Here is a 72,089-nt window from a genome sequence, read left to right on the forward strand (position 1 = left end):
GATATGCCTGAGGAATTTCGAGGCCACTGAGGTTAGCGGCTCAGCATTAGAGAGAATGTAGACCCCTTGGAAACTTCATTCCTTAGCTTAGGTCTATGTCTATTCTGGCCCTAAGAAGATGGCAAGAAGGTGGCACAATAGAAGATGACTTGTTCTTCATCGTCCTTGTCAGCCAATGGGCTGCAGTGTTTGAGGACATCAAAACTGTAGTCAAATGACCAGAATCACACACTCCAGTAGCCAGATAAGACCAAGTTAGTGAGGACTCATTCTGCCACGGAGATCTGAGGGAGGGTCCAGAGGACAATGAGTCCGTCTGAGGACCCCTTTGCCTTTCAGTCACCATGAAGTCTTGTAAGGTGCATTCTTACTGCTGACTGCTATTCACTTGATACACGTGGTCTGGCCATACTGGTAATTTATGACAAAAGTCTCTTCCAATTAATACCAGTTGTTAAATATTAGCATTGTGAATATTGTTCCTCCATGTATCCTATATTCCCTGAAACTCTCTTAGGGGGAAAGCCTGAACTCTCAAACACAGAGAATTTTATTCAAAGAGACTGGTCATTTACCTAAAGAGACTGCTAAATATTTGGATCAGATTAACACCTCAGGTTGGACCAAAATTAAATTGTCCTTCTTTTTGCCACTAAGTTAGGTGTGGAGACTCATAATGGGGATCAGATCAAATGATTAGATATAAACAAACTGTATTATTTTTGTATGAAATTCAGTATATTTGCAACTTTGTGACAAATTCTAGTGTATAGGAAATGGAGACGATCTAGGGATTCCCATTGCCACTTAAATCTGTTAGTGAGCTAAGTTACACATGGGCAGGGATTTTTGTGTTTGTTCACTGCTGTATCTGCAGTGCCCAGAATAAGTGTCTGGCAAATGGTAGGTACTCGGTGAGTATATGTGGAAAGAATCATAACAATAGCATAAAACAGACTTGCAAAGTGCTCTCTAAGAATGCCAATACAATTTCAACAAAAGCAGTGTGTCACAGAGAGTTGGGAGCCAATCCCTTGGTTGAGGAAGTATTTCCATATATGGCTCTTTTTGTTATTGCTATTTTTCAAAAATTATGTAATTTAAAATTTTCAAAAATTGTAAAATGTTTAACATTAAAAAATAGAAAAAAAAATTGGCAGGGCACAGTGGCTCATGCCTGTAATCCTAGCACTTTGGATGGCCGAGGCAGGAGGTTCGCTTAAACTTAGGAGTTGGAGATCAGCCTGGGCAACATGGCAAAATCCTGTCTCTTCAAAAAAACATACAAAATTTAGCCAGGTGTATCGGTTGCATGCCTGTAGTCCTAACTACTCCAGAGGCTGAGGTGGGAGGATGGCTTGAGCCTAAGAGGCAAAGGTTGCAGTGAGCCCAGATTGCACCACTCCATTCCAGTCTGGGCGACAGAGTGAGACCCTGTCTCAAAATAAAATAACAAACAAAACTAATCTACAGTATTTGAAGTTAAGACTTATTGTTATCTCTGTGAGGCAGGTGTTTTGATTAGAAGAGGACATAAAAGGGGCTTCAGGTAAACTTGAACTAGTCTATGATTTAACCTCATTGTTGATTACAGGTAAACTTGAACTAGTCTATGATTTAACCTCATTGTTGATTACATGAGTGTGTTCACTCAAAATTTGACAAGCTGTATACCTATAACTTGTCAATTTCTTGAATTACACATCAATAAAACAAGTTAAAAAAACATCATTTACATACTTAAGTAAATTCTAAGAATCAAATAGTATCATTGTAAATTTTTTTAAAAGTCATGTTCTTATTCTGCAGAAAGTTTGCACTAGTTTTGACTTCCACAAACAACATAAAATGCAATTTATTTGCATTCTCTTTAGTACTTGCCATTATAATTTTCCTAATTTTTAATGATTTTATGTAAGAAAAATTAAGTATATACTTTTCTCTCCAACTTTTTATTTGAAAAATTTCAAACTTACAGAAAAGCTGAAAGAATAGTGTAATGGACACCAATATATCCCTTATTAGATTCACCAACTCTTTAAGTTTTTGCCACACTTGCTATTCTCTGTTTCTATTTATACATACTTGTATATATATGTATATGTATATATACACGTGTGTATATATATTACACATGCGTGCGTATATGTATACGTATATATGTATATTTAGTACATATATTTAGTACATATATATTTAGTACATATACATATATACGTATACATATACATATATACATACACACGCATGTGTAAATAGAATATAGATATACACACACATCTATCTATCTGCATTTCCGAGCTACTTTTAAAGAAGTTTTAGACATCATGACAATTTATCCCTTAGTGTATCACTTAAGGGTAAGAATATTTTTTGACATAACCACAACACATTTATCATTACACTTCTATATTGTCAAGTAATATCTAGTCCACGTTTATAGTTCCACAATTGTCCCAATACTGTCTTTTCTAGCTGATTAAAAAACAGGATTCAATAAAGTTCATTCACATGTTGCATTTAGCTGTTTTATCTCTTCAGTTTCTTTTTTACCTAAAATAGTCTCTGCCCCCGACCATCCTTCTGCACCCAGCTTTTCATGATATTAAAATTTTTCAAGTCTAGGTCGCTCGAAAACCTCCTGTTTGTCTTCAAATATGTATGACCGTGGTTGATTTTACAAGCTCATACTGTAAAATTGTTACAGGTTTTTAGAAGCACATGTATCACCAACTGTAACAGATTTTCACTGGTTAGTCAGAGCAAGACACTGGATCTCCAGCCAGGCACCAGATGTTTTTATTGAGGGGAAAAAAAAGAGCATTAAGAGCTTTTAAATCTTATGTTATTACTTTGATCATATAAGAAATAATTGTGACATTTCGTGCTTGGAAATGTATCATGGGGGCTTTCCTTCATATTGACACTATATATTACTGAATGGATCAGTTAATATATAACCAGTTTAAAGGACCTGAAAATGTAGTGACAGCCAAGAAGGATATTTTGAAGTTTGAAATGATCCCTATATAAATAGAACGGATCAGCATAACTTTGGGATAAAATTAGCCGACAGTTTGTGGACTCTCCAGCCTGCGCCTGTTTGCTTGGTGCTGTTCTCTTGATAAATCACAACAAAGCTTCCAGAAGGAGAGGAAGGATGGACGGCACCACTGCCCCTGTTACTAAATCTGGAGCTGCCAAGTTAGTTAAGAGAAATTTCCTTGAGGCTCTAAAGTCCAATGACTTCGGAAAATTGAAGGCTATTTTAATCCAAAGGCAAATAGATGTGGACACTGTTTTTGAAGTCGAAGATGAGAATATGGTTTTGGCATCTTATAAACAAGGTAAAAACATATAGGTGTTATTGTAAAACTGGTAGAAAATGTTTTTTTTTTTTTTAAATGCAGTGTCAGTTATCCACTCTAAACAGTAGCTTGTATTGTTTCTTTAAGTATTCATTTTAAAAATATTTCTAAATTGGTATTTTCTTTCTTTTTAAACTAAAACACATGGTGGACTGATATATATGTATAAGTTGTGTCTCTCCTTTTGTTTTCCCACCCTTGGGCCTAGGATTTGGAATCCCAGACAATCATTTTTAGCAACGCACTCCCTGTTTTTAACTTTTCTTCTGACTATGATGATATAGAAGGAAGAAAACATTTCTAGATTATGGCTAAGCAGATTGTTGAAACCCTATCTTAGACAATGTACCTGGTTTAAGAACAGGCTGCTAATTCTCCATTAACAGCCACTTAAAGATATATCCTCTCTATGTCCATGTGGATAAAAAAGAGGACTCTCCCCAGCATTTGGAGGGTTAATAAATGGATAAAGCAGTGTCATAGGCACCTTGATGGTCTTCATCATTTTAATGAGTTTTCAGTTCAGGCACAAAAGCTGAATTCAGCAAAACCAAATAGTTAACTTTTTTCCTGGACTACAATAATTGTTCAAAATTGTAGATATGCTTAATACAGAGTACCTGCCTTATAAAGACCTAAGGAAAACAAAAATTAGAACTTTTTTTTTACCAAGAAATTTTCTGGAACCCATGCTTAATAAATCAGAAATAAATTAGAGTTCCACTGATTCTGATTTCCCAAATCAACTGGCTAATGGAGGGGAACGTGAGCAGTTAGATCATCTGGTGAGCATACTGCAAACACGCTGCTCAACATCACTAATGTTTAATACAATATAGATGCTAAGGTCTTGTGTATAGCATTTAGAGACAGTCATTATTTTCATGTTTAAAGATGATTTCGGGTCATATATAAATGATCATTATAATCCATTTCCAAATACAAATGCTAATGGTACATTATATATTTCTTCATTAATTACGGTCCTCTGTCAGTTCTGAGGGAAGTATAGAAGAGTTGAAGCTACTTACTGTGTTTAAGACTTTTACTCGAAGGCTTTATAATATTTTCACATTAGTGGCATTAATATATTGATGGGAAGACAAAGAAGGGATATATTTTTTCAAAAGTTTATGGGGTCTCTGTTAGAAAGAAAATTTGTATATACTATGTAATTAGATTGCTTTCATCTTATAACTTTGTTCAGTGATAGAGTGTCTGAATGCTAAACTAATTTTAAAGATGTTTTTAAAAGCTTATAATTCTGCCTAGGGCGAAATAACTCAGGTTCAAGTCAGTGGGTAAGTTATTTGACCGTGAATTGCAAAGACTGTCTACTCTCATCTCCTGAGCAAGTCAAGTTGCACAGATTGTACAAAGTTTCTGAGGATATAAGAAACGAAGTTTTAGGTGCAGGCTCTAGGGAAGTGGAGGGGAGTGGGGGGGTTGGTTCTCCTGCTTCCACCGGTGTCATCACCCTTGAAGGAAAAGAAAATACATTTTAAATTATTCTTGTCAATGTGAGCTGACTCCTACAGTCCTCATAGAGCTAAATTTTCATTCACACGAATTGAGGTGTTTTCGTAGTGTTAGGACTGTGGGATGTGGCTTTCAATTAAGGAGATAGCAAATTACACCCTCTGGAAAAGGAAAAGAACAGTTCCATTCTTATGTATGCCAGGTGGATGTTTGCACAGAACTAGTAAAATTTGTGGTCTTACTTTTAGGGTTTATGCAGGAAATTTGTGTCTGTGCATTCATGTGTAGAAAGAAACACACTACTCTGTTTAATATGAGTATGGGCATAAGGACCTGTCTCTTTAGTCTTAAATCCAGGTTAAGACCTCATCTTTCTTAAAAGTTTCTTCAAATTTTTTTCACATGCTTCCAGCCTTATCATCGATCCTTTTAAACTTAGGAATGGAAAGTTAGAAATGGAAAAGATAAATAGAATCCTAGCTGCTAGAGATCTAAGTGGTTATATCAATTTCTTAAGTCATAAAGTCATTGTCAGGCAACAGCATGGAGCTGAGCAGTCTACAGTGGTTAGTTAGTTGTTTTCTAAATAGTTCAAAGGAATAGGACCTATTTCTATGTGGTCTTAAAGGGTGTGTAGCTGGATTAAAGTTTGTGAGACTTTATTAAATCAAAGGAGAAGTTTTGGACATTGGACGCTTGTTGAACTGCTACATACTGCTCTTTGATTGTTTTTTAAGCACTTTTGAAAAGCTCTACACAGAAGTGCATGAATAAGTGTGCGACTTGATTACTTTTCACAAAATAACAAACCTACGTAGCCAACATCCAGATGAGGAAACAGAACATTCCTGTTTACTTTTAAAGTGTGGGAATCTTCAGGTTTCAGTTATATTTGGCTTAATAAGAAAGACAATGTGCAAAACCTATAACAAATCTCATGCTACTCTTAAATTTCCTTGCGTAATCAATACTAAAATTCTATATTCAACATTTGATAGTCCTATAGAAAATGAAAAGTAGTACAATCAATTCTAAACCATTCTTATTTATTTAGAACATACAGCATTTTTATACGATTTAAAAATTAACTAAATTTTATCCCGAAATATAGTCCATCTAAGCCTATATGAAAGTCAGTGTATAATTTTTGAAAAGGGAACTCAGAACTCTGCTGGCAAATAAATCACCTAAAATCTAAATAGTACTCCCCAAATTTACAATCTAGTTGGCACACCAGCAATCAAAAGTTGAGCTCATAAGCAAATATGAAATGTGGATTTTGTGAGGAAGACCGAATAAAGCTATTGGAGTACAAATAAGTCTGGAAGCTCATTTCTGCTTTCCTCTGTAGCACTGGGCCCATCTCATTGAGTATCTTCTCTTTCCAGTTTGACAGAAAACAAGTTCATGTTCAAACTGTGGATCCTATCTTTCTCCAGCACCTAATCATGATACTTAAAGTTAGAGAGTTCTCACTTTACTTTTCTAAGTTATTTTAAGCTTCATAATAAAATCTTCAGATGAAATCATGTTTTATTAATTTAAAGAAAATTTCCTCACATTTTGTAAAGCAAACATTTAAAATGTACTGGTTGGCATTTGAGAGACCTCCCTGGGAATGGTGGAGAGAATGGGTCTTAAAAGCAAAAACAAGTAAGCAAAAATTGCATTTACCAGGTGATCACTTTAAAATAAAAATGATACAAAGAAAACGTAAAGAACAACTTTCTAACTACCAAATGCGATAAGTCATTGAAAGTCAAGGGATGTCAGTGATATAAAATTTATTATGAGCCAAGCATAAAATAAATCTTTAAAGAAAACACAAAGGTCCCTTCTATTGGTTTTCACTGGTGAACTCCATACTGGAAACATGAAGGACTGTCCATAAAACCGTTGTCAAAGGCTTTACCAACTACACAGCTTGATCTTCCTTCAGATGTATGAGCTTTGGCTCATAAATGATACGGGCAGAATTTCATACTTATCTCTTTGGTAGGAAACTCCCTAGTCAGCAAGGTTCATCGGAGTCCTTTTATTAATCAGGGTAATGCACTTTAAGTACTTCGTTTATGGCCCATAGCCACTGATTCCTTGGTTGGTGGTCATATTTGTAATTAAAATAACCAATGAATGATTTCACTTGAAAACTTTCTGGCAGGTACTCTATCTACTTTGCTAAGTAGTAACTTATATCCAAATATTGTGAAAGCTCTTATTTCCACTCTCCGAATGAATAATTTCTTTATCACCTAATTTTCCTCTTTGCCAGAAATTCACTCTCCTGCTTTCCCATTTCCATCCTAGGGTTCTTTTCCTTTCTTCGATGTTCAAACTTTTTTCTTTTACATTTTACACTTCAAACTTGCTTTTTCCCCCTGCTTCCCAGGGGAACTTTGAGTTATCTGGAAAATATTAGCTATTAAAAAATAGCCAAGAATTGTGCTTCAGTCTGTAATCCTTCAGGACTGTGTAAATACGTGGACACAGGCAGAGCAAATGTCTGCTAATCCAGCCACGAGCAGTGTGTGTAACCTTTGGCTGTAATAACAGAGGCTTCTCGTGTGTGGGGTTCTTTTGACTCAGATAACATTATAGCTGATAACTGTTGCAGAGCCCAGGCTTAGCTGAAGGTTTACCAGAAATGTGTACATCCTCTCCAAACGCTGGAGCAGAACGAAGCCCCTCTTCCAAAAGAAGGCCCAAACACTTTGCTCCTTGCTATATTTCTAGGCAGCTTTCTACCCAGCTATTGGGGCATATCTCTTTGGTTTCAGATTTAAATTAAGCGCACACACACACACACACACACACACACACACACACACACACACAGGATTAGTCTGCATATTTTTTTTTCCAGGGATAAAACTTCTAAACTTCCTTTAGAACTTTTAGCTACAAGTGATATCAGTTTGGAGGTAAACTGCATGAAGCCTTTGGATCATAGATGGCTATTTAAAGATTTGGGGGCAATGGAGTTTGAGAGTTCGAGTTGATTCTGTCAGTACTTGTTATATGAACATGGACACTTTATACTACTTAACCTCTTCCAGACTAATTATCTTCATTTGTAAAATGGAAACTTTGACAAGACCCTCTCTAAGTTCAGATTCCTGCATACAGATAATTAATCATATTATGCAGGTGAAGCTGTGTAAACAGATTATGTATCATGGTCAAAGCCACATGAGCATGGCCTGTATTTGGGAGTTCCTGTGGGGTTTGTACATAGGGGAAATAATCTGTATTTTTCTTTTCTTTTTAGTGAGCTTCTTACTCAAACAGAACTCTTCTGCAAGGAGCTGTCACTCACACAGACTGTAGACATGGGGTAGTGTGTGAGTGGTTTACATTAGAGGGAGGCAGCCGCTGCTTCACCTCCCATCCCCAGCTCCCATGGGCTTGGTTTCCTGGTTCTGCCTCACCTCTGTCCTTTGTGCGTCTAAACACATAGTAAAAGGGCAACCTGAAATCTGCAGAGGTGAACAGAGAGGGGCTTTGAAAGACAAATACTAGGAATAAATCACATTCTAGGTTTCGAAGTCCTGGGAAAATTTTGCTGTGGGAAGAAGGGAGTGTGTAAAAAATGAATCTGCCTGATCAGTTAATAGTGTTTCTAGCATGCTGTGATCATTGGTGGTTATATTTTGGGGGACGAGTTCTGATCTCTTGACATATCAGCATCAGCACAAGATTGTGAACAGGCACAGCCTCATCTGTGGTTTTTGAAGATAGTTTTACCTGTGGTTTGGCCCTCCATGACAGTAAGTGTGTTTTACTTCCACACTTACTACACAACGACCTGTAGGCCCCACCTCATTTTAAAGTTATGATTGTACGTTCATGTCCCTTTTGCCAGGGGCTGCTCTTTTCTCTGCTCAAAGTAGCAGGCTTTCCTGACATGCTCGGGGCTGAATTATTCAACAATCCCTCCCCCCACATTACTACCAAAGTTTTGCAACACAGCCTCCAGATACACTTCAGTACACCCTAAACCATAGCCTGCAATCTGTCCTCTTCCCATTTCTCCACTTCAGCTCCCCAGGGGCAGCAGCCAAGGTGTCTTGTTGCCACCTACCTACACACACTCCTATCTTAGGAGAGGTGAGTTGTAGCCATTCTGGGAGCTGGCTGATTTCCAGGACTTGGTAGTCTGTGAGCCTGATTGACCAGTTAATGTTTACGATTACAGGAGATGCAGAAAAAACTGACTGAGAGGCCAAGGATGACTGATTCACGTAATACATGGGCAGGAGAGATTCTTTAGGTGCTACTGGCAAGTTAGGAGGAGGAAAAAAATTCAACTAGCAAATGCATTTCCACATCAGAGATGTGAAATATTACAGATGAATTGTGGATCTTCTTCCTTTCCTTGTGATTTGTGAAGCAGGCTTGGAGGTAATTCTATTCTGCTTCCACAAAGACAAAGACAAAGACAAAGACAGATAGAAATTCTGCATTGCGGGTATTCTGAGTCTATGAGTTTGGATTGAGGCAGGAAACTCATGGCTCTAGCAGGATGAAAAAGTGGCAGTTTTCTCATCTGGAAAATAAAAAGGCTTGGACTGGATAATCTTCCCTCCAGTGCTGACATTCTGTGTTTCTTTGATTTTACATCAAAATGGTGTTTTCTTAATCAGCTCTCTGCTGCTTCCTTTCTGGGATCATTTTTCTTCCCATTGCAGAAGCAGGCGCAAGTTTCCAATCAGTTGTCACAGAGAGCTGCCTAATTTTTGCTGTTAATCAGCAGGCAAAACACACCCTGGTTTTCAGACCTGGAACCAACTTCTTAGGCAGTTAGAAAAGATTGTTTTTGTCAATTGCTTTTTGAGGAAATTTGAGTATTAAAATGACTGATTAAGTATTGATGTTAATATGATTCATTCATCATCAAAAGCAAGCTGCATAACATACAGCTTAAGAACTCTGCTTGGAACAGAGGTTCAACGTACATAACTCAGTAGAAATGTATAAATGAATCTATATACACATACATAGTGTGTGCATATCAGTTTGCATACACATACACACGAGGCGTGGAGTTGATACTCCCCAGCTCAGACCATCTATGACATTACTTAGTTCTGCCACGGAAAGTCTGTATAATCCAACACCATCTCTTCCCAGTGTCTGGAATCTCAAATTAATATCTTAGAATTTAATTCTATTAGCTGAATATAGATTTTTCCATAAATTCAGATAATCCTGAGAGTGATCACACTTTAAACAATCCTCAGTCCATTAGACCTTAATGTGAAATAACTGGATTTCTTTTTAAAGAGTAGATTTGGATAAAGGGAAAGGTGGGAGGGAGAGAAAGCAAGATGGCTCTTGGATTCTGAATGGAGTAAAAAAGGGATTAAAGTTGTGTGTGTGTGTGTGTGTGTGTGTGTGTGTGTGTGTGTGTGTGTGTGAAGCTATGTTGGAGGATACATTGCAGAAAGACAAACTTCCGGTTGAGTTCATTCATTCCTGTGGGATTAATCACTGTGCACAACCTTGTAAAGAGCTTATTCAAATTAAATAATTCTTTCCCCTCCGGACAGAGAGACAATTGCTTACTTTAATTTTATTTTTTTTTGTTAAAAAGCAATACATGCACAGGATACTACATTTAAAAGTTACTAAGGGGGTATTCAAGAACAAGTGCATGTCTGTCCTGATCCACTAACCCTCCAGTTCTTCTTGGAGGCCACCACTATAACCAGTTTCTTGTTCTCGGTGTTTACAAATATAATTGCATATGATAGCATAGTCTGTATACTGTTTGGCTCCCTGCTTGTCTCACTCAGTAATATATCTTGAGATCTTTCCATTTCAGTCTATACAGAACTGCCCCATTTTTTTTAATGGTTGTATAATATTTGATTGGATGGATGTATCATAATTTATTTAAGAAGTCTCCTATCAATGGACATGGAGGTTGTTTAACCATTCAAAGAATTCTGTAGTGTAGTGCATGTTCTTATATGTAGACCAGGTTGTCAAGATTCCTAAGTCCGGGAGCATGTTTCACAGAGTACAATACAAATGGTGTTCTTTGTGAAGTTGTGCAATACAGTGGTCCTTTAGGATGTTTCACATGGGTGTTTATGCTTATAGCAAATACACAGGAGTGGCATGTCTCTAGTGTTTTTCACTTAAATGAGAGAAATTTAATACCTGATCACCAGGCCCACTTTTAATGTGGTCATCATCTTCAGAGCACCCTCTAGTAGTTCATCATTTCTTGTAAGGGGCAATGCCCAGAAGTAATCGTAATATTCTAGATTTCTTCTGGTCTTATCTAATCAGTGAACAATACAATGTTTGTTTCTCTTGTTCTGGGCACTACACTTTTATTGATGTAGTTTCAGATTGTATTAGTTTTTTGGCAGCACCATCCCACTGTTGGCTTATTTTGAGATTACAGCTCAAATCCCTAGGTTGTTTCTCAAATAAATGACCATTAAATCATATTCTGCTTACCTTGTACTTATAAGTGGAATTTTTATAACCTATAAGCAAACTTTTGATTTACTCATGTTAAAATCTATTTTGTTGTTTCAGACCTAAAGTAACTTCTATGCTGTGGCTGTTGAATAACTATCTCTTCATCTTCTTGCCCTCAGTATTTCTTTCTGGACCTATTTTCCATTCTCCACTCATAAAAGCTTAAATGCTATGGCTATTGACATTGACATAGAAAGGAAGTTTATAAAGTCATCATAGTTATAGCTTGTCAAACGTGGCAATAGTTGGAGACTTATAGAAAAAAGACCAGCTCAGCATATAGAAGTCAGAGATCAGAGGGAGAAGAGAGAGAGAGAGGCTGAGAGAGAGAATGCACATTTCCAAAAACCAATGGGAAAAATTATCAAAGATCTCAGTTCTAGGCGCATCTACACTTCTCCTGCCCAATTCATTTATGTAGGGCTGTAGACATCATTAATTATGCAACATATCTTATTTTCCTGTTTATTTTGGCTGCTAGGAAATTCAAAGGCAAATTTGCAATGCCATTCTAGTGTACAGGATAGAGTTTATGTTTTGTGTATGTATTTATCTTACTTTTGACATTCTAATTTTCCTACTTTTTTATTTTGCCCTTATTTTCTAAATCGTTTTAAAAATCTTAAGGTGTGTGAAAGTTGAGAGTTGCCTTAAATTCGTCTTTGGAAAGAGATATTGCATAAATCAACAGGCAGGCAAATAAAATTTTGGAGTGATAATTTTTAAAAAAGATTAAACACATTCATATGTTTGACTGACAACAACTATAGGAAAACAGATTTTGGATAGAATAAAAATTATAAGCTTGCAACTAATAGCCTTGGAATCATTCAAGACAAACTCTCAATGATTGACAGCTTTAAAAAAATATCCTTGAAGCATCTCAAGTAACTCACCATGCAAAATAAAATACAATTACCTAAATGAAAATCCCAAAATTAAATGCTTGTAAGACCTAGAAAGGTAAAGTAAATAAAGGAACAAGACACAGTAATAAGAAATAGTAGAGACAGTGAGAGCTTGAGAAAGCCTGTTCCCCTGATGAACATCAGAATACCCTATTAAACAAAATGCCTGCAGACCCACTAGCTGTTAATTTAAAACCTCTGTCATCCCCTCTCCACTCCACTTTTGTAAATGTGACCAAAATAAAATACCTTGTAAAAATCCGCATAAAACAGGGAGAAAGCCTAGGTCAAGAAGTTAAACTTTCTTTCCTTTTTTCTTTTTTTTTTTTTTTCTTCAGGTTATTGGTTGCCTAGCTATAAATTGAAGTCTTCCTGGGCCACAGGCCTGCATCTCTCTGTCTTGTTTGGTCATGTGGAATGCCTTCTGGTGCTACTGGACCACAATGCTACAATCAACTGTAGACCCAATGGGAAAACCCCTCTTCACGTGGCTTGTGAAATGGCCAATGCGGATTGTGTTAAGATCCTCTGTGATCGTGGGGCAAAGCTCAATTGCTACTCCTTAAGTGGACATACAGCTTTGCACTTTTGTACAACTCCAAGTTCCATTCTCTGTGCCAAGCAATTGGTTTGGAAAGGTAAGCCTTTCTGGGTGGCCAACATTGTTGTCTGCTTGTATACTCATGGTTTCAAGACTTTGTGACCATGTGATGTAGTAAGCATAAAGATGCAATTACACCTAGTACAGAGGGCCCTAAAAATACATAGTTCTCTTGATCCAGGTAATTTAGTGATGATCACATTGGAATCTTATTATTATTATTTAATAGCAGGAAGTTCATTCATTTACTTAACAAATATTTATTTAGCTCCCATTATGCATCAGGTAATGCACTAAGTAAATGAAAAAGAGAAAATACACCTGCCCTCAAAGAAAGTATATTCTAACAGGGGAGGTAAATATTAACAAAATAAATTCATAAATATATAATTATAAATTGGGAAAGTGTTGTGAAGGAGAAAACAGAGTTATGAATGAGAATGTCAGAAGTGAATTACTATAAAATGTGTAAAGGCTTCTCTAAGGATATTATGCTAGGTAGGCTGAAACTTTAAGGATGAAAAGGAGGGCCAGGTGCAGTGGCTCATGCTTGTGGTACCAGAATCTTTGGAGGCTAAGGTGGGAGGATCACTTGAGCCCAGGAGTTCGAGACCAGTCTGGGCAACATAGGGAGACCCCATCTCTACAAAAAGTAAAAAAAATTAGCCAGGCATGGTGGCATCACCTATGGTCCCAGCTACTCAGGAGACTGAGGCAGGAGGGTCACTCCATCCCAAGAGGTCAAGGCTGCAGTGACTTGTGATTATGCCACTGCACTCCAGCCTGACTGACAGAGTGAAACCCTGTCTCAAAACAAAAAAACAAAAAGCAAAAACAAACAAACAAAAATCAAATGGGAAGGAGACAGCCATTAAAAAAGAAAGCCGAGAGGAAGAGGGGTCTAGCTATAGGAAACAACTTGAGCAAAGTTGCTAAGAGAGCAATAAAACTTGGAATATTAAATGGATAGAAGAGGGCTACTACGATCAGAGTATCATGGGTGTGGGGTAGGGTGGGAAGGACAAGAGGGTAGAGGAGAGAGTCACAAGATGACATTGGATGTGTTAGATCCTGCAGGGCCTTCGAAGGTGAAAGTGTAGGGCTCTGAAATAGAGCCACAGGAAAGTTTTCAGTAAGACAGTGACATGATTTCATTTTCCTTTAAAGTCATTATTCTGGAGTTCGGCAGAAAACAGATTGGAGGTGGACAAGAATGGAAGCAGGGAGACCAGTAGGGAAGCTATTTTAATAGTCTAGGTGAGAGAAGATGGTGGCTTGCACTAGGGGCAAGTTTAGATAGGGAGTTTAGGAGATGGGTTTGCAATACATTTTGGAAGTAGAATTGTTGGGATTTGGAGATGGATTGGATGTGGGTGGGGTGTGAGGGAAAAAGGAAGTCCCAAGTATCATTGCTAGGTTTCAGGTTTTAGAAAATAAGCAGATAGTGATGCCATTTTTTGAGATAAAGAAACTTGAGGAAGAAGCACCTATGTAGGGATAATAATTAAATCCATTTTTAAAAAAGTCAGTTTATGGATGTATAATTACCATGCAGCAAAATTAACAGTACAATTTAACATTTTGAGAAATACTATTTTTGTGAAACCATCATGCCAATCATCTTAAAAAGTTTCCTGACACCCTTTGTAGTTAGTCCTCTCCCCTTCTACATCTACTGACAACCCACTGATGTTTTCCGTCCCTATAATTTTGCCTGTTTTCAGAATGTCATATACATTAAATTATAAAATATGTAGGCTTTTGAATCTGGTTTCTCCCACTTAGCATAATGCATTTGAGATCCATCCATGTGGTTGCATGGACCAATAAATTCGACCTTTTTATTGCTGAGTAGTATTCCATTGTATACACACAACAAAATTGATCTACCCCCAGTAGAGGGACATTTGGAATGTCCTTAGTTTTTGTCAATTTTGAAAGAAAAGCTGACATAAACATTTGCATGCAGGTTTTTATGTGGATGTTTTTATTTCTCTTATGTAAATACCTAGGAGTGGGATGATGGCTATGTGGTTAATTTACAAGACTGCAACACTGTTTTCCAAAGTAGTTCTATCATTTTGTATTTCTGTCAGCACTGTATGAGAATTCCAATTGCTTGGCAGAACTTGATAATGTGAGATAAAAAACAAATTAGGTTGGGCATGGTGGCTCACACCTATAGTGTCAGTGTTTTGGGAGGCCAAGATGGGAGATCTGCTTGAGTCTATGAGTTTGAGGTCAGCGTGGGCAACATCAGTTTGCAATAATTACAAACGTATTAGAATGACTAACATATTAGCTAACATTCTAAATGTCCCTCTACTGGGGGTAGATCATTAGAATGTTAGCTCTTCTAATATGTTTGTAATGGTATCTCATTGTTTTAATTTGAATTTCCCTGATGCCTAAGGATGTTGAACATGTTTTCATGTATTGATTTGCCATCTGTATATTATTTACTTTGGTAAATGTCTGTAAATTTTACTCCTTTAAAAAAATGGGTTGCCTGTATTCTTATTGATTTGAGAGAGTTCTTTATATATATTCTGAATACTAGTGCTATCAGATACACGGTTTGCACATAATTTTCTTCATTCTGTGGCTTTTCATTTTCCTAACAGTATCTTTCAAAGAGAAGTATTTAATTCTGATAAATTCAATTTATAAATTTTTTTCCTTCTAGCAACAAAATTTGTTTCCTATGTTTATTTCTAGAGGTTTTGTCATTTCAGATTTTACTTTTAGGTCTAGGATTCATTTTGAGTTAATTTTTTAAATATGGTATAAGTTATGGGTTAGGTTTGTCTTTTTTGATATGGATGCCCAATTGTTTCAGCACTGTTTGTTGAAAAGAATATTCCTTCGCCATTGAATTGCCTTAGTGTTTCTGTCAAAAATCAATTGGCAATATATGTTTGGGTTTCTTTCTGGACTCCAGCCTATTCCATTGACCTATATATCTTTTCATTTTCCTAATGCTCCACTGACTTGGTTGCCATAGGTTTGTATCAAGTCTTGAAATCAGATAGAGTAAGTCCTCCTAGATCTGTTTTAAGTATGAGAGTTTTCATCTCTCTTTGAGACTTCAGTGAAAATGTCAAGGATGCACTTTATATAAAAGTATAGATTTCACAACAGAGCCCTGGACTAAAGCTATAATTTCAGAATTGTCAGCCTATTGATTGTATTTGAAGCCAAGGAAATCAATGGAATCACCTGGATAAAGAGTATATACAGAGAAAAGTGAATCTATGAATAAGCCCCAATGAATTCTAACATTTCAATGTTAGAAGGATAGTGAGAAGCCAATAAAGGAGAGTACGATATACTGATAAGTAAAGTTGGAGGAAACCAAGAGTATTTTGGCAACACAAGGACTAAGAAAGAGGTAGTAGGTTCCAGAAGCAGAGAGTGGCCAGCTCTAGTGATAGCTACACAGGGTTAATTAGATGTTCATTAGCTTAGGTGACAGAGTTATCACTGACAAAAATAGTTTCGGTGAAACAGTGTTAAAAGTCAGATTTGAATGGTATAAAGTGCAAATGGGTGGTTAGAAACCAGAGATGTCACAGGTAAACAGTTGTTGAAAAGAAGTGAGGCTGCAGAAGTGAACATAAAAAGAGCATGATTGCTGGAGGGGCTGGAGGGAGGTCACAGGAAAGTATTACCTACAGTTGGAGATCAAAGAAAAAGCTTGTGTGCCAAAGGAAATGATCCATAGAAAGAAAACAGTTGAAGATGCACAAGACAAGATAACTGAAAGTCTTTCAGAAGTTCAGGTGAGATTAAATCCAGAGACTATGGGATACATCCTCTTTTCTTTTCTTTTTCTTTCTTTCTTTTTTTTTTTTTTTTTTTTTGAGACATGGTCTCACGTTGTCGCCCAGGCTGGAGTGCAGTGGCGCGATCTCGGCTCACTGCAAGCTCTGCCTCCCTGGTTCACGCCATTCTCCTGCCTCAGCCTCCCGAGTATCTGTGAACATCCTCATTTTTAAGAAGTGGGACAAAGTAAAAGATTGTTTTAAATGCCAGAATGTTTGTAGATTTGATGACGCTAAGATGAGGGAGTTCTGATGGCTTTTCCCCTCAACAATGTGTCGGGCAGTCATCAGCCAAAAAATGAGAGGAGAGCAGGAAGTGTGGACATTTTCACAAGAATGGAGAAGGAATGGGAAGTTCCGGAGGGAAAAAAAAAAAACGGGAGAAAAAGCTTACTAAAGAAATGTGGTAGGATTACTGGACTTATAAAAGATGCCGTGCGGCTAGGAGCCGTGGCTTATGCTTGTAATCCCAGAACTTTGGGGAGGCTGAGGCAGGAGGACCATTTGAGGCCAGGAGTTTGAGATCAGACTGGGCAACATAATGAGACCACATCTTTACTAAAGGAAAAATAAATTAACCAGGCATGGTGGTGCATCTGTAGTTCTAGCTACTCAGGAGACTGAGGCAGGAGAATTGCTTGAGATCAGGAGTTTGAGGCTGGCTGCTGTGAGTTATCATTGGACCACTGCACACCAGCCTGTGTGACACAGCAAGATCTGTCTCAAAAAAAAAAAACAAAGAAACAAAAAAAAAGAAACAAAACCATGATCTTTTCAACCTGTGGAAATGAAGGGGAAGAAAAAATTCAGCCCAGCTTATTCTCCTTCTTCTTTGGTTCACCTGTTAAAAATGAGCGTGTATCCCATAGTCTCTGGATTTCATCTCATCTCAACCTCTGAAAGACTGGAAGCTTTCAGTTATCCTGTCTCATGCATCTTCAACTGTTTTCTTCCTATGAATCATTTCCTTTGGCACACAAGGTTTTTCTCTGATCTCCAACTGTAGATAATACTGGTCTGTGACCTCCCTCCAGCAATCATGCTCTTCTTATGTTTGCTTTTGCAACCTCCCCCTTAGGAAGGAAGCTACAGGGACAAGGTTAGGCATCATTTGGAGCTTACCCACATTTTCTATGTGTGGCCATCACCACTCTTCACATTTACTCATTCATTTATGTTTCGATTTAGTTTTTATCTTTATTGATTTTAAAATTTAATTAGTTTAAACATGGAAGCTTTTATTTTTAAGAGTTTTAGGAATTTTGGAAATTATGTATTAATTTATTAACTTTTTAATTAAAACATTTTTTGTCTTACTTTGCAATAATCACATTTAATATCTACTTTCAATAGATTTCCAGTAAATGATGCAGTGTTACTAACTATAGTCATCCTGCTGTACATTAGATCTTTAGAACTTATTCATTCCACATAACTGAAACTTTGTTAACTTTTTATATTGTCACCTTTTCATGTGACTTCATCAACCACAAACTGACAGAGTGGCCAAACCTTTCACTCCCTAGAGGCGTCACCTTTCCCAGCTGGTACAGTTATTCCCCATCTCTTTTGTTCCTGTCAACAGAGGGAGACTACCTAGAGATGAGAAGGAAGAAAGAGGTAGGGGGAAGCTTGGGCAATGCTTGTAGGCTGACACTAATGAATTAGGCTTACAACAGTCAAGGAGAGAGAATGGAAGTCCATTAAAGATCCACTTACTCTTTCAAGCCATGTCATCAAAGGCTGAATTCACAAAGAAAATAAAGATAAATTAGAGAAAGCAAAAATGTTCAACTTCAGTAGGGCAAACATCATAAAATTAAAAGGCAATCATAAAAGTGGGAAAAATATTTGAGACTATATGACAAAGGGCTTACTATATACAGAAGTTTTTCAATTAAAGTAACGAGGCTAACAACTAAAAAATAAAAGAAGAGAGAAAGAGGTAAAAAAAAAAAAAAGAAAAAGAACAAAAGGACCAAGAACAGGAATATTTAAGGGAAAAAAAGGAATAATCATATAAATAGCAAATAAATGTATGACATAATGATAGCATTTATTGGTAATCAGTAACATGTCAATTAAAATAACAATGAGATATTTTGTTGTTGTTTATTACATTAATAAGCATATGAAAGATAATACATATGTGACAAACACATAGGGAAGTGCTCTCACACACTCTTAATAGAAAGGAAATAGGTACAAGCCTGGGTGGCAAATTGATAACACATATAAAAAGCTGAAAACTTTCTTTTAACTTAGAAATTTCACCTCTAGGATTAGGGACCAATTCTAGGCAGGGGACCTTTTTACCCAGGGCTATCATTTACTTAGGACCTCAAATTCAGACTTTAGATGTTATTTCTGAACTAGGTTATACCTAAAGTCAAAGAGATAACTGAGGAGAAAGAAAAAGAGACACTGATCATGTAACTTAGAATTGTGCATGGTCACGTGACCTGCAGTACACTAGAAATTAGAGACTTTCTCCTACTTCTGTAAGTTTTCAGAATAATGCAGTTAGAGTACATTTTACTTATTTTACCTTACATTTTTGTCTTAGAAGTTTTGATTGGTTAAGAAAATCATTTAAAATGTACCGCAATTGAAAATATATAGATAGGCACTTTTAATTTTTAAATGTATTTAGAGTCTCAAAAAATTGCTTGAGTCCTATTTGCCCTCAGAGAGTCATTTATATTACTGAAAAACTGAAAAACACTTACACATCTAATAGAAAATTTCATGTTGTTACCACCACGCTGTGCAGATATTTAAAACGATGTTTAAAAGAATGTCCGTTCACATGGGAAGGTTGTAAAAAGCAGCTTATAGGACAGTATGGACTGTATAGATGTATTTTTTAAAACATTGTATGTGACTATGCATATCAAAATAATAATTAAAATGTCAGAGTCAAACTTGATATCATAGCTAATGCTTAACTGTAGCTAAGCAATTTCAAAAAGGCTAATGTATTATTTCAGATCCTTGCTGTTAGAATAATTTTTTAAAGTGTGGCAGCTGGCAGGCATATAAATAAGAAAACAAACCTGTGTATCAGATCATTGGGGACAATTTCAACCCATCTTATGGATGAGGAAATAGAAGGAGAAAGTAAGTGTTTTGCAGGTGGGTCTTCTAACCTGGAAACTAAAAGACTGTGAGCATCTTGTCTTCTTTCCTTTGCATTTTTATGCCTCAGCTTCTTGGACAGTGCTTGGCACATAGAAAGTGCTCAATAAATAGTTACTGAAGTTACTGACAGATCTGGGAATGGCTCCAGAAGCCCTGAGTGCATGGATGGGGACCCACTGCCACCTAATAAATGAAAACTGCGTGGTTCATGGTTAATGAAATGCTGCTCTTCATCAGTTTTACCCTCTCAGTCTCTAGAGATATAGCCAAAGGCTAAATTTTCTCTCTCTTAGATTATATCATAGGTACTCTGGGGGAGAACTCAAATACATCATTTTGTAGCAGGACAGAGGAAATTGAGACAACATACAGACAAGGAAAATAAGTCAGGCTAACATTAAGCTCAGGACCAGAGAAGTCCATTAGAGGAAGAACCAATGCCATGGCAACTGAAAACCGATGTAATTTCATTTGCTATTTAATGGGCTCTTTGTGGAAAAGTGCTCTTTGTGGAAAAGGCTAATTGAGGCCAAAAAATTGCAAGCAATTTTCTCTTAAAGGATTTTTCCCTGTTTTTTCAGTGTTGCAGAGCCTGCTTTGTCCCCATGCTGGATTTTGTCTGCTATTTTTCTGTTTGCCTTTCTACTTAATGCCCCCATCTCCTGGCCTTTGTTTCCTTTGGTGTTAGTATAATAGTGTTCATCAGTTGAGAAGGCTTATTTACCTTGGTGAAAAACGTCCTCTCCTTGAATCCTGCATTTCCCTATGAATAAAGAGAGTCAGGGCAGGTTTAGGTGGCTGCCAAGCAGCATATTATTTCTACCTATTCCATTCGTAAGAGGAAAATGAAAGCTGCCTGCTTTACTCTGCATGAAGCAAATCCTGACAGTAGGAGAAAAATTTGTTACTGCAGGAAAGCCATAAAAATTCAAATGTTCCTTAGCAGAATGTAGCATGGGGGCAATGTAAAGGGGACCATGCCTTTTAAAAGACTGTTCCCTGCTACTTTATGTGACAGTGACACAACTCACCCACATGTTAGGAAATTCCCTGGTCAATGAAGTGTAACTTGGTAATGCAAGATGTCACTGGCCTTCATTTTAATCCGAAATAGATATGCCTGCTGGACAGACACTGCTTTTACCACCTCATCGCCTTCCATCTTTTCATCTTCTAAGTTATACATTGTAATAGCATAAATCTGACCAGTCATTTGCAAACCACCCTCAGGATTTTTGCCACATCTGCTGTATTGTGAGTACCACCTGTACAATATGAATTTAATGTTCTCATCAAATTGATATTACTTATTAAATTCAATTTTAAAGGAAATCTGATATTACTATAAAAAATCGAAACCCAAAATCCCTTGACATACATTGAGGGTAACAGTAACAGTAAATAAAAGGCAATTAAATTCTTGACCTCTGTCTGCTCAGAGACCCTCTGTTCTCGGATGGCAGAAAATGACTCTAAAAAGCTGTGTCTTCTTGTCACTGCTTTTTCCAGAAGATTTGCCTCCAATCATTCTGCTCTGAGTGAGTTAACTTGAAATGAGTTTGCAGTCCCTATCTCACACCTGGTCAGTCAGCAGTTACTCCAGTCCCGTAAAGAATGTTCCACGAAAAATCATACCACACTTCGGGGAACACAACCTTAAGCAGTGCTTTCAAGTTGATAGTCTATTTAGTGCTGAGATTGTAGAAGCATCTCTTTAGAATCAGGAATGAAACAACTTTTCTGCTCTCATCACAGTCTCTTCAGCCCTGTCCTGGAGGTCCTAACTGGCACAAAGAGAAGAGAAAACTAAATAATGTATGACGATTGAAAAGAGGAAGCAAAATGGGCATTATTTAAAACAGGATGTTTGTCTACATAGAAAATCCAAGAAAATCTACAATTAAATGGTTACAACTAGTAATTGAGTTGCAGAGGTAGTGCATTTAAGATCAATATATAAAAATCAATTACATTTCTGTATACCAGAAATAAGCAGCTAGAAATTCTAATGTAAGAAAGGATATATTTATAATATCACAAGAAATTTAAGGGGCCTAGAAAATATATTTAGCAAAAGAGGTGGAAGAAATATGAACATTGTTTAAAAGACATTAAGAAGATACCATATTCAAGGTTTATTATGAAATATGTAGTACTAGATTATTCCTTCTTCAGAGGCAACCACTTTTACTTCCTTGAGCTGATTAGTTTGATATTTCACTCTAAACTACTAAATAAATACCACTTATTTATCCATAAAAGTGGAAAAGAATAAGTAGCAATAGAAGCAGCTTTATGAGAATCTATTGATTGATTCTAATGGAAAATGAGGATCTGGCTCCTTTTCCGCTCTCCGTGTCCCTCTCCCCAAGTACTTCTTCATTCCCTGTCCCTTATGATGGAGTTACATTATAACTATGAGGCTTGTGGTCAACTATGATAGCTTCTTTTTTTGTGCAATGTTTGTTATCTCTGTAGAAAATTGTCTTATTTCATTCTTTGGCTTAATTTTCTACATACTCATTGCTATTTAACCTCAAAGCTTTTGCCAATAGTTTTATTTTATTTTATTTTATTTATTTTTAGAGACAGGGTTTCACTCTGTCACCCAAGCTAGAATGCAGTAGCATGACCATGGCTCACTGCAGGTTTGACTTCCCAGGCTCAAGCAATCCCCCCACCTCAGCCTCCCAAGTAGCTGAGACTACAGGCGCATGGGCCGTGCCTGGCTAATTTTTAAAAGATTATTTTTAGTAGAGACAGGGTCTTGCTATTTTGATGAGGCTAGTCTCCAACTCCTGGCCTCAAGTGATCCTCCTGCTTATGTCTACAAAGTGCTGGAATTATAGGTGTGAGGCATTGTGCCTGGTCAGACAATAGTTTTAATCTTTTCTGAAATATTTAAACTTAGTGGGTATTTTATCAATTTTATTTTCTTGAAAAAGTTCCTTCTGGAGTCTTCAGACCTGCTCCACCTAGGTTCAGGTTGATGTGCATCTGGTGAACCGCTGTCATCCTGGGATCCCCATTCCCTACCATCCCAGGAACACCCTTTTCCTCTCCCCTGTTTCCTGGACCACAAGTCTTCCTAAATCTTGGTGTCTTGCCTGTTTGGGTTAGATAAATCCTCTGGTAGCTTTCTGAGAAAGGGTGCATGAGACTATACATGCACCCCAGTGCATGAATTCTACCCCACGACTTAGCGTAGAGTTCTAGATTCATAAACATTTTCTTTTAGCATGGTGAAGGCATTGCCCCATTGCCTTCTAGTTTCCAGTACTGCAGCTGGAAAATTGAAAGCCATTTACTTCTTTGTTTTTTTATGGGACTTATTATCTTCCTCTCTGGGGAATTTAGATTTTTTTTTTTTTTTTTTTTTTTTTTTTTTTTTTTTTTTGGTCTTTGATGTTCTAAAATTTCACAATGAACTGCCTTGGTAGGTTTATCTTCATCCTTTGTACTGAGTCCATTCAATTCCACAATGCTTGTCTATCAGTTCTGAGAAATGTTCCTGAGTTGTTTCCTGCATGAGTTCTTTTCTTCTGCTTTCTATATGCTATCTTTCTTGAATTACTATTATTTGGATATTGACCCTCCTGGACTGTTTCTCTAAATTGTCTTGTATCATCTCTCCCATTTTACGTTTCTTTACTCTCTGCTTTCTGGGAGATCTTTTCTAGGTTGTTTTTCTCTGTTTTTATTGCCTCCGTCAAGTATATTAGAGGTTTTCCTTAGATGTCTTATTATCCTTGGCTGTCTGCCTATATTTAAGATCGAGTCACTAAAAGCTGATTCAGAATCTAATTATCTAGGGAGAGTGGTTTTTTTGTGTGTTTTTTTTTTTTTTTTTTTTTTTTTTTTGCTGTACAGTATCTGGCTGGACGTTTCATCTGAGGAATCTCTGACATAGTCTCTTATGAATTAGTCAGATTCTCTGAAGAAAAATCTGTTTTTTTTTTTTTTCCTAGAGAATCAAGACCTAATTGCCATTATTCCAGGTGCTAAGTTAGGGGAAAAGGCTGGGGATGCAAATATAGCATATCTGCTATCTAGAATGCCCTGTCCCTCTTCTTTGCTGAGCAAACTTCAACTCCTATGCAAGGTGTTAGTTCAGACTTCACTTCTGAGGATCAGTCTTCCTTCATTCCTTTAAACTCAATTAGGACACTATGCTATGTTCTGTATTCTCATATCTCATTGTAGCTTTCCTTTGTGGTACTTATATTTTATTTGTTGAATTCTTTGATTAGTATCTGCCTCCTTCACTAAACCATAAGTTTCATGAAAGCAGAGACCATTTTGCTTGGCAGAGCCCAGTGCATAGTACATATTGGGTGTTGATTGTTAAAAATTTATTGAATGCTTAATTGACAACAAGTTCTAGCACTAGCGAAAAGAGTGCGATTGAACCAGAGCAATTTCATGATCATTACCGGTAAAATCATGCTCAGTTGTACACATTGCTTCTTTCCCATATGAAGAGAGTATGTCAGGAAGGAGGGAGAAGTCAGAAGTGTTAAATACTATGGAGAGATCCAGTAAGTTGAGAGTTAAACAGCTGCTATTGGATTTAGTGACATGGATGGAACTGAAGATTATACCAATCAGTTGAGCGATGGATGCAGAAATCAGAGCAGGGGCGATTGAGAACTAAAAAGGAGGGTGTCTGAAAGTGTGAACAAGCCTTTTAAGGAGTATTTGTGAAGAGAAGACGAGAAGTAGATGAAGAGGAAAATGGGTTTGAACTTTTTTTTTTTTTTTAGATGGTAGAAACCTGAGCATTTAAAAAACTGATGGAAAAATCCACCAGTAGGGCATAGATTGAAGACAAAGAAGAGAGGAGGGATAATTTTTGGTGTGAGGATTCTGAGAAGTTTGCGAAATGAGATCCAGAGCAGGTAAAGGGATTGACTTTGGAGAGGAAAAACTTTGTTCTATCATAGCCAGAAGCAGAAAAGGAGAGAATGAGAGTTGATATGTGTGGTGGGAAGGCTTTAAGGAAGCTTCCCTTCGAAGGGCATTTTTTATGTAAAGTAAGAAGTGAAGAGAGTTGAGAGTGAAAAGAGAAGAAGTATAAAAGATTCAAGGCAAAAAGAGGTTTGAAATAATTGTTACAGAGAATATATTATATTTTCTGTAATTATAGAGAATAATTATTATAGGGAATTACAGAGAATGGGAAACTAAGTAAAACAGAGAAACACTGGGTTTCTGAGCAGTCTGGAGGGTCCAGCTGAGTTCTGATGTTTGACTTTATGATGGTACTGGTCTTGCACAGGTGGCACAGGTGTTTTTTGCCACACAGCACTCAGCTGCTTGGGTGCAGACGCTGAGACAGCAGATAATTGGGCTCACGCAGGGTTAGGGTCACTCATAATGGCCCCAGGTAGATGCTATGAAGAGATGAAAGGAATTTAAAGTTTCAGCAAAAGAGTTATTAAAATGATAAAATATGGAACTAAGCTGGATAGAGAAGGAGAGAAGAAAGGAACATTTAATGGACAAAGAGAACACAGAGAGGGATCTGATGGAGTCCAAGAATGGTTATAGTGGACACTGAACAAGCAAGATGCATAGATAGAAGATTGTGGGCAGAGGATTGCATATGTGAATCAGTGATTTCTGGAGACAGATAAATTTCAGGTAATGACTCAGTCCAGGTTTGACTGTGGGTTGGAGTCATCAAGTCAGAGTAGAAGAAAGTCACTGAAGGGAATGAAATTCAGAAACGGGGAGACCAGGAGATTGGGTGGGTCATTCAGGCAGTATTAAAGACCCCCAGAATAACGTCAGGAATTTTTGAGGAGAGGAGTAATGTGAGGTAGGTGCCAAAATCTTAAGAAACAGATGGGAAGATAATTATATTAGGGAAGGAGATTAGGTGGTATAGCTGAAAAAGCAAAGCCCTAAAGAAGTAGGGGTGTTCTTTTTATTTATCTTTCCACGAGAATTAGGGAGTAATTGGAAGAAGCAATGGGGAGTCAGACATATGAAAAAGAACACCCAGCTATATACCGCAGGCCAGAGTTAAGCATCCCACATCCGTTGTTTGAGCTTGGAACACAGCAAAGCTAGTTTGGTTGCCATGGTGACCAACGCCATGTCTCCGGGCTCATTAATCCTATGTTCCAAACTAAGCACTTAGCAATAGCTTCTGAATAAATGCAACAAAGCTCTGCATACTGAAAAGGGCACATTCATGTTAAGCAGAGGAAAAGGGTTTTCAATTTCATTCATTAAACTTGAGTAAATAATTTAATATCTTTGTGCGTCAGTCCTCCTAGCTAATGAATAAGGATAAATGCTTAATGGAAAATCTAGCTTAATAAAGTTAACAGCATCGGGGCTACATATAAAGGAAATTAATGTTGCCGGTATATATGCATATGAAGGGGAAAATTGAAAGGAAAATAACGTGTATTAAGCATCTATGATGTGGCTATGTCAGGTACTTGAAAATAAAATGTTTCATTTAATCCTTGCAACAACCATGTGAAGTTGCACATTGTTCTCCTTATTTGAAAAATGAGGAATCACAGACTCAGATAAGTTGAATCAGGCCTCAGTTCACAAAGCTTGTCAGATTCGAGCCGATCAAATTTTATTTGTTTTGGGTCTGTGATGCTCCCACTGTGTCGTGCTGGAAATTGTATAATGCTTATCCTTCTGGGACATTTGGCTAATTAAAAAATTAGGAGAAAAGACTGTGCTAAGCTGACACTATCTAAAAGAGAAACTTAAATGCTATATCAGAATTCTATTAGCTTAAAAAAATTAACTATCCTAAGATTTTTAAAAGGCTTTTCTTAAAAAAATAAAAAAGGCAGCTGGGTATATTCGAAGTGTGTTTAATTAAAAGACATGAAAAACTGTCGATGTTTCTTCTGAAATGAGTCCCACCAAGGCAATTGTTTATCCCCATTCTATCGTTTTCTCACATGAAGAATTGGAGTTGCAAAGCACATTCTCAACACAGAAACTGATCCTTTCCTTTTAAGTATCATGCCTTTATTTTGGTTTCTGGACTTGCTCCAACAAAGGTGTAGATAAGTGGTTGAAAAAGATATATTGAAAATCCATTAATTCATTTTCCTTAAAATTAAACTCTTTAATTAAAAGCAACACTTTGATCAATTTCTAATTTCTACCTCCAACAATGTAATATAGCAAGGTTTAAAATAATAGAAATAACTAGGTGTATGTTAAATATCCCTGTCACTAACCTTAGATGTTAGCATTTTTCTTTTTTTCTCCAAACACTAATTGTTTTGGTCTCACCTATACAACAATTTTAGGTCAATTTTTTTCAAGTTTGGGTTGCTTACTGCAGCCAGGTGATTCCCAAGTGCATTTTCAGAGGAGAAGTAGTAATCACAGCCTTCTTTCCCACCTGTTAGCATTATAGGTTTCCTTCTCTGACCGACTCTCTTTAAATTCTACAATCAAAAACCATATGTGTCTTCTGTTCTGAGTTTTCAGTCTGGGTGTATTATCTTTGTTTTATAACTGGAAGCATCTGAAACCGGAAATTAAAGGATGAAATTTCCTTGGGCCTGTACTTCTTTATTTATTTTCTATCAGCACTTTTTCTTTAATTTGTTTCTTACTTAGGGGAGCCTGGATCTTATTATCTTCTGAACATTTAAAATACCCATTTAGCAAAAGATATCAGACTTAAAAACAGAAATGCAAGTGTTTTCTTTGTCATCTCTGTAAGTAATAACTTATGGAAGATAATCTAAAGAATTTTAGAAGGTTTTTCCATTAAGCTAACCAAGAAAACATACAAATAGGGGAAATGAAGAAAGCTCAGAATTGGATGCTAAGAATCAAGCACATGCCAGCTTCTTGAAGTTTTTACTAATTAGAAAGCTAATGGAGACAGAATAACGGTGGACCCCTCTCTTTTTCAAGACAAAACATTTTGCTGGCAGCCAGCCCCCACCAAGAGCTACAAAGAAGTGAACGCTGCAGGGAAGGCCCAGTTAGGGAGTCCGCTGAAAGCAAATCACTCCAGCCCCCTTTGCTTTGTTTTCTTGCGGCCTCAGAATTCTCGCAGCCCTCAGCAACACTCTTCAATTAGGAGGGCCACACCAACCAAAGCCCTGGGTGGTAAGAGGAGGAAGTACACGCACTTCTTGCAAGCATAGTTGAATTAACCTGGGTGGGGCCAGGAGGAAGAGCCATGAAGAAAGATCGGCTTGGACTTAATAATTAATAATAACCCTGTAATCACAGCTTCTAGGGAGGCTGAGGCAGGAGAATCGCTTGAACCCGGGAGGCCGAGGTTGCCGTGAACCGAGATTGCGCCATTGCGCTCCAGCCTGGGCAACAAGAGCAAAACTCCGTCTCAAAAAAAGAAAAGAAAAGAAAAGAAAAGATAATAATAACAACAGCTGGATATGGCATTTATTTTGCACGCTTGGCACTTTGTCTATGCTTTCACTAATCCTCACAACTATCCTATGATGTTAAGACTGTTATCCTAATTTGCGGATTAAAACACTGAGCTTGAGACAAATTGCTTAATAGTGAAATCAGGTTTTGACCGCAGTGACCTCACTGCAGAGCTCTCGTTTTGTCCACTAGGTGGTGCTGCCTTCCCTTTGCTACTTAGAGTCCTGCTGGTAATGTAACTTAGTCTTGGGACTGCCTTAGGGGACTTTGCTGTTGTTGCCTTATTCTGTGAATCTCATCTCCACTGTAGACTGTATATGTCAGTCAGCAAACCTGCCATTCCCTCAGCTTCTTCTATAACTGCCTTGCTCACAGCCCCTGATGTAGGGGAAGCACAGGTGCTATCTTCTGTAACACTTGATCCTTCCATGCTGTAGCCTATTAGACCAGGGGTGGTGTTCAACCAAGGGCTGGTTAGGAGGCTTGGACATGGCTTAATATGAAAAAAGGAACTCAAGTACAGTGCTTAAAACTGAAGGTTCTGGAGTAAGACACACTGGGTTCAGACCTTGACTCTCCCACTCATGAGGGCAAAATTTAACTTCTTTGAATCTTATCCCTCACCTACTAAATGGGGCTATGGATAATTCAAGTTGATTCTAGGGAACTCCAGCAAGGCTTTACGGATTATGTAAGGCTCTTTTCCCCCATCCCTGGACCTGTGAAAGTATCTTTGTGTTGTCTAGAAATGCATTTCCCAAAGTCCACTGTATTAAACAATGATTCTGGAGCTGTTAATAGGTGTTTCAAAAAGAGAATTCCCTGGAAAAATAAGTCCTGGAAAACCCATGTTAAACGGGACAGACTTCCTCATCATAAACTTCTCAGAATCCTTCATATGCTAATGTGAATTGTAAAGATACAAAGGTACATAGAATCTACACATTTATTTAACCACAGCGCTTTTGTTTTTAATGCATCTTGCAATACTAATATGCCACAAAGCACACTTTGGGTAATGCTGGCTTAGAAGAATGAAATGAGGGCCTGTAGCTAGAAGGGGAACTCATATTTGGTGCAGCAAGAACTCCATTTAGCCCTGTGTACATCAGTCTTCTTTCCAGCTTCTCTTCTGAGGGCAGATTCTATCACTGTGTTAGGCAGAAAAAATGACCCCCAAAGATGTCTAAGTCCGTATCCCTGGGGCCTGTGATTATATGTTACTTTATATGGCAAAAAAGCACTTTGCAGATGTGATTAAATTAATAACTTTGAGATGGGGAGATTATCTTGGATTATCCATGTTGGTCCTGTCTCTTTAAAATCAGAGGACCTTTTTTGGCTATAGTTAGAGGAAATGTGACTATAGAAGGAGGGTCAGAGAGATAGGATGTGTAAGGGATTCTACCCACCATTGTTAGCTTTGAAGAAGGAGGAAGGAGATCATGGTCACGAAATGTGGGAAGCCTCTAGAAGCTGGAAAAGGTGAGGAAATAGACTCCTCTATATATTCTGTTTGACCTCGATCTTAGCCCACTGTCAGGGTTTTTTTTTATTTTTTTTTATTTTAAGAAATCAAGCCAATAGAATGTATGTGTATGTATGTGTGTGTGTGTGTGTGTGTGTGTGTATGTTCAGAGAGGGAATGATTTATTTTAAGGAATTGACTCACGCAGAGTGAAGGTACAAGTCTGAAATCTGAAGAGAGGAGACCAGTAGGCTGGAGAGCTAGGGAAGAGATACAGTCTGTTGCCAGAGCCCTTCCTTGCTTATGAGAGGTCAGTCTTTGTTCTACTAAGACTTTCAACTGAGTGGATGAGGCCCACCCACATTAAGGAGAACAATCTGTTTTTAACTCAAAGTTTGCTGATTTACATGTGAATCTCATCTAGAAAAACAGCATCACAGAAACATCCAGAATATTGTTTGACCAAATAGCTAAGCAGCATGGCCCAGTCAAGTTGATACATAAAATTAACCATTACATCCACTGAGACTTGTGTCAGACTTCTGACCTGCATAACTATAAATAATCAATTTGTGTTGTTTTCAGCTGCCCAGTTTGTGGTAACTTGTGACAGAAGCAATAAGAAGCTAGGACTCTCACCTACCCATCCTAGGCACCCTAGGCATCCTAGGCATTACTATCTGCTATAATGTAAGTGACTTCCTTTTGAGGACTTGGTCCTCTGTCTCTCAGTTCTGGTTCATTTCTTTAATTCTGCCATCATCCACAAAGGATTTTGATGCTGACATAAATTACCAGTCCAAAATCACCCTCAGAACTCCTGGACCTCCACAATTCTAACAACCTGCATTTCACTCCAGGTCAGCTGTCCACTCACATGATCTCATCCTTGGCCCTTTTATGTCACTCCAGTATTTTCTCTTCTTATCTTTCCATCATTCTCTCTCAGTTACACCGCGCCAATTCTTTAATGTCTTCATGACTCCAGTTCCTTGCCCCTTTTTGTATACAGGTCTCTCACCCTCTCTTAATTTCATTTCTTTCTCCACTCAGTCTGGGCTTCCTTGTTGATTACTTGAATTACTGTCTCACTGATACTATCACTTTGCCACAGTACAATCCTTCTAGATTAGCACAGACCATATACACCTCTAATACACTGCTCCTTGCCTACTATTAAATCGTCTATAAAAATACAGAAAAACTTACCAAACAAAGCCCTTTAGCAATAGCTATGTAAACTAAATATATGAACAAACTATAAACCAAAGAATGGTGAAATTTCTATTAATTACATCATAAAAGGGAATTAATTTGGATGTCCCTCTTAAACAAAATGGACAGACAACGCCCCCAAGAGTTAGAGGAAGAAGTTGACTGACATGTTCAGTGTCTGGCTTCAGGGTACACAAATTCTCCCTCCCCTTAAATTCATCATTCTGACAGGCATGCAACCTGTCAGGTATTTGAAGAGACACTCTCAGATGATTAGTCACTGCCTGTCTTACCCATTTCTCAGTGATGAAGACGGTACAAAGAAGCGCAACCTGGAGTCCATGAAAATATTCCGGCCCAGCAAAGAGGGAGCCTTACCCTGACTATGCAGGGGAAGATAATTCTGAAATGGTCTTTCTGCAAGAAACAGACAAAAATTGTGAAGGCTTTTGCTTAATTCCATCCAAAGTGTGAAGGGGACTTGGCCTCTATGAGACCTAAGGAGACGATGGACTGAGATAAAGGCAGAAATGCAAAGGGAGCTGGAGGAAAAAAACTTCTCTCTTCCATTCACCTAAGGGGCTGTTCTTAAACCTTTATATAGCCATAGCCCTAGTTTCACCAGCTGGTGAAGTAGACGGTATCACACCTAGGTACCCCTGTGTTTAACAGCTATGGTCCTCCACATACTGTGTTAGCAGGGAATGTTGTTTCTTCAAGGTACTCCTTCCTGATATGAATTCCCAGCAGAGACAACCGCTGTCCAAGTAATTGTTCTTCCTTTCTTTTTTCTTTTCCTTCCTTCCTTCCTTCCTTCCTTCCTTCCTTCCTTCCTTCCTTCCTTCCTTCCTTCCTTCCTTCCTTCCTTCCTTCCTTCCTTTCTTTCTTTCTTTCTCTCTCTCTCTCTCTCTTTCTCTCTCTCTTTCTTTCTTCCCTTCGACAGTCTCATTCTGTCACCAGGCTGGAGTGCAGTGGTGCGATCTCAGCTCACTGCAACCTCCGCATCCTGTGTTCAAGCAATTCTTCTGCCTCAGCCTTCCGAGTAGCTGGGACTATAGGCATGTGCCACCAAGCCCAGCTAATTTTTGTTTTTTTCGTAGAGATGGGGTTTCACCGTGTTGGACAGGATGATATCAATCTCTTGACCTTGTGATCCCCCCAACCTTGGCCTCCCAAAGTGTTGGGACTACAGGCATGAGCCACTGTGCCTGGCTGCAGTTGCTGTTTATGTAAGGCACTGGTTGTAGAATAAACCCTGGTATTCCCCCTGGACTAAAGGACTCCTTTCTTATTATCAAAGATGCTGGCTGCTCCAGAGATGGGCATCATCACCCTTGCTTTTGCTGCTGTTACTGCCACTCAAAAATGTAGGCTCACTGTTGCTTGACGAATTCCTTCTCATACAAGTGGCTTCTGATAACCCAATGCCCCATTGGTACCACTCTCCTTCATGCCATATCATCTCCCTGTTTCACTCCAGTCCACCTCCATGAGCCAGGGCCATTCACCTCTACCCCTAGGGCTGGTCCAGGCCTCCTCTTGCCTTTGAGTCCAGAACAGACAGAATTTTGTCCCTGAGTGGGGGAAGAAGTCCTTATCACTTTATCCAAACTTGTACCCTCTGAAAAAAATCAGTCTTCCTCAGGATTAACCTCTTTTTCAGTTGAATGATAATAGCAGCATTAATTTCCTTCAGTGAAAATATCTCTCCAATGATAATATATGGTCTGATTTCATGAGCTCAACAGATTAGTGCAAAATAATATAGTAATGTACATATTCCAAAGTCTGAGTTATTCAGTCTTATCTATGGTTACTTTGCAAAATTTTAATCAATAGTTTTTTGGAATTAAAGAGATAAAAAATAAAATAAATGCAGGGTGACTGAGCTCAGTGTCTGCATCTTGGTTATTCTCCAACAGCACGTCTAGAAAGATATCTTTTCTTTAAGGTTGAGTAAATTAAAAATAAACAAAATGATAAATAAACATGGGTTCAATGAAAAAAATGTGTCTCCCAAAGGATGAGAAGCAATATTCTGAGGAGTTGGCAGTAAGCTTTGATATGAAAAAGATTTGCTTCAGGAGACAGGGGAAATAGTTTGTGATATTTGCTTCCTGTTTTCAATATGGCTTAAAAAATACAAGTAGCTGTTAAAGAAGAAGAAACTCGTTATGAGAACAGACCAAGTGTCAAATAGTTTGGTTTAATAAGCATTTATAAAACCGAGCTGTTTTCCTATTCCTTCAGTGGTGTTTGTTCAGTCTTATTTGCCGGATCCGTTACTCTTTTCTATGTTTAAATGTTTGCATGTCCTAGGCTCAGTCTAAGAGGCCCTTTTCTCCATCTGAACTCAAGCCTGTGTGATCCCATCTGCTCCTATGACTTCAAATGTCATCAAATGGTGTTCACTTCCAGCTTGGTATCTCTGGCTTGAGCCTCTGCTCTGAACTCCAGACTCATCTATCCAACTGTATATAATCTGTCTCCACTGGATGTTTAGTTATCCTCTCAAGCGTTCCATGTCCAGAATGAAGGTGTTTCCTATCCCTGTGTTAATGATCATTTGTGTGGTTTGTTCTTGTAGAAATGTCTGTTTATATACTTTGTCCATTTTTAAATTGGGTTATTTGGCTTTTTCTATTGAGTTGTAATAGTTCTATTTTTTGTTGTTATTGTTGGAGACAGGTTCTCACTGTTGCCCAGGCTGAGGTGCAGTGGAGCCATCATAGCTCACTCTAACCTCAAATTCCTGGGCTCAGGCGATCCTCCTGCCTCAGACTCCCCAAATGCTGGGACTACAGATGTGAGCTACCATGCCAGGTCTAGTTTTAATAGCTCTTTATGTATTCTAGACACAAGTCTTTTATCATATATATGATGATAGAATTTGGGGAGCTGTCTTCACAGATAAAGAGAAAATTGTAGTTTTGATTGCTCAAGGAAGTTGTGCATAATAGGAAGTGCAAGGAGCAAATGATGACACCCAAAGTGAAGCAAAAATTTAGGGAGTGGGAAGAAAGAAATAACAGAAAAATCATCTCGGATTTTGTTTTCAGAGAGGGAGAAGAAAGCACACCCAAGAAAACTGAAAAAAAAAAAAACCAGAAAAGAATTTCGAGAAATGAGTCATCAATACCATTAGATGTAGTAGAGAAGTGTGGTAACTGGAAGGTTGAAAACTATAGATAATCAATTACATGCCACTAGTGATCTTGGTCTGAACAGTTCCAGTGGAATGTGGGGACAGAGGCGGGGTTTGCTGGACTGAGGAGTGTGTGGATGGTGAGACAGTGGATGCAGAAAACAGAGACTGCCCTTTCCAGGATTTCAAACAAAAAGCAACAGAAAGAAAGTAGAGGTTAGCTAAACGGGAGAAAAGAGTTGCAAAAGCTTAAGTATGCTTAGAAAATGAGGGCAAAGAGTCCATGTAAGTGGAGATGTTGGGTAAATAATACAGATAAATTACTTGTAGAGCAACATTGTACTGCTGGGTGTATGATCCATTGCAAAGAGGAAGGTGTTGGTCTTAAATTGGAGGAGAGATCTCACTTACCCTAAAATATAAAGAGAAGGTAAAGATGCTGAATTAGTCAGCATTTTTTGTTTGTTTTACCAAAACCCACAGAAACTCAATTCAGCTATGGTAGAAATAACTATCACCAATATCTAGTTATCTTCCACTCCAGGTTCATGGAAGACCACATTTTCTAGTCCCCTTGAAGTTCAGCAGGCATATGTCTCTTCTAGCTAATGACATGTGAACAAAAGAAATGAGATGGCTTCCAGGCTTAGACAATGAAAAGTCCATGAGGGATTTTTAAAGCCTTCTTCTCCCCATGGCATTGTGACAGTGGGGCAAGCCTCAGGTAGAGATGGTGAAGCCATAAGACCGAGGCAGCTCGGAGCCCTGAGAAATCAAATGGAGGGCCTTGATTCTGAATTGCCCCTTGGAACTGCAGTGCACTATGTGACAGCGAGAAATAAACCTCTGTTGCTCTAAGCCACTGAAATATGAGTGTCTTTACAACAGCATAATTAAGGTTATTCTGGTTAAATCCTAACCTAAGGAAAAAAAAAATAAACTATACTGGCACTCAAGAAAGAGTCGAATGACCTAGATTCCTAAATAAGGGTAAGATAGAGATGAAACTGGGCAACTGGAACCAGTAACTCAAACTGAGTCCAACAAGATGATGTACAAATCTTTAACAGGGAGTCCACTGCAGGAATGACCAATGAGATTTTTTATCATTGCCATACAGTTTGCCCCAGAAGGTTTAGAATTGTGAGTGCAAGTGTGTTGAATGGGCATCCATAAAGGTTTCTGAGGGTGACGTCAGGACAGAGATAAAAGGAAGACTTGAGCCAGATACCTATGCCTTCAGGGAAAATGGGAGAGTCACTGGGAGTTAGTAAGATTATAGATAAGAAGAAATAAAGGGTAATTTCACTGGATGACATAAATCTTAAAGAATGAGGTGCACAGGTGAGGAATTAATGGTTCCTGTTGCTCTAGAAGAAGGTAGTTCTCAACCCCAGACTCTAGAGAATGTATTAGATAAATGAGAACTTAAGGAAAATAGTATTTCATTTAAGATTTCATTTGAGACAAGACTATGGAAGACACAGAATATATTTGCCATAGAATGTAGACTGAAAGGGCAAAATTGAAACTAGAACAAAGCAGCCAACTGAAAATATGCTTTGGTGACAGTTCATAACATACTCGACACTGTACAAAATTGCATCCTTGAAAAAGAAGCAGACTTGAGAAATAATTCCAGAACACACAGAAAATGAAAAGTCCTGAATAGAATAAAAGGGATCTAACCTTTGAATAATAGATGTTTCTAAATAATTCATGCTATGAAAAATAAGCGAGATGATATATGTAAAACTCTTGGTGAGTGCTCAAAAAATAGCAGACACAATTAATATTTTCATGAAAGAACGCAGGACAAATGTGCTGTTCTTTATTTGCACAGAAGCCTATACCAGCCCAGCAGGGTTTTGCACTGAGGCAGGTGCAGATCAAGGTGATGAGAACAAGTGTAAACCAACAAGGATCAAACATCTCAGATAAAATAAACAACTAACAAGCATTCTGAACTTCTACCTGTAGTTATAGTAAATGGAACCAAATTCCTTCTCAAATCCTTACTAATAAACCATGGTAATATTTTCTCCATGGTCTTTCTGATTTGTCTTAATCCCTTTGCTAAGAAAAGTGTAATTTTTTAAGGTGATGTTAAAAAGGCAGGCATTAGTGATTTATTATGTTTTAAGTCATGCATTTGAGGACTGGAGTTAAAAATTGTGAGAGGGGATTTTTTTTTTCATTGACTATAACTTACTTGATAATTGGTGGGTGGTGAATATTTTAAGCAAAAATGGTTTTATAGTTTTCAATACATAAAGAAGTGTTTTCTTTTTTAATATGAACAATGTATCAAAACAGAGTAGAAGAAAAAAACCTTCATCTAAGAAACATGCCTTTGTTTAGAGATGAAATGAGTAGGTTCAGTTTTGGTAAAATTAATGAAAACATCTAAACCCAGAAAAACCTTTAATAAAATATTAAATTTCAGTGCTGGGGCATTATATTCAATAACATGCTATAGCCCTGACTTAAGGAATAATTTGAATTCCGAATTTTGAGAATGTCCCCCAACAGGGGCACATGTGCCTCTGACACGGTGGTGGGTACTGCACTGCAGGATCTTTAAGGAAGTTATGGACAAAGGGAGCAGAAACAAAATATACCATTAACAGCTGTTCGGCTGATCTCTCCACCTCTTCCAGCCAGCTAAGAGACTGAACAAAATGAAAACAATTAACACTCTGTCTACAAACTCAGGTTTATTGGAAAGTATTCAAACAAGCTCGACTGGTGGAAGAATAAAAAAAATAATAATGCTCTGTTGTTTCAGATCTAATAGAAGACTTGGCTTAAAATGCACCCATCAAAAGTAAATAAGCTGAGAGGGTATTCTGGAAACATAGTGACTGAATACAGAGTATTGCTCATTCTTTTCCAATCCCTACTTCTATATCTTTATCTTAGAAGCTTATTATTTAGCTTTTCATTTACTTTTAATTTATCTGAAATTAAGCACGCACTCCCACTCCCCACCCCCCATTCCCATCCACACACACTAGAGATGAAATCTGTGCTTTTACAACTTTGTTTGTCTTTGATTCCAATACCTGTATTAAGAGTCCATTATTTATCCACTGCCACACCTGTCATTACAAATGTTTTCTGTAGGTAGGTCTGTTTCTAGGCTTTACATTCTATTTCATTGGTCCAGTTTTCTCTTTATGCATCAGCACCACAGTATTTTAATTAGTTTGCTTTGATATTTGGTGGGGTAAGTACCCTTATTCACTGTCTTTTCTTTCCATCTTATTCTTTTTTAATTAAAAAAAAATTTCTTTCTCATTCTTTTTACTTCACTTTCCCAAAATTGGTATGTTGTTTTTGCTCTTTACCCTGCAAATTTTGTGGGGAAAAATGTTCAAATTGCATTGAATTTATAGACTAATTCTGAAAGAATTGCCATCTTTACAATAATGAGTCTTTCTATTTATGAACTTAGTAAAACTTTCCATTTATTGTCTTTTGCCTTCAACAAAAATTTTATCATTTCCTTCATAGTAGATATTTATATATTCTGATTATGTTTTCAATACATAAAGAAATGTTTCCTTTTTGAATATGACCTTTATTATGAAAAATAAATAAGAAAAGCACAACCCAATGAAAAATGGGCAGAAGCTATGAAGAGACAATTCTTACAAGTGAGATTCTGTGGCCTGTATACATATAAGAATATACTTTACTGGTAATCAGGAGAATGCAAATTAAATCAAAATACCATTTAATTGGCAAACACTAAGAAGTTTGAGAGTATCAAATGTTGGAAATGATTTTGAACCTTTAAACTCTACTGATGGACATACACATTGATATATACACTGATGAATATAATTTAATATGGTTGAAAATGTTCATACATTGCTTCCCGGTAATTCTATTTCTTCCTCTCAAGTAACTACTGCACAATTTGAAAGATACTTATTATTGGGAAAAAGCTAAAACAACTTTACCTTCGTAAAGGAATAGCTAAACTATGGTTTATACAAGGGAATTCTGTTCAGCAGTTGAAATAAAAAAAAAAAAACACCAGTTCTCTATTCAAAGATATATTGTGATGGATAAAAACTGGTTGCAAAAGTGAGACACAATGTATGTAGTTTTTTAAAACACAAAATAATAGTATATTTTTTAAATGGATACACATACAAATAGTAAAAAGAACAAAAATTTACCAAGCAATGACAAGCATCAATTTTAGAACAGTAGTAATCTCTGTGGAGGAAAAAAAACATGGGAGGAGAGAAGAAAGAAAAGGGCTAGGGCTTTCTGTAAAATTCATAGGACAAAAGAGAACTACAGCAAATATGGCAATAATTAAATTCAGTCAAATATGGGTATGGTATACAGGTATCAATATTTTCTGGAATTTTCCCTGTGTTTGACTATTTCATAATTCATTAAAGACTTAGATTTAGTGCTGATGTAATCATAGATATTTAGATGCAGTAACACAGCAGACTTCTCTCTTTTATATATAAACACAAAATAATTTTGAATTTTTAAATAACTATAGAGGTTTCTAGAAATGCAGCTATGGTATAAATCAAGGTGAGGCTGAACTTTGATTTATTCAGAACTTTACCAATAATTTTTCTTATTTTAGAATACCATTCATGATGGCAATGATGCTCGTGGTGTTTGAATTACAATATAAAACACTTCTATCAGTTTGAATATGTAGCTGTTTGGATTCTATGCATGGGTTCGAGCAAATCATATTTCATTATCTCACTTAGGATAATCTTTCCTAAATATTAACATATTGAATTTCACACTACATCACTATAGTTTATTTATTCTATTTTTAACAATCATGAGTTTTCCTCTACATGTTAGCCAGGGCATTATATTTATTTTTAAAAGATTATGTGTGAAGGTAGATGTTGCTTTCTATGGCATGCACTGCAGCATAAGAAGTGTCTGGAAGGGATGGAAATCACTTATCTGAGTTGGTCCTCCCATTTAGTACCACACAAAGGCTCTTCAAGGAATCAAGACCATCAGGACCGGAAGAGGTCTCCATCTTCTCTGCTGAAATTCTTATCCTGTCTCTGCTCTTCGTCCCATTCTCAGTGCACACAAACCAGTGTTTCTTTTGCCCACAGATGAAATCTGAAAATTCCTTCTTCTTTATCATGCAGAGAAAATTTAAATTTTTATCTGTCTCATTTGCTATCATTCTAGACTAGTTCTGGAGACCCTCTTGCAAAAATTAAAAGATTCATGAAGGAACTTCTCCCATTAAAAGTCACTTTATCTCCCCAAGAAACAATGTACTCTGCCCATCTAGAATGAAAACTGCTGCAAATTTTATAGGGTATAGTTTATAGAAATGTAAAGAAAACTTTTTAGAGAAAGTATGTCTGCATGGAAGGACTCCCTACTTTAAGAATGTCAATTCTTCCTAAATTGATATGTACACCAAAATAAAATCCAGGCGAATCAAATGTTAAACATTTTTTTAACATTTATAAAAACTAGATTATAATTAATTGAGATTGTTATGCAACTTATGAAAGGAGTAGGACATTCTGGTACAAAGGAAAAGACAAGGGAAAACTTGACAATCGAAAGTTAACATCACTGTATTTAGGAAAAATCAAACTGGTTACAATGTTTATAGCAATTATGAGAGCATAAGCTTATATCTTGATGAAGAGCTCATAAAAGTGCAAAGAAAGCAGAACAATTTCAACTAATAAAGATGTGAGAACTAAATTTGGACAATTAACTAAAAAAGAAATACCACTAGTTAATAATTACAGATAAAGTGTCTAAACTCTAATAGTCAAATGAATTTGGATTTCAAAAAAATAAGACTTTATTTTTGCTACCAAACTAGCAAGAATTTCTCTTTAAATGTGTAATATACTGGTTAGTGAAGTAAGTAGTCTTATGCATCACAGAGAGAGATAAAAATGTAACTTTTGGTAGTTATTAATAAAGACCCTTAACATAGTTCAAATGTTTCAGCTTAATAATTCTATTTTGGGGAATTTATTACAAGGAAATAATCCTAAAACTTACATACAAAATTATTAATTGTAGCATTAATTTTAAGATCAAAATTTTGGAAAAAATCAACACAGTGGGGTAAACTTACTCTAAGGAGTATGTAGTTATTTTATATTATGTTTAAAATATCTATACGATAACATGGAAATGCTTCTAAGAGTAACATAAAAGCACTGTTGGTCAGTAAAAATATTAACATGTCTAACTTCATTGGTAATTAGGGAAACCATTCAGATGAAATGAGATATCACTCTACAACGAACAAATTGGCTAAAATTAAATAGACGGAAAATACCAATGTTGATAAGGTTGTAGTACAATGAGAAACCCTCATGCATGGCTTATCAGAGTGTAAGCTGGTACAACTGCTTATCTGACAGTACTTAATGAAGTTGAAGATATGCATACTCAGTGACCCAGCAATTCCACTCATAGATGTAGAGCCCAGAGAAACCCCTGCACGTGAGCACCAGAGTACAAGAATGTGCAAGAATGCCCATGGCATCAGTGCTTGGGATAGCCTGACACGGGTAATGCCCACCTCCAGTTGAATGGATAAATTGTGCTAAAAGACAGATATAATAAAATGAACAAATGAGAACTAAACCTCACAAGATACATTATTTTCACCAATACAATGTTGAGTGAAAGAAGCAAAAGAATTTGTGTTTATGATTCCATTTATTCAAAATTCAAAAATTGAAAAATGGAAGGATTTTCTGGGTCTAAGAGTGTCTGATTTCTTGACCAAGGATGTAATTAGATGGTGATGGCTTTATAATAATTTTAAAAAACTGTGCATACTTATTTTTATATACTGTGTAATGTATGTTATGTGTTATGGGTCAAATTGTGTGCCACTCCCCAAAACACACACACACAAAGATACATTCAAGTTCTAATCTCCAATACCTCAGCATGTGAATTTATTTGGAAATAGGGTTGCTGCAGGTATAATTAAGTTATGTTAAAATCATACTAGAGTAAGGTTTTTCCTTATTGCAGTATGACTGGTGTTCTTATAAGAAGATGACCATGTGTTCAGGAGATCGAGACCATCCTGGCTAACATGGTGAAACCCCGTCTCTACTAAAAAAATACAAAAAACTAGCCGGGCGAGGTGGCAGACGCCTGTAGTCCCAGCTACTCGGGAGGCTGAGGCAGGAGAATGGCGTGAACCTGGGAGGTGGAGCTTGCAGTGAGCTGAGATCTGGCCACTGCACTCCAGCTTGGGTGACAGAGCGAGACTCCGTCTCAAAAAAAAAAAAAAGATGACCATGTGGAGACACAAATGAGACAGCCAAGTATAATGGGGTCCCCAGAGACCCTCCAACCAACCTGCACACTGGGAGAATGGGATGGAGCTATGGAAGTTCCTGCCGTTTGCAGTGGAGAGCAGCCTGGCCTCTCCTGTTCCTGGGTGGTAACCTGGGATTCAGTCTGTGAGATGGGGCCTGTTAACAGGAACCCCTCTCACTTTGCTGAGAGTCTTTTTCCTTTTTGTTGAATAAAGTCTGTAACCACTCATCCTTCAAAGTGTCTGCATGCCAAATTAACCTGGTCATGTGACAAGAACCCGGATTTTCCTACAACACAGAGACACAGAGAGAATGCCATGTGACGGTGAAGGCAGAGACTAGAGTGATAGTTCTACAAGCCAAGGACTGCCAGCCATCAACAGAAGGTAGGAGAGAGGTCTGAGGCAGATTCTCCTTCAAAGTCTTTGGAAGAAACCAACACTAGACACTTTAATTTTGGACTTCTAGTCTCCAGAGGTGTAGGAGAATAAATTTCTGTTGTTTTAAGCTACCCAGTGTGTGGTATTTTGTTAGGGCAGCTCTTGGAAACTAATACATTGTATTTTCACATTAAAAATATATTCAAAGCTCCCAGGAATTTATGTTTCTGATCTCTAATTTATTGAATAAATCACAAAATCTAAAATAAAAAAGTAGTCAAATCATTGTACTTTATATATTTCCTGGAAAAGTTATACTGGCGACATAATTCAAGTATGAAAATAAGGAACTCCTATTCAGAAAAGGAAACCATGTAGCATATCTAGTTGTACCAACAGGTCAAAGATCAATTGTAAATGTCCAACTGCATTAAAAAGTAAAGGATGTGGTTTGTTCCAAGTTGGCCTGTAAGAATTTCATCCTGACCCTTTGATTCTCTTCCTTACTGGAAATTCTCCAGCGTCTGAAGTGACCCTGCACATGGCTTCTGGGAAGACATTCTCATTCATTCCATTTCACTCTAGAGCAAAGACGAGCTGACCTGAAATAAGACCTGACCCAGAACTTCTCTAGGGCAGAATACTGATAAACACAGATGGCTTCATGAAACACCATCTTTGGTTACAGTTCTGCCTTCTACAAGTTACGAATACAGTCTCAGAGTTTACATAGCAGTGTACTCTTGGGTACCTTCCTTGGGGACTGATTTTGTATAGGATATTGAGCATGCTTGTAGGAGTTTTGGTTTTCTCAAATATGTTCCATATGATCAGCAGATGCCATAAATAAAGGCATAAAGGAACATGGTGAACGGATTTTTTTAAAGCTAACAAAATGTAATGTTATCTTTTTACTACTTTCTGGTTTTCATATAGTAAAAGAGAGTAAACTACAGAAAAATTTTCCTTCAGAAAAGTAATATGAGGTAAAATAGAACAGTGATAAGGAATTTCCAAGCCAGGCTATCTGTTTTCAAACCTTGGTTCAACAATGAGGAAGGGGTCCCTGGTGGGCGAGAGCCCCAGGTGGGGAAGAACAATGAACAATTGTTCTGAGAAATGGGAAATCACAATGACTTCTTCCTGGCACAATGACCTTGTTCTGTGGGCACAATGACCTCCTTCAGCACAGCAGCTCCCTCCAGCACAACCCTATAAAACTTCGCTGCAGTTGCACCCTGCCTCTACCCAGCCTCTTCTCTGCTGTGCTGCCGGTTGCAACCTTGCAATGTATTTTCATACTTCTCTAATAAATCTGCCTTTCTTTACCTAGAACTGTCTTGGTAAATTACTTTACCACCTGTGACACTGACCCCAGCTAGTTGCACCTGTGACAACTAGCTGGTTGTACTTTTGGCCAATTATTAAACTCTCTGAGTACAAATTTCTTCATCCGTCAAATTAGGATAAAAACTGCACCTACTGCAAAGGATTACTTGGAAGATTCAATGAAGCAGTATATGAAAAGCATTTAGCCCAGAATGTTGCACATGGTTAAGAGTTTAATAAATACTAGTTACTAGCATAGTAATAGTAATAATAATAATAATAATAATAAGTCTCTACAGACTTGAAGTAGCTATAAAAAATTCCAATACAGTTGATTAATTAGAGTTGGCCCCCTAGGGGTCATTTGGTTCACCTCATTAAATTAGGCAGAGAAGGAAAATTTCAGCTTCTTGAGTTGACCGCTCTCACACTTAACATTTCGAATTAGAAAAACAAAATTCACTTAAGTTTTCTAATCTGTTAAACAAGTGGGTTGGATTAAGTAATTCTAAGGAGCTTTCCAAGCACAAAAAGTTCGTATTTCTAACATCCTTTGTCAACCATAAATCAAACATTTTACAGTCTCTGAATCATTTTCTGTCTTTCAGTGAGTATTTCTACTATACCAGCTTCTACACCTTTTGATGAAAAGTATAACCTTTAGGCTAGTTTGGGGACTAAAGCCGTGTGTGTGTGTATGTGTGTGTGTGCACGCACATGCATATTTGGTGGTGGTGGTACTGTGTTCCAAGAAAGCCTCACAGACTTGGGCAGCCCTAATACTGTAATTTCAGTCAAAGGGATAGGAAATTTCCATACCACTGAAGTTTACTTGCATCAAACTTTTAGGTTCATCTGCTATGAAAGAGAAGAGAAGTATTATTTTGTGGAATATTCAAAACGGTTGATTTTTAAAGAGTCAAAGTTTGTGATATAACATTTGCTTTTAATGATATTAGCAAATATCATTGTTATATTGATAAAAACGACTTAGTTATAGAAATCTCTTGGTACTTCCAAGTCCACCTGGGAGTAAGAAGCAAAATTCAGCAAGGCTCCAGCATTCTGGCACAAATCCTTCCTTCTCCTCCCATGGGTACCTTTGCTGGTTGTCCAGGAGATGGCAATGTTGCTTCAAGGGAATGGCTTCCACCAGGCCCAGGAAGGGAGCCTGGGGACAAAGGGGTTGAGGGCTGGGGGTACTATATGGCAGTCAGAAGTTAAAAGAGAAACAGTGAGAAAAGTCTTATTTAATGAACCTTAGGAATAATGACAAAACCCGTTTAAATAATTGTCTTCCTCAATTTCCCTTTATAGGGGCGAATGTGAACATGAAGACCAACAACCAAGATGAGGAGACGCCCTTGCACACGGCTGCCCACTTCGGCCTTTCAGAGCTGGTGGCCTTTTACGTGGAACACGGGGCCATAGTGGACAGTGTGAATGCCCACATGGAGACCCCCCTGGCCATCGCCGCCTACTGGGCCCTCCGCTTTAAGGAGCAGGAGTACAGCACAGAGCACCACCTCGTCTGCCGCATGCTGCTTGACTACAAAGCCGAAGTCAATGCCCGGGATGACGACTTTAAATCTCCACTCCACAAGGCAGCCTGGAACTGTGACCACGTGCTCATGCACATGATGCTGGAAGCTGGTGCCGAAGCCAATCTCATGGATATCAACGGCTGTGCTGCCATCCAGTACGTGCTGAAGGTCACCTCCGTGCGCCCTGCTGCCCAGCCTGAAATCTGTTACCAGCTCCTGTTGAACCATGGTGCCGCCCGAATATACCCTCCCCAGTTCCACAAGGTGAGGCTCTGCCCAGTGGTCAGGAGGTTGAGGGAGATTCAAATGGCGGCCCTGTCTGAAATCTCCAAGTAACTGAAGCTTGTTTGAGGCTTGAGTCCTGGGCTAACTACCTCTGATCCTCTTTGACCTTCCATTACATACCTAATCCTAGCTGTCTCCTCATCTCATCCTAGTCTAGGTTTGCTTGAAATTGGGTGTGACAGCTAGAATGAGAACAAGAGTAGCAAATAATTTTTTATACCTTGTGTGAACACCAATGCACTGGTGGCTTCCTGGGGGACTGAGGTAAGTCTGCCAGAAAGGTGAATAGTGTTAGACAGGCATACATTTGCCATCTTTTAAACAGAATGACTGATCTAAAGATGACTCAGTCTGCTTTGAAATTAGCTTGTAGCCATGAAAGGGCCACCCGATTTTCCAGTTTAATGAAAGCTAACATTTATTAAGTACTAAAAATTATATTTATTATATATAATAAATAAGCACACTGTTACAAGAATTTTGTATCTCTTAATTCTTACAATAATCATACAAGGTATATATTATTATTGCCCCTATTCTACAGAGGAGGAAACTGAGGCACAGTTAAGTAAATTACCTGAGCTTCCACAGTGCCAGTGCCAGGATTCAACCTTAGATATTTTGGTTCTAGCATCTATTCTTATGATATCACACTGCACAGTTTTTCTTAATAACAGTCGTAATCTCAAACAGACTCGTAGGGACCAGTTGCTAACAGTATTGATATGACTAAGACATGGGACCTATCCTCAAGAAGCTTAGAATCTAGCAGATGAGACAAACAAATAAAGGGGTAATTTTAATAGGCTGTGATAAATGATAAGGTAGAAGAATAATGAGTGCTACAGAAATATGGAAGAGAGCGAATTTTGCATAGTTTTTTTGCTGGTAATTTGGAGGCCAAAATGCATTTTATCTGAAAATAAATCAAATAGTACTATACTTAGGATTCTCCCTTACTCTAAAAATTTAACTAACAAGAAGAAGAGTTTGAAGTATACAACAGCTGACTAAGTAGGCCACAGAAAGCAAATTAACAGATGTTTTTCTGAATTCACAGCTTAAGTTCTACCTCTTACCTGGGTAAAATGTCAGGGACTCGTCTGAAGTCCTGCAGTGTGAGGCTCAGTTAGAAGAAAAGTTCTACTAGAGAATTTAAGGGTAGTTCATTCAGTCAGGACAAATTCCAGATGGACAAACCAGAGAACTTTCAAATGAAGATTTGATGGATTCAGCAATTCCTGTGATCTCAGTAAGGAATTTTCTCTTGGTTATCAGGATATTAATGGAAGATTAACTAATTCTTTTTTTTAAATTGTATGTAAAACCCAGAATGTCATGAATTTTTACAAAACTTTCTTAGAGAACTATAAATGATTAAGACGAGGAATAGAGTAAGAAGAATGTTACAATAACTGTCCTGTGTTGAGCTCTAAATAGGTTTTATACAGATTATTTCGTTTTATTTTTATAATCGACTCTGAGGTAGGCACTGGCATTATTCACATTTAAAAGGCGATTAAGCTAAAGCTAATAGTCTTAATATATTTTCATCAAGTCACACAGAGTAAGTGTCAAATTCACTCATTTGTTTATTTAACAAATATTTACTAGACACCTCCAAAGTGTCAAGCACTGTTTTATTTGCTGGAGGTAGAGCAATGAACCAAAGGCCTTCATGAAAGATACTTTCTAGTGGGAGACAGAAAACAAACAAAACAAAACCAAATAAATATACTCTGATATGTTAGGTACTATGGAGAAAAATCAGGGTAAAAAAAAAAAGAGAGAATGCCAGATTATGTGTGCTACTTTAAGTTGATTAGAAAAAATAAGGATGTGGAGGAACAAGCCATGCAAACACCTGATGGGGAGGTGTGGAGAGCATTCCAGGCCTAAGGAAAAGCAGGTGAGAGGGTCCTGAGGTAGGAGAGGGCTAAGCATGTTTGAAGGAGAGCAAGGAAGCCACAGTGGCTGAAGTGGAGTGAGCAAGGGGAAGATAAATCCAAGAGGTATATATGTGGGTTGTCTGCAGACCATATATGTGGCCTTGTAAGCTGTGGGAATGTTCTTGGTGTTTTACTCCGCATGGGAGAGGAAGTCACTGAAAGATTTTGAGTTGGGAAAAATAAAAATCTGATTTATATTCTAAAATGATCCTTTAGACTGCCTTTAAGAGAATAACTCTGAGTGGGAGCCAGCAAAGTTGTAATAATTTAGATGAGAGATGAGGGTAGCTTAGACTCACAGCGGAAATAGTGAGGGTGGTGAGAAGCACAGACTTTGGGGTCAAACTTGATTTCTGTCACTTACCTAAGAGTGTGACTAAATAAACTGCTGAAAGTTTCTGGGCCTCAGTTTCTTCCCCTGTTGAATGAGTATACCCTGAATTTATGCCTTGGCAATAATATGCAGACTGAATCCTTCCCCAGAAGGAAGTTATTCCTACTCATAGCACATCACAAATATGCTCAAAGCCCAGAGGATGGTGCCAAACATTTCTTTCCCCTTTCTCTTGGACTTCTTTCAGTCCTTGCAGAGTCTCTTTCCAGTTCCTCCCTTCAGTCTTATCCTGCATCTATAAACATCTCTATCTTTGTTTACTTCCATCTTTTTTTCTTACTTACATCTTGCTAAGGGCTGGTCATTCTTCATGATGTTACCTCTAGAAGACAAAAACATCTACCTCTGTAATACAGCTCACTTCACAAAGCATGATTTTCTGCATATTGTCGTTCAAAGACTACTTTCCTTCCAGGGAAAAGGATGGACAGGGACACAGGGCATGAAGGTGCCAGAGAAACATACTCTATCACTTTATCCATGATTAGTAATAGCCTTCTTGTAAGGTTGTTTTGAGAATTAAATGAGATAGTATTTGAGAAGTGGTTAGCACAGTGCCATGGGCATGGTAACCATTAAACAAATGATGGCTATGACTATTATTATTCTTACACATGTGTTGAGCAGGAGAATTGGTGCTCCTGGGCCTGGTTTACTATAGCGATCTTCCCAACCAGGAGCGACAGTATGTGTGTGAGTCCCTGCCCAGAGACTAAATGTTGAGTTGTATTCTGAAACTTGCTGTGGACTCCAGTAGTGGCATTCAACCCTGGTGTTTTCTTTTCTCCTCCTCTCAACATGTGCTCTTGGTCCAGCATAGGCATCTCCCCTGCTGGCTTTTCTTGATGGCTCCACCAGCCTCTAAAGTAGGCATACAATTGTGTGTTCCAACCAACTTTGTCCATGGTTAGCATTTTCTTATTCAGTTATTTTGTTCCTTTGAGTTCCTTTAGTTTGGCTGTATGCTAAAGAGATTAAGATAAGAGTTGGCTACTGGTAGATGGCTGGTATTACAAACAAACATTTTCGTTGCTACTCAACAGACTGTGTAGGAGAGCTGGACCCCTTCCAAAGGAAAAGCAAAGCAAAACTATTCAATTTACTATGTAGATGCTTCAAAGTGATTTAGAACAACTACTCCACAGTCTGACTTTCCAAAGAGAAAGTCATCTTTATGACAAGTAAGTGACTGACTCATTTATCCAGAAGATAAAGTGATTCATTCTTGTGTGGATGGGGAATTCAGTTTCCTTATTTACAAGGAACAAGGTCAGAGCTGAAGATGCTTTCTTCCAAACACAAAGCAAATCTGTAGAGGGTGTATTTCACTGAAAGCCAATGTGTAAATTACATAAGCGGGGGAAAAAAGAACTATAGGGTCTGCAATTGCTTTCCAGGGTACAAAAGGACATTTGATTTTTTTTTTCCTCCCAGCATAATTCAGAAGAAAGTGACACCCCAGGGAGCCAAGATTGGGTTTTCTTGTAGGGCAAGAAAGACATTTTTCTACAGGAGGAAAGGTAACATGAGGGTTTGGGGGAGGTGAGGATGATTTCTGCCATTGAACAATGCTGTGTATGAAGCTAGGCAGTTCTCTTTGATCATTAAGTACCTTTCTGAACACATATATATCAATATATAAGAGTGCAAGTGGCTTGAGAATGTTTCTGCTGAAGTGACTTACAGATGATGTTTGGATGAGAAGAGAGGCAGGGAGACTTACCTTGAATCTCTTTTTTAATAGATTGTGTATTAATCCATGATTTTGGGGTTGGATGATGAGGTGAGGTATCTAAATCTCTCTCCAGTAGTCACCACAGTAGAAATAGCTTTTTTTTTTGTCTAATTGTTCCTCCATGAAGGGAGAATAGAGATGCCAGAGACTCATGAAGGTGAAGCTTACTGAGCATCTTCTGTTTTCTGGGCTGGGAAGGCCAAAAGGAGGCTGTGGTTTCTCCCTTTGGGGTCCACACCAGTCTGCTGTCTCATGTTTCCTTTGTCTCATGTTTTCATGAGGAAAATGCTACTAAAATAAAACCCCCACTAATCTCTGTCCCCAACCTTCTCACTTCACTTAACAGATTGATGAGTTGGGAGGCGGAGTTGAGTTAGCTTGCTTAACCTTGGGTCTAGAGGATCTTTGAATTCTTTGTTCATTCCTGTGGCAAGCTTCCAATAATAAACTCTGTCTGGCAGGGAGAGGCCTGCAATTTGGGGGCATAAATTCAGTTTAGGGGCAGAGTGTTAGAATCTGTGTATGGCCCCTAACTAAACATATGTAATCTATTTTATCAGTAATAAAGATGACATTCTGATCTCTGATTGTCATCTTCATTTCATTTTTTAATGGGTCCTACACTAAGAAGGGAAAATTATTTATTGGGCCTCTAATACTCTGCATGCTATGACACCAAGGGTCTTAAAGATGAGGGCAGGCCAGCCCTAGCTACAACTTTTCGTTTATCCTTTATTTATCCCCCATAATCTGTTCCTTACCTGTTTCAGTCCACTCAACTCCCAGTGACTTAACCTTCTAATTCAATCTGCTAGTATTTAATCTGTCTTCATCTCTTGATCTTCACGACCCCTGTGATAACCTCACTTTGAATGCTTTCTTCATTTGGTGTCTTTTACTCTGACGTGTCTGGTTTTCTTTTGACTTTGGAGTCATGCAGACTTGAGTTTAAATCCTGACTCTACCATTTCCTAGCTAAAAGACCCAGAGGTTAAATTTTCTCAGCCTTTGGCCTTCAATCTCTGAAATGGGGATGATTATAGGACCAATCTCATAGAATTGTTGAATGGCTAAGCAAGTTAAAGTATATGAAGATTTAGCACAGTCTCTTGCACATAGTAAGTCCTCAAAAAATGGTAGCTGTTATTTTCCTTTCTTCCTCTCTCATGCCTACTAGGATTTCTGAAGCTGTAGGTAATGATCCTCTATCTTTTCCATTTATACCCATTTAGAATGTCACTGAACTTTATGGCTTTAGCCAGCACATACTTTGATGACACATAATAACTATATATCAGCCTTCTCATGGGAGCCGCTATTGTGTACATTTTTGGCTGATATGAATGGCTGGGTGCGGTGGCTCACACCTGTAATCCCAGCACTTTGGGATGCCTAGGCGGGCAGATTACTGGAGGTCAGGAGTTCAACACCAGCCTGACTAACATGGTGAAACCTCGTCTCTGCTAAAAATGCAAAAATTAGTCGGGAGTGGTGGCATGATCTGTAATTCCAGCTACTTGGGAGGTGAGGAAGGAGAATTGCTTGAACCCAGGAGGTGGAGGTTGCAGTGAGCCAAGATTGTGCCATTGCACTCCACCCTGGGCTAAAAGAGTAAAATTCTGCCTCAAAAAAAAAAAAAAAAAAAGAAAAAGAAAAAAAAAGAATGATCCTCCTCCTCATTATCTGTCCATCCCAGATTAGTATGTTCCTCATTTCTGTCAATCAGTGGCAACTCTGTTTGTCCTCTATCTCTGGCTTCCAAGTTGTATTCTTTCCTCCTCCTATCTGATTAATATTAAGCCCTAGACTTGTTCCTTCTCCCAGCTTCAGCCACCCTTCCTTCCCAGCACTAGCGCTGACCCCAGCCTAGGAGCCGGTTGGTGTACTTCCCGTCAGCCTCCCCTCCACTCTCTGCCCTTGATGCACTGGTCTCCTCTGTGCGTTGCTGATGGTGCTCAAGCAGCACTTGATGATCTTTAAGTTAGTCTTTTATTGCTTACTGACTTATATTGCTCTCTAACTCTTTGAAATTATTTGTGTTTTTTCTCTTCAACTAGGTTGTAAACTCCTTAAAGACAAAAAACAGGTCATAAATGTCCCAGAATTACTGTCATAGTACTACACCTGTGCTCAATAAAGGCTTCCTAATGGAATGGATAGGTTGAATATCACCTCTTCTTGTTAAGAGTGTATAATAGCCTCTTGTTCTCTGTCAAGTCAATCCCAAGCTCTTCAGACTGGCTTCCAGGTGTGCTGCCAGCTGGCTTCATCTTACCAGCTCTGACCCTTAGCCCTTCCCTGACTCCATCCAGGTTGGCCTCTTTACTGTCAACACACACAGACACACTCACACACACACATGCACACACTCTTACTTAGTTGGGTATTAAGATCATAGCCTTTCCGTCTGTGTTTTATCTGTGATCCCAAGACATTAGGTCTTTACCACCCTACACTGAAAAAGGCAATGCTCGACCACCTATGAGGAAGGTTGTCAAGCATCACATTTCCCTATGGAGGGAAAGTCGGTTTTATGATCTTTTGCTCAACAATAATAAGTTGAGGTTGAGATGGTCTGGGAAATTAGGAAGAAATGTCTTTGGAGAAAGTTGTTTAAGTGCAGAGGCATGCCTCTCTTCTAATGCTGAAGGATGGGCTTCCTCCTCACCTAACATGAAGTGAAAGGGGCTTTAGGAGGACCCCTTGGAGAAGTTGATTTATGTTTTCCAAAGTTTCAAGGGAAAAATGGGACTGATATGAAACTCATGATGAGAAAATTTAGAAGAGCAGGTCTGTGGCTGGAGCTGCTTGTCTGGTGGCAATGGAAAGAAAGATGATTAAACTAGGACTCAGGAGGGCCTTTTCCTGGCCACACCAAAAGTTGGTTAAGTGTATAAACATCCATCTAGTTTGATCTAAATGTTAAACCTAAATCTTTCTGTCTCCTGAAGGAAATTCTGGCCACTTTGACTCTGCTTTCGAGTATTTTTGGTTGGTCAATAAACTGTTAAGCAGAGTGTGCTAAGAGCGAACTGAATTTCATGTCGTCTTTTATTTGTTGATGAAAGGTAAAACATCAATAAGTGTGGTTTAGTACATGACACCAGTCCTCTGCAGGTATTCAACTGGGAAGATAACGAGGCTCAACTTGCATGTTACTCTGTAGTTTACTTTACCTCGTGGTCACCAGCGAATCTAAGTTGATTGATTAACATAGAATTTTTTGATAAAATATTCTGTAGAGCTGGAAGAGTTTCCCAGGCAGCTGGAAACGTATTCTGTGTCCAGTCTGTCTCAAAATTGCTTCAGTTATGTACAAAGGCAAAGTAATTCTTCGGTTCTCATCTTCTTTGTTAGTGACTCTTTTCCACTTGCTCGTGGAAGGTGAAAGAAATTGATCTGATTTTTATTAATCTGCCTATCTGCCATGGTGGCAGTGTACTGGAATACTTAAAGGCATGAGACTTCTTAAAATCATTTTAGCAATACAGGGAGCTTAATTAGTCTGTGGGTTCTGGTTTTTTTGTTGTTGTTTGTTTTTTGTTTTTTTATTCTTACAGATAGGGTCTTGCTATGATGCCCAAGATAGCTTTGAACTCTTAGGCTCAAGCAATCCTCCTGCCTCAGTCTCCCAAGTAGCTGGGATTACAGGAACATGCTACCATGCCCACTGGTCTGTGAACTCTTGATGTCTCTGTGAGCAAAAAGAATGAACCATATATGTGTATCAAGCTAATGAAACTCTGTGCTTCCTCTGCAGGTGATACAGGCCTGCCATTCTTGTCCTAAAGCAATTGAAGTTGTAGTCAATGCCTATGAACACATCAGATGGAACACAAAGTGGAGAAGAGCTATCCCCAGTGATGACCTGGAGGTAAATAATCGATTCCTTTCCTATAATTTTCACTATCGAGTACTTCCAGACTGCTCTAGAAGTACGCAAAATTCTAATAAAACGTTGGTTTTGAGAATGCCTTTATAGCCTATTCAAATGCAGTGAGACAAAGGGTTATAAAATACGAGTTTGAGAGTTAATATTTCCATCAAATATGTGGCATTAAGGAGTGTTTTGGGGAATTCCTCCATTTAAGGGCAAGTTGAATTAAGTATATAAAGGGAGCAGCTTTCCTTTCTTCTGATTAATTTAGATGAGTTAAATGATGGCATTTGGGATTACTCATATAGTATTTTTACTGGAATATTAAAGCGTTTTGTGTAGATTATTTCATTTACTTTTAAATATCGTGAAGTGACTATTAGGCAGGAAAGAGTTTTAAAAACCCTGTCTTGGGTCCTACAGAAAGCTATTGGCAGAGTCAAGTTCTCACTTGCAGACTTTCAGACTTCGCTACCTATGTATACCAGTCCTTCCCACTGAACATCCTTGGTTCTTGGTTTTAGAAGTCAAAGTCTGTCTCTAACACATGAAAGGTATCAGGCACAGGGTGCAAAGTTCACTGGGCTTGGAGGTCTGTGGCTTAGGTGTAATCTTATTCTGCTACTTATTAGCTGTGTTACTTTTTAAAGTCACCTAACTTGAGTGAGCTGCATTAATCCTTCACTTCCATTAAATATCTAAATATATGCATCACACCAAGCATATAATGTGTTTAAAATTGCTATTTTGGTTTAGATTGGTCCAGGCAGTTCACACATGCATATTTTATCTTATCTCCTGGGTTCTGAATTGTAGAGTGTTATTTCCCCTCCCCTTTCCTTGTATACCACCGCCTCACTGCTCCCATTTCAATATTGCATTTAATTTTTGCCTCACCAATAGAGACCCTAGGAAGCTGCCATTATGTGTAAAGTAGAGGTTAGTTTGATGATTTTTATTGATGTAAACTGTGGGGACTTGCTAACTTTAATTTGTCTTGCCTTCCTTTTCAGAAATACTGGGATTTTTATCACTCTCTCTTTACTGTGTGCTGTAACTCTCCAAGGACTCTCATGCATTTATCGAGATGTGCCATTAGAAGAACGTTACACAACAGATGCCATAGAGCAATTCCTTTGCTTTCCCTCCCATTGTCATTGAAAAAGTACTTGCTTTTAGAGCCAGAGGGAATTATTTATTAAGCCTTATGAGACAGCAGTTCCCAATCGTAGGTATTTAAGTGGACTTGCTGCGTAGACACAGTTTGCATAAATAAAATGGTACTTGGGTTGATTATAACACTTCAGGGATTTCAAAACACTTTACAAACACTGTCATTAATCCTAGAATATCATGGTATGGGGAAATAAACAAGAAGTAAAGTTAAGGAATTTTCAAAGACAAGGATGTATTCAGAATGCAGTGATATAACAGTAATAACTAATACGTATAGTGCTCTAAGTACCTGAAATATTTTTGTAAAACTTCTCATATCTTATCTCATCTGAAATGGGACCCAGGTTTTCTTCCAACCAATCTAATTCTGTGCCTTATCAGTAATATGTTTACATTCTCATTCTAATGGCCATATAGTAGCCTTTGCAATTGGCCTCTTAAACTTGGTGTCTTCCCCCATTACCCCTTAGCAGTAATTACTGTCGCTCGTTTTGCAAACTCCTGCCCCCCAAACCAAGCTACTCGAATTTATTTCAGTGATGAAAGCATATGAGCATAGTCAAAACAAGGAGATCTTGGAGTCAAATTAGAAATGAGAAAGAAACATCAGTCCAGTTAATAGTCAAGAATGGACATTTGAACGGACATCATTGAGCCAGAGACTGGAGATGCAAAGATGAGTCCCATGTGACTCCTGCCCTCCAGGTTCTCACCATTTAGCAGAGGATCCAGACATATACACAGCTAATTGCAATATAAAGTGACGGGGCAAGAGTACAGGTGCAGACTCATTTTTAACGCTTGTCTTTCAAAGTTGTGTTTCTGACATGAAGTGTGATTTTTCTTTTAAGCATGAAGATAAAGAGTGAAGGGGTTATGTAAAGTAGAGGGATCTCCTGCTCTTGTTAGGGTATTTTTAAGGTTTTTTCTAGAAAGTGTGTCATTTTGATATGGTTTCTTTGTTAGTATTAACACTTTCTCAGACTCCTTGAGAAAAATATTGCACACTCAATGGCTCCAGTGCATGTGGAAAGGAAGCATAGGAAAATGGGGGAAAGAAAGTGTGTGAGGGGACTTAGTTGATTACTTTGGTCTTTTTATGTAGCAGACTGACATTTCATAGCATTGTAGCTAAGAGATAAGGAGCACTTTGCTAGTGACAGTGGGCTACAAAAAGTAAATAGAGAGACTTTTCGAAAATGGTAAAAGTTTGAGAAACATGGGAAGATAAATGTGTTAGTCAGGCTAGCTAGTTAGTGGATTGCAGGAAGAGAAATGTAGGCGATTAAGCTCTGGGCTTTGTGGTTTATGAGGTCAATTTTGCTTCACTTTTTTTGTTATTGCTAATCACTTTTAGATAAGCTCATTGCCTCTTAGCATCATTTTTTAGAGGTTAAAGCAGAAGTAAATTGCAAACAAATCTGTCAGTTGTGAGCAGGTTTCTTTTATGTGTGTGGTTCTCCGTCATATTTAACTTTGGATGCTGGAGTGTTGAATAGAGATGATGTCAGATATTCCAATAGGCTATCATTTAATGTAACTGGCAATCACCTAACTGGTTAATCCCAGTTGAGACTGTGCTTCTCAACTGGGATTGTCTTACTCCCAGGGCTGTGTAGGAAAAGTCATAGGTGGATACAGTAATCTCTTTTAAGTATCAGTTTTACTCAGATATTTTGGTAGAGATATTTTGTACTAAAACAAGATCTATATTATGGAATAGAATGCTGAATTTGTATGAATTATTCATATAAATCTTGATCCTTCAAAAAATAGTTTGCTTGCAACAACTGGTATTAGAACACATCCTAGAACAGAATGAAATGATGTCTTTTGCAGCAACTTGGATGGAGCTGGAGGCCATTATTCTAAGTGAAGTAACTCAGGAATGGAAAGTGAAATACCGTATGTTCTCACTTATAAGTGTGAGCTAAGCGATGAGGATGCAAAGACATAGAGAGTGATATAATGGACTATGGGGACTTGCAAGGGGAAGCCTGAGAGTGGGGTGAGGGATAAAAGACTACATATTGGGACACTGCTCCAGTGATGGGTGCACTAAAATCTCAAAATTCACCACTAAAGAATTTATCTGTGTAACCAAAAACCACCTGGACCCCCAAAACTATTGCAATCTTAAAATAGTAGTAATTTAAAAAGTAACACAAGATCATACCCTGGAACAATTGGAGGATTACTTGCTGCCCTGCATCTTAAGGAGTATTCTAACAGAAAAACTTGCGATGCACTGACTTGGGGCAGGTAAAACTGATGCTGAGGACAAAGGAGAAGATGTTCCTCGCCGAGGGAAATGAAAACCTTTCTTATTCACCTTGCTTGTGCTTAAACACTCATGTTCATCTAGTGTAGAATACATGGCTACTTGTTTGTAATTTTTTTATTCGTGGAATTAAAGTGATTTTTCCTTAACTTTGAACTTCTATTTAGAGAACTTAAATAAAGCTCTTCTGTCTCCTTTCATCTTTGTAAGTTGTTTACTTACCAATAAGACTCTTTTCCCTAACCCAACTTTGACTTTTCAGCAATGGCACTGAAGAACTCTATACATTTCATTGCTTTTATCAACAGTTAGAAAGAAAAAGAGAATCAGGGATTGTGCCTGTAAATAAATAATGTTTTCAAAAGAAAGTAAAGGGTGACCAAAACACAAATACAGTGCAGACTCTTGCTATAAGAACAGGGTGTTTTAATAATAATAAAGAAATTGTACTGAATCATTCTCCTCTGCCTCTCACCGTATCTGTCTTCCTGGGGTTTTTCATTTTCCTTCATTCTCACTGTCCACTAAACCCTGGGCAAAGCCACAGAGGAAATTATATCCTCCTGATGCCTTTGTTACTTTCTTAGAAAACTTTCTGTAAATAGGATCTACTATCTTGAAGAAAAAACTATCTCTCTTCTGAAACTTACATGAGAGGAAGAATCTTAGATATGAGGGAAAGACCACCTATCTGGTTTTCTCTGCTTCTTAGGAACTAGACACACTTGTGTTCTATTTTTTAATCACCGAGTGTTATGTCTCTACTTCGTCCTTCCATTCTAAACCCAGTGGGTTCTGATAAAAACACAGTAGTCGAACGATGATTGTAGGGATAAGAAAAGTAACAAACCATTTGCAGTGGGTTATCAGTGTTGGAAAAGACGGCTGAGCCTTATGTTTTTATTACTTATCTGATTGTGAAGAACTTACAAAATTCTAAGTTGGTACACTTTCAAAACTTTTACAAATGAATTCAACTACTCACTCATTTTCTTTGAAACACAAACACCGCAGCTAGTATCTGGAAGGAATTCCTGTTACTTTCTTTAGGAGGATAAAGTAGATGCATTACAGTTAGACGTTCAGAGGTTTGGCTCCAATGCTATCTGTCTGGGTCCCCTCTTTATCTGACTCATAGTATATGGAAAATGACACACCTGCTCTATGCCTGGGTTTTCTCATTTGTAAAATGAGAATAGTCATGGTGCCTACTTCATAGGACTTTTGTAGGATTGTTTTGAAGGTTAAGTTAATTAACAGATTAAAGCATGTAGAGCAGACCATGACACTCAGTAGCATTTTATTACTACTCATGTCCTTGTTTTTGTCGTAATCATTATGTTGTACAGATAGACTCCCACCAGTGGAGTAGTATATCCTTAGAGTGAAGCTGTAGCTGCAGGTGATACATTGTAGATTTCTATTCACTTTGGGAACTGTTGGGTGAGCTTGTACTGTGTCAGGACTTTGAGGACAGCTGGGAATCCATGGGGGAACAAGACAAAACAGGTCCCTGACCTTCTTGGGCTTTTTTGAGGTAGGGAGTAGGGATAGAAATTCTCCACTGAGTGGAGGATTAGTAAACATGCCAACCAATTAATTTTTGAATCTTCGTATTTTTGTAAGTAGTAACATAGATGCAATGATCTATTTTACTATGGAAAAATTTAGTCACCTGAAAATTTATCACGTACAGAACTGATTTCTCAGTTGTTTCCATCTTTAATGGGGGAAAGAGAAGGAGGAGATGAATTTTGTAGCGGGACATAGATTAGCAATGAGATTCATAGCAGGGAGGGTCATTGGTCATCAGAATGAATGAACAGAAGGTAGAATAATTTCATTCATTTATTTTTTCAAATGCAAGAATTTATTCTCTTAGCTGGGTGTGGAGGCACACGCCTGTAGTTCCAGTTCCTCCAGAGGCTGAGGCAGGAAAATCACTTGAGCCCACGAGTTCAAGTTTGCATTGACCTGTGATTAGACCACTGTATTCCAACCTGGGCAACAGAGCGAGACCTTGACTGTAAAGAAAAAATTTTAAAAAAGGACCTTATTCAGTATTACTACCTGTGTAGTTCTCTGATAAATGTGGGAAGAAGAAGGAGTGTTGTTACCAAGTCACTTTAAGGTTCATTTTTAGTAGCTCAAGGTTTTGGTTTATTTGCTTTTATTTAGAAATAAGGATAAAAACTACACAGTTTTTTAAAAAAATTAGATGCTATCTAACCAAGCCATTTGGTTGATCAGAAAGGATTTTCAAAACCTTCATTTCAGTGATAAGTTGCTTTGTTCATGTTTGATCATATCTGCCATCAGTGAAAAACAATGTATGCAAAAGCATCCCCCAAAAGTGGCTTGTTGTTGTTATTGTTTGTTTGTTTCTTTGTCTTGAGACAGAGTCTCTCTCTGTTGCCCAGGCTGGAGTGCCATGGCATGATCTCTGCTTATTGCAATCTCTATCTCCTGGGTTCAAGCGATTCTCCTGCCTCAGCCTCCCGAGTAGCTGGGACTACAGGCGCCCACCACCATGCCTGGCTAATTTTTGTATTTTTAGTAGAGGTGGGGTTTCACCATGTTGGCCAGGCTGGTCTCGAACTCCTGGCCTCAAACGATCCACCCATCTTGGCCTCCCAAAGTGCTGGGATTACAGGCGTGAGCCACTGCGCCTGGCCAGCAGTTATTGTTGTTGTTGTTGTTGTTTTTCTTTTTAAAAAAGCTACACTAAGTGGTTTAAGTGAGATTTCATTTCTTCTTTACTAATTGTTTTTCTGTTTTCTCAGACAGAGGTATGCCTCTATGATATTGGATAGCCACTATGTAAATATATGCTGAATCCAGTTATGGAAATAAAATAGCCACCCTGTATTTCTTAAAGACAGCCTGGATTAGTTTTCAGTGCTTACTAAGCAGGGAAAAATGGACAAAACAGAGCTATCATGCTGGGATGTGTAAGGCAGCCTCAGATGTAGAAGGTAGGTACTGAGGTCCTTCTCAAGATCCAGGAGCCTAGACACCTGCTGATAGGCACAAGGGCAAATATTCACTCCTTGTCCCGTTCCAGATGTAGTGGAAGCTGAAAGTCAGTATTTGACTGACAAATGGTGGGAACCAATATAGATTGCAATTAATTTGATTCAGGAAGCAAGACATACAAAATGAGCTGCCCATTCTCTAAACAAGGATCCTCTCTCTACCCTGCTCTGGGTCTTGGCAGAATGACTTTCACAGACTGTATCAACTAACTCCCTGTCGCCTGGCTTCCTAGAGGGTTCAGTCCATGGGAAGATAAGCAGAAGATTGGGGCCCTTCCTGGCTCCCTCCCTGCTTGGTCACTACTTGCTGGTGGATGAATTCCTTTACCAAGACCACACCTCCTGTCAGCAGCCACTCTTAAACTCCTATTCTCCCTGGGTTATAGTAGCTGCTTCCTCAACTTGCTTTCTCAGACCCAGGGGTAGTCACAGCTTCCACTGAGTTGCCTGCGCCCCTGTCCGGGTGCTTCCTCATTCCTTGCTTGCTTCCTCTAAGCTACCTACACTTCCACAGATAGCCCTTGATTAGATTCTCTTCAGTCTCCCCTATTGTGTCCTCCATTTCCGCTAAGGATCTGACTGATGCACACACAAAAAGCACTGTAACAAGTCAACAAGTCCGTGACAGCCTGGGCGGTGGTCGGAATGGTAAGTTCTATTGGATTTGAGGGCAGATAGAAGCCACTATGGACCAGGGAAGGCAGGTGGACTTGATATGTGGCCTGAAGAGGGGTGGGGTTTAGGTAATAGTTTGGGTAACAGTAAGGCCCTGGGGTTTGGAGGGGAATTTAAAAGTGAGTATCCCTGACAAAGGGTGAGAGCTAGAGTATACACTGAGTTTTCACCACTGTCAGTTAGAGTAAATTGATGCACGTAGATGAACATTTGTTGTGTGTGGGAAGCAGAGGATGAGGTTGGAAGAACTGAGTGGGATGAAATCATGAAATGTCTCAAAGAGTGGGGAAGCACCATGGGGAATCAATGAATATTATTATCATCATAATTGTACTTTTTCCAACCTATCATTTTTACAGCAGTAACAATTATGATACAACCGTGTAACATTTACAGGGTATTCATCGTTTTCAGAGCATCTTCATGATGTTTAAGACCAGATAATTGCCTTTATCATTACTCTTTTCTTCCATGCCACCCCCAAATACAATTCTGATCCTTTAGATCCGAAAAAAAAATATGTAAAAATAACACTAATTAACCCTCCCTTCTCATGTAAAACACTCCAATCATATGGAATAATTTATTCTGGAGCAAAAAAGGGGACGATAGCCTTACTTTTTCTTTTTATCAAAAGCTAAAGATTTTTAAAATTGCATTTAAAAAAAGAAGGAAATGTTTCTTCCAGGGCATCAGGAAATGACAGAACAGAGCACAAATTGGAGGTCTAGGACTGCTTATACTTTTCAACATGGCAGTGTTCAAGTGCTGAATTATTCACTGAAGCCCTGATGTCATTACAGTCCTTCAAGGACCCCAGGACTCCAAATACTGCTGAAGTCAGATGGACAACAAAAGGTCTCAGGATGATCCATCGAGGAAAACACAGGCAACAGCAAATTGTTCCTAAGCAACGTCTGGTTAATTCTATACAAAAATACAAAGAAACTGAAAACTGTTTACTCCAATTAGCACTGCAGTGTGGCACAAAGAAAAATATATGGACTTTGCAATTCAATGGTTGAGTTTTAATCTTGATTGTTCCATTTAATATCTGTGTGAACTTGGGTCAGTTTCTTAACTCAAGTGTCAATTTCTTTATTTAGGTAATGGTGATTAACTACTTGACATTCAGGACTCTTTGGGGGAATTTATTTATTTTTATTTATTTTATTTTATTTGTTTGAGATGGGGTCTCACTCTGTTGCTTAGGCTGGAGTGCAGTGGCACGATCTCGGCTCACTGCAACCTCTGTCTCCCCGGTTCAAGGGAGTCTGTCATCTCAGCCTCCCAAGTAGCTGGGATTACAGGTGCATGTCATCATGCCCAACTAATTTTCCTATTTTTTTGGTAAACGGGGGGCTTCACTACGCTGAGCAGGCTGGTCTCAAACTCCTGTGATCCACCTGTCTTGGCCTCCCAAAGTGCTGGGATTACAGGCATGAGTCACTGTGCCCAGCCAGATATGGCAGAGTTTCTAAGACATTTATGTGGACAGGCCAAATACCCAGCGTTTTGTTTTTGTTTTGTTTTGTTTTTTCTGTTTATTGTATTTTAACTGCAGTGATTTTCCTGTGGTACAGACTCACTCTGAAACAAACTGTCCCAAGCTGTTTTGTTAAGGGTGCATTGCTCCTGGCAGTTTGGCCTGAAGGAGGCGCTGTAGGAGAATTTTCTCCCTGTCGTGAATCACAGCCATGGAATTACAGACAGCTTTCATTTCTAAAGGCCATCTTGAAGAAAATTAAACCCAAAAGATCAAGAAAGGTAAATAGGCATTCTATGGCACTTTTCTTTAATCTCCTGCTTACAGTTTCAAAGAATTTTGCTCTTCCCTTCATTGGAAGGAGATCTGGGTATCAGGAAATGATTTTGGAACCATAGGTTTCTGTCCTGTGGTTACATAATCTAGAAGGAAAAAAACAACATTGCAGTTAGTTTCTCTCTGTGTAGCACTGAAATCGACAATTTCATTAGTAATTCCATTCATTCAATTTCCCTTCTTTCTTTCTTTCTTCCTCCCTGTTTTTCTTTCTCTCTCTTTCACATTCTCTCCTTTTCTCCCTTCCCTTATTGTTTCTTGTCCTCATTCCCGGGTGTGGTTTTGTTTTTGTTTTTGTTTTGCCTCTTCGTGGCTAGGATCTCAGTGTGAGCATGTACTTACGTAGAGTACATGTTGATATATTCTTGGGTACTGTCAACAACTGACGAGAATAGCGTTTGTTGTCTTTCTAGCAATAGATTACAGGTGAGAGATCAGGACCAAGCTAGGATCAAAAATTACCAAAGAGACAGGAGAAAAGCCTCCAAAATGAGACATGCATGTTTCTGCCCATCCCAGGCAATGCCAGAGAAGCCTAATCATGCTCTCTGGGTTACAGGTGTCCAATGCACTTTTGCGCATAGTCAGACATATCCACCAGTATGGTCACAGAGTTACTCTCTTCTGGAAAATCATAAAAGAATTAATTATTGAGATAATATGGCTGAATAGGTAACCATACAGACTAATGCATAGAATCAGACACGCCAGAGTTGGAATTCCTCCCTGCCACTTAATATTTTCTGAGGCCCAGTTAGCACCTTTGTAACTAGGAGCAATAATTGTTAGTACAATGTCAGGCAGCTGGTTAACTTTTAATAAATTGTAATTATTATTATAGTCCCACCCTGCTTGAGTTCTAGATTTCTGTAAGTGACTGACTTGTAGACCCTGCACATTCCAGAAATGGTTAGACACACATGTCTAACAAAAATATGTGAGCGTATGAATAGTTATTCAGTGATATTCCAGTTGCAGCCCACTGAAGGAAATCTGCCCATTTGTAGACATGGGACGCATCTAAACAAATTAGTACAGGCCCTCTTTCAATGTGTGGATATTTGATTTGGTCTCCAATAATTCTTAAATATTGTTTTTTCTGCACTGGAGCAAGGTTGACTCACTCAACATATGCTGTGTCTGTATCTTATTTAGATATATGTGATATATGTGGTGCTTGAATTTGAGCGCTTCAGGGATGGCAAAAGTGGGGTGTGTTATTTTTTACACCTATGGCAGACAATAATAACCAACCAAAATATTCTCTCCTTTTGAGCCCAGACTCAGCCACAGAGTTCTTCTTAGTACAGTGTAAGGACTGTTACTTCCAATTGCTTAGAGTTGATAGGCAAGGTGAAATACATTTGTCATCCCTGGATTTCATTCTCAATCCTCTCACAGGTTCTTGATCTCGAATTATGAAAATAAAAAGCTGAATGGAATTAGACGGCAGGGTTGCTGGCACAGGATTTCACTTTTGGTTTTCTTTGGTCAGGAGAAGCATAGAATTTTGCCATTTATTCAACAAATATTTATTGAGCTGGACTCTATACCTGCTGTGGATTCAAAGGTGAATAATGGCAAAGTCTTGGCCTTCATGGGGAAACTGATGAGTCTGCACATTAAGATACCTGGGGTGCTTTCAAAAATACCACTCCAATTTCCCACGTCCCCTTTTACAAGCTTTAATAAGCTAATTAGGTTAAGTACCTCACTTATACTGTGTTGTAAATGCCTGTCTGCCAGTCTCTACCACCAGGCTGTAACTTCCTTAAAAGAAGGAACTATAATCTCTTCAGTTTTTTAAAAGGCTAAGGTAAAATTTACCAATAGTGAAATACACAACTTTAAAATGGATAATCATATGAATGTTTACAAGTGTATATACCCTTGTAATCAACACTCTAATCAAGGTAAACAATACATTTATTACCCCAGAATATCTTCATGTTTTCTTTTGTCTCTTTCTAGTAAATTCCTATCTCCCACAGGCAACCACTGTACTGTTTCTATCACCATGGCTTAGGTTTACTTGGTTTTGAACTTCGCAAAAACAGAATTATACAGCATATATTCTTATGTGTTTGGCGTCATTCTCTTAACATAATATTTTGGAGATTCATCCATATTTTGCATATATTCATAGTTTATACTTCTTTACTGTTTAATCGTGTTCTATCCTGTGAATACACCAAAATAAATATTTATTCATTCTCCTAGCAATGAAGATTTGGGTTATTTCTAGCTTAGGGTAATAGTAGATGTGAGGGGTAGTTTTGGTGTTAACTTGGCTAGGCTATGTGTATCCAGATATTTGGTCAAACATCAGTTTAGATGTTGTTGTGGAAATATTTTTTAGAAGTAATAAACATTTAAGTTAATAGATTTTGAGTAAAGCAGATCACTCTCCATAATACGGGGTTTGTTCTCATCCCATCAGTTGAATGCCTTACAAAGAAAAAGACTGAGGTCCCCTGAGAAAGTGGGAATTCTACCTCCATATTGTCTTCAGATTCATGACTGAAACATTAACTCTTCCCTGAGTCTCCAGCCTGCTTTCCCTGCAGATTTCAAACTTGTTAGTCCCTATAATCATCTGAACCAATTTCTTAACATATTTTTTCTCTCTCTTTCTATGTATATATAACCTACTGGTTCTGTTTCTTTGGAGAGCCTTGAGTAATACAATGGACAAATATGCTGTAAACATTCTTGCTCAAATCTTTTTGTGGGCATGTTTCCATTTCCCTTGGGCAAATGTCTAGAAGTGAAATTCAAGGTCAGCCACTTTACTATTACAAGAAAGTACCAAACTGTTTTCCAAAGTGATGTACATGTTTTCACTTCTACCAGCAATGTGAGAGTTTCGATTGCTGTCATTCTTGTCAATAGTTGGTGATGTAAGTCTTTTTAATTTTAGCCATTCTGATAGGTGAATAGTGATAAGTCTCTGTACTTTTCATTTGCATTTTTCTGAGGGCTAATGATGTGAAACAGTTTTTCACTTGCTTATTTGCTATTTGTGTATCTTCTTTGGTGAACTGTACATTGGAAGAGTTTGTCATTTGTTCTCTTTGTATCTCAACTACTAGCATTTAATAGTCACTCAGTGTATACTGTTTTATGAATGAATGAATGTTATATCGTCTATCAGTGATGATTCCAAAATGATTATTAAACTTTTGTGTTATTATTTTTAATGCTTATAAAGTACTCAGCAATGATGCCTAACACATAGTCAACACCCCACAGTTGGTAGCTATTAGTGCCATCCCTATTTTGACTATGAGAAAGTGAGGATTGGAAAAGTTGTGTTACTCAATCAAGGTCTAGTTACTAATTATCAAAATTGCTGCTGAAATCTGGACTTCTCAAATCTGTATTTCATGTTTTGAGTTTTTTGTTACCATTAGCTTGACTAAGTATTAGATTAAGCATTAACTGTGTTGCTTCATTCATTTTTTAACTCTTATTTGTAGCAAACCTGATATGGAAAATATAATGATGCTAATTCCTTTACATGTTTAATTTATTTAATTCTCACTATAACCCTATCATGAGGAAAATACTATTATTTTTATTTTATAGACGATTAAACTGTAATATAGACAGGTTATGCAATTGCCTAGGATCTCACAGGTAATTAGAGGTGGAAGCAGGATTCAAACTCAGTCACTTCCATACCAATACCTGTGTGTTTTGCTTTGTTTTTAAACCATTATACTATCCTGTTTCTTATGACAAAATTAATTTTGGACATGTTGATTTTGAGGGGCTTATGGGATAGCGGGATGGGGATGTCCAGTAAATCCCTGACACTTAGGAGAGAGTTACAGGAGGATGGGGATATAGAAAGAGAGTGTACTTGGTAACTACAGTGCAAGACCGTATTAAGAAAGTGGTTAAAGTGCCTGAAATATTGGAAGATGGAGGAATTTCACTAGATTCAATTCCAGAAAGTTCCATGGGAGACTCCATTTTTAAAATGGACTTAACCTTGTTCACAAGAACAGGTCAGTAATGATTAAATCTTACAGTCTATTTTTAAGAAACTGTACAATATTTTGGTTGTTGTTTGTTATTTGAATATAAGATAGGTGGACCTAGGTTGCCTGCCTAGAGGTTCTAGGAGCTCACGGTTTCTCTAAAGACCCCTTTTCTGTTTACTAGAAACCCTAGGCGCTCTCTTAGGGGCTTCTCAGGCCAAGCTGATTAATCCTTCCTTCCGCTCAAATTTCACTCTTCTGAAAAGGGAGTTTGAGGAGCAGGGAGTGAGTCACTAGCTCCAAGATGGCAGCAAGGAGCCCTGGTGTTAATCTGTGTTATCTTAGTTCCCACAGGGTGAGTAATCATGCCTGGCCAAATCTCACCGGGGAAAACAGGTGCAAGTTTCCAAAGGAAGGCTTTGTGACCATAATAGGAGTTTAGCTGAAATCCAACCTATATTTACTCCTTGCAACAGAATACTTTAAGAACCATGGTTTACAGGAACATACAGGTTCCCTAAAAACATCTCTTCCATGATGATGGAAACACAGCAACGTACCCAGCCTGGACCTGGGGACTATATTAGCTTCTGAGGACTTGCACAGCAGGTCTAAAAGCCAAAGGCTGCCTCCTGACATTCCAGAGAGGAAGTATATGACACAGAGCAACTAAGCCAGGCCCTGCCCACAGGGTTGCACACACAAACATGTTTTCCAAGCCCTTTATACACTCAGCAGGGAACACACCGTTCTCTCTGGGACGTTGCCAGAAACTTATAAGAGAGTCTGGTCAGTGCCAAGAATAGACAAGCAAGGCCTCTCTCCTGTCTCGGAAGGGAACACTGCGTGGTGCTGAGTTGTTACTGCCCCTTTGTGCTCCTCTAGCCTGCTAAAGCAAGCCTGAAACTGTTTCCCTGCACTGCTCAATCTCTTGATCAGTTGAAAAATTATTGCTGGAGGTTGCTATACCTCTTTGGGCACCTGTAATCTTGTTGTCCAAACCCTAATGCAAATATTTTCCTTCTGCTTGCATTTGTTTTGCATCTCAGAGACTCAGGCCATGGATCTTTTAGGTGAAACCCAAGGAAAATAATCAACAGATTTGTCCATTTACCCAGGAAGAGTCTGAGTTCTGCTGTTCCTTGTTAGCCCTCTGCTTTAGCTTCAGCAAGGATGGCAAAGGTTACTTGAAATTCAGCCAGTGCAGGCAATGTTGAGAAAAAACTTGGCTCTTCTCTTTGATGTACAAGACGTCTCTCCAACCCCTTCCCCCAAGTTTTCTTAAATCCTAGTGTCTTCAACTTGGCCCAGCTCTAAAATCAAATATTCACCATGTTTTTTTCCTCTATAATAATACTGGGAAGAATCAACCATCCGTTTTTAAATAAAAGTCTCACTTTTGTCACCCAGGCTGGAGTGCAATGGCATGATCTTGGCTCACTGCAACCTCCATCTACCAGGTCCAAGCAATCCTCCTGCATCAGCCGCCCGAGTAGCTGAGACTACAGGCGCATGCCACCATGCCAGGCTAATTTTTGAATTTTTAGTGAGACACGGTTTCACCATATTGGCCAGGCTGGTCTCGAACTCCTGACCTCAGGTGATCCACCTGGGTTGGCCTCCCTAAATGCTGGGATTACAAGCATGAACCACTGTGCCTGACCAGTTTTTAAATAAAACACTTTAAGTGAGTTGTTCACATATCCCTTGTATTTATATAGGGTGCAGCTTTTTTGTTTTAAAGCTGTTTGAATCGTTCTCCAAGTTTCTGAGACTCAAATGCTTTTTATGGTTTATGAAATTTCCATTAATCAAGATGCATTCATAAGGTATCAATTCCCTGAAATGTAGGTATTTAGTCCATTCCATCCATCCATCCATCCATCCATCCATCCATCCATCCGTCCATCCATCCGTCCGTCCATCCATCCATCCAATAATTTTTGTTTGAAGTCCCTAAAATAACCAACCATCCTTTATATGACTGAATTTGAGAACCTGTGGCAATTAACAGATGATAAATGGCACATAGATCCTTATTGTTTATTAAGCAACTGAAAATAGGCTCAGGGGAAAATGATACTTGTAAATGTTAGAGATTTTGCCATGGAGAGATTTCACCAAACATATGCAACTACAAAATATAGAATGTCAAACCCAGGCACAATAAGCTCATTCTGGGCTTAGGACCTGCTAATTGGTTTCACATGTGTGTGGAACCAAACCAGGGCTGGATTCCAATATGGGGAGAGAAATGAGAGTATTTCACTGAATGGTATGACTGAGTTAGACTGAAGGAACTCTTATATGGTACTGTACTATGACTTTAATCAGCATTAGTGTTAGGATGACATTTTGCTTAGAGAGATATTGATGGTAAAAAAGAAAAGTGTTTTTACTCCAGTTCACCATTTCCTAAGCATGACCTTGAGCTATTCATTCACTGTATGTAGTCATTTAGTAAATATTTATTGAGCCCTATATAGGCCAAGCACTCTGTGAAGTGATGGAAATTCTCCTGCCCTCAAAAAGTAACAGTAATTATTACTTGCAATCTACCTCCCTAAGGCATAACCATGCCTGTCTTTCAGAGTTGTGTGTAATAGGATACAAAGTGGAATTTTTTTGTTGTCTCATAGTTGTCTACTTGGCTCCAAAGTTAGAGACAAATAGGTGAAAATTAGGGGACAAATAGATGATTGGTAAACACGGATCATTAAGAGGCAAATTCGTTCTGCTACTCTGCTTACCACTGTACTCACTAATCTTGAGGGGACTATTGAATTGTAAATATTCAGCCTCAGAAAGGGTTCTGTGTCTTTTCCTTTTACTCTTTCTCAGTGCTCCTTATGGATAATCCAATGGGGTATTCCAAGGAAAATATTTTTAATGATTGGGGGGTGCCTGCAATAGTTGAGCCTGAAATCTTGTTTTTCAGTTGGATGCCTACTCATGTCATGGATCTGTACTATTCTTTTTGCTTACTCCAGCAGTAGGAAAAAAATACAGGGACAGAACTCAGGACAGAGAAAATGAGCAACAGGGCAATGAGGCACACTCCCATTGTCTGGAAGAAAAGAGATGCATGAGTCTTCCGTAGGTCAAGTAGATAGAACAAAGGTACCAGGCTTGAACTATTGTGATGCAAGTCCATCCTAGACTGTGACTTACTAAGAGAAGAGACCCCCAGCAGCAAAAGCCTGTAAGGTGAGTTATGTAGGAAACTAAGAGAGACTGGAAGAGGTCTACAGGGGCTGATTTCCTATGAAAGGAGGTTGTGCAATGAAGAAACTGCCTGTTACATGGAGGACAGAGGTCACAACAGCAACTGGTAAGCAAAACATTTCTGCTGCCTTTTGAGAATTCTCTCTTCTTCCTCAACATAGAAAAGGGCTCAGAAAATGCAAGAGGGAGGGGAAAGAGTTAAGAGTAGCCTCCTCTCCCTGCCACTGTGTCCTGGGGAGGAGATGGACATTTGAATTGGACAAGAAACTGAAGTGGATGGCACTGGATTGCATATTTTCCAAACTAAAAAGTTCAGAAAATTGGCATTTGCAGGAGAAGCCATGAAGTCTTGAGAATGGGAGATTCGACAGAGCATGTTACAACCACAGTAGGAGAAAAATAAAAGCTTCTCAGGTTTGAACCCTGCTGAGTTCACAGTGTTCAGTAAGTTGCTGACAAATGTAAAGTGCTTAGACAAGTAGGTAGTGCTCGCAAATGATAGATATTATTCTGGTCACCTAGAGAGAATAAATGTTCAAAAAATGTCTACATATGTTTTTCTATCAAAGAGCGAATAAGATATTCAATTTGTATTTTTGCTTTAGATAAAGCATAGTACGCTTATTATGCCTTCAAGTCTTCATTTCCCCCATGAAGGAAAGTTTTTCTATGTTATTTGACTATATGCCTTTTGCTGCGCTGGGCATTTGCCTTCTTTGACCTTTTATGGACAGTTGCACTTTACCTGCCAGGGATTGAGGAGATTACAAAGGTCATCTAACCATCTAATCTCGTTTCCAATTTGGTTAAGATAAAATATTATTTTATTACTGGAAAAATACTTTGTTATTAAAATCAAAGTGTCTTGTGCTGGTTTGCAAAGTCATTTCTACACGCTAATAACACAAAGAGGAGACTAGATGTGGCGAAGTAGAAGAAACAGGACACTGGCTTTGGAGCCAGGGGACCCAGAGTGGCTCCCAGTAATGTGATATTTTATGCGTTTTCCAACCCCATGCAGCATCTATTTCCTCACCTGTAAAATAGGGATTTTGACAAGGACCACACTGAGTTATTGTGAAGAGTAAATAGATGATTATAGAAAACATGTCACACAGTGCTAGGCACATAGCTGAAGCTTGTCCTGTTTCCAAGGTTACAGAGTCAGAAGAGACCCCTAAGAAGAATAAGGTACTGTTGTGCAGAAGGAAGGCATTGGGAAAGTCAAAAGGACACCAGAAGTGGTGAACTCAACATTCATTTACACATTTGACCAAGGGTGGTGATCATTTATGCAGCAGTATTGAGATGATCCATAGAAAGTCATGATGACAAAATTGGAGCAAAATCATAATATCGGTATTTTCATATGTATCTCATGATGTATATAAATACTCATATTAACATCCATTGTTTAAAAACTGTTCAGAATTCAGAAAAGTTTAAAAAATCATTTAAACTAAATATTACATATATTGACTATAACTTAAATTTGAAAATGTAAACATTAACCATCTATTATCATTATAATTTGAATTATCTGGATAAAAAGCAATAAAAAATATATAAAATAAAGTAAACATTTTATAAAATGAAGAAAATGAATCCTGAAAATTGAAAATGAATTAAATTGGATTTACTGGCAAATATGGTCTTAAGAACAATGTGTATCAATGGTGTTATCTTTGATGATGAGCCTCATTTTGGGGCAAATTCTTCTAGCCACTAGAAACAAGGTCCATAATTTACAATAGACAGAAAACTAGTGAAGAGACAAAAAGCAACTAAGTCCAAATGTCTTCCTCTGGAACTTTTATTTACAAATAATTCCATCTCTTTGTGATAGTACAAAGATGATCTTTTAGAAATTTTTATTTGTATTAAAGACTACAATATTTTTATTGACAGCTGTAGTTTTTGTTATTAAGCCCCAGAAGTCAGCTTATTGGATGCCTGGTTCTTAGCTTTTGCTGTGAAATAGCCTTCCTTAAAACAAAACAAATCCATCAGACAGGCAAGAGCTTCTACCACTAAACACTGACTGTTTTAGCTATCAATCTGAGACCATTGGAGGCAGTCTTATATTGAGAGTAAGACGGACTCCTTTTTCCTTATAATTCTCTTTTAGGGAGGGCCTATTTAATTAAATATTGAGGGAAAACTTTTTCTTTCTTAAATCTTCTTTCAGGAAGTAGAACGAGGGTGAATTTAATCTGGGAAAATTTGAGTTACTGTCCCAGTCGTCTTCGCTTTCTAGCTCAGAGGCCGTGAGAGATCATAAGGCCTCTCTTTTAATGCTGGGTTTAACTCTCTGGTACTTCTCAAAGCAGAAATAATTCATGTCTCAGGTTTAAAAAGTATTAAAATAATGATATCACACTGACAAAATATTGGTGTTTGGGTACATAAGAGTATGCAGTATGATCTACTAGAGTTCTAGAATGTTGACAATTGATGGTGCAATTACTAATTAAAATTACCTTGCTCAGAAGGTTTTACTCCATTAAATTACACTTTTTAGAGTAACTCACTTTGGTTTAAGGCACCTGTTCATAGGATATTCTTAAATATATGAATATTGCCTTAGGAATTACCCTTTTAGTCATTAATAACTGGGCATAAATCACTTATCAGCCAGGCAACCAAGAACAGGACCCAGAACAAGTCTTTTTCTTTCTTTCTTTCTTATTTCCTTAGGCGGAGCAGTGGAAAAAGAACTATGCACAAGGATGAGGAGAATATTTCTGATTGTGGGACAGGACCCTGGGAGGGAGGTATAGCAGACTGGTCTTGGAAAGCCTGCAGCTGCATCCGGAAGGCAAAGCATGCTTGGAGAAAAATGCTGACTGAAGTCAGGCAGAAGCTGGAGGGTGGGTGGATACCTTGTTTCCATAACTGTATCTACATTGGACGCTCTCTTCTTGCAGAGCCTTTGTGTAAGTGCATCTGAGAAAATAGATGACAAAAAAAAAAATAGCCTATGCTGTGACCAGCTCGAGGATGGGGGAAAATCATGCGTAATAT

At 38.2% G+C, this 72,089-nt stretch overlaps 1 protein-coding gene across 1 annotated transcript; it reads left to right on the top strand.

Annotated features, from left to right (window-relative positions):
* Positions 1–2,780: 2,780 nt before the first annotated feature.
* LOC105475538 (ankyrin repeat and SOCS box containing 4) lies at positions 2,781–56,520 on the top strand. Its single transcript, XM_011730890.3, has 5 exons — positions 2,781–3,347; positions 12,589–12,888; positions 44,399–44,889; positions 52,749–52,862; positions 53,879–56,520. Exons 1-5 carry the CDS (start codon positions 3,161–3,163, stop codon positions 54,065–54,067), a joined length of 1,281 nt encoding a protein of 426 aa, XP_011729192.2. The 5' UTR covers positions 2,781–3,160; the 3' UTR covers positions 54,068–56,520.
* The last annotated feature ends 15,569 nt before the right edge of the window (positions 56,521–72,089 follow it).

The sequence above is a fragment of the Macaca nemestrina genome, chromosome 4, assembly GCF_043159975.1.
Source record: "Macaca nemestrina isolate mMacNem1 chromosome 4, mMacNem.hap1, whole genome shotgun sequence".
NCBI classification, from domain to species: domain Eukaryota; kingdom Metazoa; phylum Chordata; class Mammalia; order Primates; family Cercopithecidae; genus Macaca; species Macaca nemestrina.

What these genes read in the sequence shown, in the direction of transcription:
- LOC105475538 (XM_011730890.3), top strand. Translation starts at nt 3,161, where the DNA reads ATGGACGGCACCACTGCCCCTGTTACTAAATCTGGAGCTGCCAAGTTA. An exon ending in TTTGGCATCTTATAAACAAG is followed by an intron (nt 3,348 to 12,588) that starts GTAAAAACATAT and finishes TTTTTTCTTCAG; the next exon opens with GTTATTGGTTGCCTAGCTAT. An exon ending in TCCCCAGTGATGACCTGGAG is followed by an intron (nt 52,863 to 53,878) that starts GTAAATAATCGA and finishes CTTCCTTTTCAG; the next exon opens with AAATACTGGGATTTTTATCA.